The 72,089-nt window shown below is 43.4% G+C and overlaps 1 pseudogene; it reads right to left on the bottom strand.

Moving 5' to 3' along the window:
* Positions 1-45,818: 45,818 nt before the first annotated feature.
* On the bottom strand, positions 45,819-45,936 carry LOC126264073 (5S ribosomal RNA; annotated as a pseudogene).
* Between the last annotated feature and the right edge of the window lie 26,153 nt (positions 45,937-72,089).

The raw sequence follows: 72,089 nt of genomic DNA, 5'->3' as shown, positions 1-72,089 counted from the left end.
CTCTGTAGCACAGTATTATTAACAGTAAAATGCTAAATTGCTAAGTGAAACTCAATGACAGAAGAATTTTAAGGACATTACAACAAGTTTCTATGGTTTTCCCTTTCGTTTTCCACGCAAATATTGCCATATCAGTAGATATCTATTAACACGGTTGACCAAATAACTCAATGTCCTAATGCTTTACTCTTGAGAAACTTTGGAATGATTCGGTTTTTACGGAACCAAAAGATTCCAAACAAAAATTTTATTTTAATCCCTCCTCTATGACGAAGTGAAGGGGTAGTTACGTGAGGGTATGGTTTCCATGCAGTGGAAAATCCGCCTAGCAGTATTCGGTCCAAAGTATCATGATGAGCGCTACGGAAAAGTCAATGACCATATATCTTACTTTTTTCTACAACAGAAAACAGAATAAATGAGTTCTATGTCAATAATTTGGCAATAGGTCTTCTAAATTTGACGAAAATATATTGTGGGTATTTACATCAATGTATGTCGTCTCATAAAGTTGTATTTTTAGTCCTTTTTTTTGTAACATCCGTGATTAATCTTCCACTTCCGCGTTATGAGACGTCGATTTCGTCCCTTTTACAAATAATACAAGTATATGTATAGAAGTTGTAACAGCCTTCTTTTAAAAAGGGGAGGGTAATGAAATATTTAAAAATATTAAGAGAACGGTTAAGATAAACGGATTGTTACAAACATAACCCAAAAACTCAATGTATATAGTACTGTAGATTTTTTTCTTTGATGAAACTGGACTGAGAGAAATTATATTTATAGACTAAATACGTTACAATGATTGACTCTTGTATTGGGAATATATCATCATTTGGATCCTTCTAAAACGCTTCCTGATTTGATACCTATTTCCCAATAACTGAACTAGTCACTGTGCTTCATCAACAGTATTTCCCTTTTCTCAAAAATTGAGCAAAGGGTCGTTAAAATATCAGAATTAAAATTAATCTCCATAAGAGTTGAGTTACTTGAAGTCCAATACACAACGAAGTCAGCTGAAAAAAAGTAACACCTCCTCATTTTTATGTGAAAATACTTAAAGCTTCTTAAATAAAGCAAAAGTCATTAACATTTTATATCTTTATTCTTCACGTCTACATATTTCCAGCCCTCTGACGCTAGAGGCCTCCGAGTTGTATTGGGTAATATGGTGGTGTGTAACGTAACTATGTCGGTGCGTGTTGAATTCGTCCACACGTGGAGCACCTCTGCTTCGCAGTGACAATGCCAGGACACACGTGAGCGCTGCGACATCTTAAGTAATCCACCGCCTTGCGCTCACTGTCGTCGATCATCCTCCAGCCATTCCCCACTTCACCCCATCCGATTTCCAAAACTTAAAGAAAACCTCCAACGACTTCAGTTTCATAGTGATGAAGCGGTGCCAACAGATCGCAAGTTGTGGCTGCATCACAAGAGTCAAACATTCTACTGTGACAGTATCAACAAACTGATCTAACGTTGGTAGAAGTGGGATCGTCGCCAGGGCGACTATGTTGAGCAATAGATATGTAGATATGAAGAATGACGACGTAGAAAGTTAATAAAGCTTTTTTCTATTTAAATAGTCTTAAGAGTTTACACATAAAAAATGCGGAGGTATTACTTCGGAACTAGTAATGGCGCAATTTGGTTCTAGTAAAGAAGGTGTCCTAGCCGAGCGGTCTAAGGCGCTGCAGTCATGGACTGTGCGGCTGGTCCGGGCGGAGGCTCGAGTCCTCCCTCGGGCATGGGTGTGTGTGTTTGTCCTTAGGATAATTTAGGTTAAGTAGTGTGTAACCTTAGGGACTGATGACCTTAGCAGTTAAGTCCCATAAGATTTCACACATATTTTTTAAAGAAGGTGTTCCATTTATCTTGACCACCAGAAATAACTGTTAGTCCAGATGCAAATTACAAAATGTTTCAAGTGAATGTTCTTTAGTCGTCAGGGGGACATCAATCTGCATGATTGCCTTCGTGGCAGCTTTGTTTCTTACGAAGATATGAACAGCGGTACGACATTTTTAAATGGCACCCTGTATTTTTTATTCAGTAATTCATTCCCTCTCCTAAAGACCTATTCAAAAATGTATCACAGTGTACCATTCACTGAAACACAAAGTTATTAATTACATAACACAACACCGGCGTTGACGTTCCCAGCGCTTAGTGCAGGTACTCGGGGTAATGGAACACATCCACGTTCTGACATTGACAGAGGATAAATGTAAACATAAGTACAATGCTAAACCATCACTCCGTCAACCATCGTCAGTAGAAGAGTTGTGCGAGTAGAACGTACACCAACGAAGAGAAGGTAGAAATGCTACTCATCTATAGGGAATGTAAATTAGCAGCACAGTAATTTCAATACTGTTTTCTTATATATGGCTACACTTAGTACAATAGTTTAGTCCTTTTAAATACTGTTGTGTAGAGTAGGCATACACTAAAGGCTGTCCTTCCTACAAACTGCATAGACGTAACGTTTCTTTTATTGTTGTTGTTGAAGGTAGGCGAAATGTTACGCAAGCAGCAGAACTGTACAGAGAGCGATATCCTGACAAGAACCCACCTTCCCGACGGATGTTTTCTCGTCTTGTTGCGACACCTCAAGAAACGAGAACAACGCAATCGTCCTAGTACTCGCACAGACGAAGCTGCCGAAATTACTGTTCTCGCTTCTCGCTTCCGTTGCTATGAATCCACATGTGAGCACACGACAGCTTGAATACGAGATTGGCATTCCCAAAACCAGTGTACATCGTATTTTTAAACGTCACCGGTTCCATCCTTACTATGTACACCTACATCAAGAATTGCATTGGAATGATTCCCAGAATAATGTGCAGTTCCGTCACTGGGCACAGCGGCAAATCCTCGCCAACCCGAACTTCTTCTCCAATGTTCTATCTACCGATGAATGTTCCTTCTCAAAGGACAGGAAAATACAAGGAACATGCATTATTAGTCCAGCGTCAACCCACGATGGCTTAGACAGGTGGAACATCAGCATCAACGGAGGGTTAACGTCTGGTGTGGGATGCTTGGTACAACAATTATTGGCCCTTATTTCATGAATGGTAGTCTAAACGGCACAGCGTATGCCAACTTCTTCAGACGAATTCTTCCTCCTCTTCTGGATAAAGTGCTGCTAAGAACCAGAATGCTTGTGTGGTGTGAATACGATGGATGTCTAGCACATAATGCCTTGCGTGCACCTCGTGTTCTGCACCGAAGGTATACTGCCCGATTGATTGGTCTAGGAGGAACAGTTATTTGTCCTGCTAGGTCTCCTGATTAAAATCCTCTGGACATTTTTCTTTAGGGATGCATTATAGACGTTGTCTATTGCGATATTCCAACAACCCCAGAGGACATGCAGGAACGTATCGTGCTTGCTTGTAATTCTCTTCAGCAGGCAGCACTGGAAGCAGTAAATATTTTCATTCAACGAGTGCACCAGTGTATCGGTGTCCAGGGTCACCATTCTGAGCGCCTTTGAATGTTCTACTCCGGGACAATGGTACACGAGAGTCAAAGTCAATTTTGTGTTATGTTTTTACTTAGATTTCATTTGTTTTCTGACAACTCCTGCAAGTGGGCGAGTTTGTGATCCCGGGCTCAAAGTCAATGTTGCCAATTAATAACGTTGTGTTTTAGTGAATGATACACTGTGATACATTTTTGAATAGTTTTTTAAGAGAGGAAATGAATTACCGAATAAAAAATACACTCCTGGAAATGGAAAAAAGAACACATTGACACCGGTGTGTCAGACCCACCATACTTGCTCCGGACACTGCGAGAGGGCTGTACAAGCAATGATCACACGCACGGCACAGCGGACACACCAGAAACCGCGGTGTTGGCCGTCAAATGGCGCTAGCTGCGCAGCATTTGTGCACCGCCGCCGTCAGTGTCAGCCAGTTTGCCGTGGCATACGGAGCTCCATCGCAGTCTTTAACACTGGTAGCATGCCGCGACAGCGTGGACGTGAACCGTATGTGCAGTTGACGGACTTTGAGCGAGGGCGTATAGTGGGCATGCGGGAGGCCGGGTGGACGTACCGCCGAATTGCTCAACACGTTGGGCGTGAGGTCTCCACAGCACATCGATGTTGTCGCCAGTGGTCGGCGGAAGGTGCACGTGCCCGTCGACCTGGGACCGGACCGCAGCGACGCACGGATGCACGCCAAGACCGTAGGATCCTACGCAGTGCCGTAGGGGACCGCACCGCCACTTCCCAGCAAATTAGGGACACTGTTGCTCCTGGGGTATCGGCGAGGACCATTCGCAACCGTCTCCATGAAGCTGGGCTACGGTCCCGCACACCGTTAGGCCGTCTTCCGCTCACGCCCCAACATCGTGCAGCCCGCCTCCAGTGGTGTCGCGACAGGCGTGAATGGAGGGACGAATGGAGACGTGTCGTCTTCAGCGATGAGAGTCGCTTCTGCCTTGGTGCCAATGATGGTCGTATGCGTGTTTGGCGCCGTGCAGGTGAGCGCCACAATCAGGACTGCATACGACCGAGGCACACAGGGCCAACACCCGGCATCATGGTGTGGGGAGCGATCTCCTACACTGGCCGTACACCACTGGTGATCGTCGAGGGGACACTGAATAGTGCACGGTACATCCAAACCGTCATCGAACCCATCGTTCTACCATTCCTAGACTGGCAAGGGAACTTGCTGTTCCAACAGGACAATGCACGTCCGCATGTATCCCGTGCCACCCAACGTGCTCTAGAAGGTGTAAGTCAACTACCCTGGCCAGCAAGATCTTCGGATCTGTCCCCCATTGAGCATGTTTGGGACTGGATGAAGCGTCGTCTCACGCGGTCTGCACGTCCAGCACAAACGCTGGTCCAACTGAGGCGCCAGGTGGAAATGGCATGGCAAGCCGTTCCACAGGACTACATCCAGCATCTCTACGATCGTCTCCATGGGAGAATAGCAGCCTGCATTGCTGCGAAAGGTGGATATACACTGTACTAGTGCCGACATTGTGCATGCTCTGTTGCCTGTGTCTATGTGCCTGTGGTTCTGTCAGTGTGATCATGTGATGTATCTGACCCCAGGAATATGTCAATAAAGTTTCCCCTTCCTGGGACAATGAATTCACGGTGTTCTTATTTCAATTTCCAGGAGTGTACATTGTGCAATTTAAAAAAGTAATACGGCTGTTCATATTTTCGTAAAAAACAAAGCTACGACGAAGCCAATCATGCTGATTGATGTCCACCTGACGGTTAATGAACATTTGCTTGAAACATTTTGTAATTTTCATCTGGATAAACAATTATTTAGGGTGGTCAAGGTAAATGGGACATTCTGCGCATTCAGCATTCGGTAATGTTAATAGAAAGAAACTGTGAAGGATTATGAGGAAACGAGGATATCCACAAAACCTAATTAACGTTTTAAAAAGTCTGTACAATGACATGACGGTAATTTTAGACATAAATAGCACTCTAACTCAGCATATGGCCACAAAGAAATGAGTATGACAAGGGTGCAGCATTTCACCCACACTTTTTAACATTTATTTAGAAGACGAATTCGTAAATGGAAGGAGATTTTCATCAGGGGAATTAACAATAATTCCCACATGAATTGTCTTTCATGTGCAGACGACGCCACATTGTTGGCTGAGAATTAAGATGACCTACAAAAGGGAATACATTTATTGGGTAAGGTTTGTGAAGAGTACCATTTGAGAACTCCAGAAAAGGAGACAAAGTCAATGGCTTTTAAAGGGAAATATCCTGTACGGATGAAAATTGTGATCGACAGTAGCACAACTGAACAGGCCAAACATCTTAATTATTCAGGTTGTCAGGCCACACATGACTATGACAAAGACAGAGAGAGGAAAGAAGCAAAGTTTTGGAACAATAAAACTAGGAAAGAAACAAGACTGACATTTTGTAAGGTAATGCCAGTTCCAGTGCTCGTTTACGAAGGCGAATCGAGGACTGCAAGTAAACGTGAAGTAAGTCGCTTGCAGGCAACAGAGATGAGGTTTCATGAGCAGTAAAGAGAGGCGCAAGAGCCGACGGATTTCGAAATACACAAACTGGGAAGAACTGGATATATTTAATATCCTCAGTAAAATACAAAATGGAATTAGCAACTCAAAAGAATGAGTGGAGTAAGACTACATTTCCAGATCAGAAAATTTTAAGCGTGTTGTGAGAAGAAGTTAAGGAAGTCCGAGGAAGCGATTGATACTGCAACAGGCAAAACAAAAAACAGGTCTAATGCTTGAGGTGATGATGATGATGATGTTTTAACTCTGTTCTAATTCTTAAGATTTTTATTCTCAGAATTTTCATTCTAAATGGTTGTACATGGAAACGCGTCTTAGTTTAACGTCTTATATAAGATCTTAACGCCTAATGGAATGCCTTTGATCAGACCCAGATAACGATGTAACGCAGTTCCTGGGCTCCAGAGCTAATGAAATCAATGTGTCTTTCCCCTAAGGAACACGTCCGTCTCGAGACTGATTAACGTCAGAGGAGAACACGACTCCTATTAACTAAGAAGGGTTCAAGTACTCTGCAAGTTATTAGAAACGGGAATCGCTCTGATCTCGTATTCCGCATCCACCAAGAACTAATCTTCAGCTACGTCTGACGCTTTACGTCGCAAGAGCACACAATTCTATTACTTCTGCATTACCTGAGACTGACACTGTATTCAAATGTATTTTCTAGTTGAGTAAGCCTGGCAACGGGAACGTAGGACTCATCTAAGTGTTTAATTCCCAGAAATCTTGTTTACTTGAGCTAAAATCAGTAAATGGGTCTCAATTTCTTGCTTTTAGATTAAAACTTCTGTAGCTGGAGAAATTTATGAAAAGGAAACAACGAAATATTGGTCCTTTCGTATTGAAATAGCAGTATCTACGTGACTCCAGGTGTTACTTTTCACAAAGTGCACAGTCAACAATACTCAGTTTTTTGCTCTATACCTCTAGTGCACAGTAAAATTTTGATCACGCACTGCAGCCTTTACACGACATGAGAATTTTCCATTAAATAAGCAGTAAACAAATTCGCTCTCTATTATAGTGTCTCAAAAAGAATAAATGTTTTCCTTTTCTAAAACGACCCTTAGAGGAAATTAACAGCTGTGGTATTTATTAGACGTTATACTCCAGGAACAGAAGACGACTTTCGTGCCCTTGTCCTATTACTCTCAATTCTAGGCTACTTGTTGTTCGGTTTGGATGTTCACACATACCTTGTTCAGTAAAATTTCAGTTCAGTACTGACAGAGAAGAGAATCTATAATGGGGCTATAATACCCTGCAGCTCGTAAATAAAGACTGAAAAAACTTAACACAGAGCGAAAACATCCACGAACTACACTACCCAATTCTAAAACTAAAGTAGAATATCACATATCATGACGTAGAAAAAATAAAAAAGTGCTTCCGATAAAGATTTTCAACTAACTCCCTTCATAGAAACAGAGAAAGAATCAAAACTGTAATTTTTACTGGTGTTGATAACTAGTTAATAAAATATGAGTGTGTATGGTCTGGTGGCCTGAGTCAGATTCGACGATGTCTTTTGACGATCTGAAGCAGTATCACAGTACTTCACACCTCGAATGATCTAAATGCTGGATCCTTCACCTAAGAAATAGTAAACTCATCCGGCCATGCGAATAGTGAAAATTGGTAATATCCACCAGAATCATTACCAACAATATATCACAGACGACTTTGCAGGGGACATAAACATAACGATGGTTAGCCTCGAGCCCCGGAGTGACATGTGGAATATGGACGACAGCACGGTATTCCAAATATGGTCCAGGACAACAAAAGACAAAAACATTTACTCCGGCGATTGAGAAACTTTAAACACCGTAAAAGGTCTACATGATTCAAATAAACTTTATATTAATGACTAGGAACGTGACAGTATTCGAATGATTAGGACCGCAAAACTATGCAGAGACCCATAACTGGGACCAGATATGGAAAAGTAATCGGGTGATGGAATTTTGAAATAAGGTGAAAGGATGGAAATAACTGTTGGAAAAATTTTGTAGTAAAACAAAAAAAATTAAGGCGATTCAAAGTGAGGCAGCAGTACAATAAGATCAGAAGGGAGACTCAGTTCATATCTCTGAATTGCAGCAAGCTTTTCACTAACTTGGAAAAAATTTCGTGGAACAGTGAAATACAAGTGAGACATCAAGACAGGTTATGGAACAACTGTATAAGTTTTTGAATCGAGTTTATGAAAGTGAGGAAGTTCATCAAACTTTTGATGAAACGTCATTATTGGCGTTAAGAAGAAAGATTGATAGCGGATTACTGGTTTAGGAGACTGGACTATCGATGCAAGTAGTTTCTCTAAATCCTGAGATAGTGAAACTAAGCCTTGTTGTAAAAATATTCACAACCCAGTAAACAAATTCGTAACCAAGCTTTTGAGACCAAATAATAAATTAACGCAGTAGTTCACACTTACAAAAAATCGCACAGCCAAATGAAAAAGACGGCTTGTATAACTGAACATCAACCATTGTGAAAAATCAGTTGTAAAATTGTAAACAAAATTACAAGAATGTAATTGTGACCAGCTTACAGTTGAACAATGTGCAGTAACTATCTTGGCCCTTGTTTGCAAGTACTGCACTTATATTTGGAAGCGACGAAATGCTGTTGATACTTCCACAAGTTATTTAAATAATGAGGTCGTTCGAAAGAAGTACACTTACAAGAACTATGACTGAACGCTGAACACATCAGTCCGATGCGCTGTGAAAGTTATTTCGTAGAATATGAACACACACCATAGAAAATCAGCTACACAATTTCTACATTCAGCAATCAACGACTGACCTTACCTTCACACACGAAAATATTGGTCTAAAGAAGGGGTATTTATCACTATTAATGTGAAAAATCACCTCATCGCCTGTACTATTTGCGATCATTATTGGACAAAAGTTGGTGCCTTGCAACATGTATGCAGAAAATGGTGTCAGACAAAATCTGCACCAGAAATACACCTAAAAATTCAATAAATTAATTAGGAAACTACAAATGAGTAACAGCAAATGTAATTAAATGATCTATGTAGACTTCAGATTAAAGTAAAGGACATGAGGTAACTGGCTTCCAAGATATGTCTGGAACGGAAGTCGAGAATTTCAATAATCACACAGATTCAGATTTACATACACGAATTCCACGACCTAAATTGTGTGACAGAATGATGAAATTGAATGCACAACAATTCGGCTTGCATCACCGGAGTACAGTCCTGTAATCAATTTCAGGCTCATGAGAAACACAAAGACTCTGAACTTTTGTAACATAATGTGCCAACACTTCATCATCACGAATAATCATAAGTTTACTAAGTGAAATTAATGAAATATAAGTTGTACCATACGAGTACCATATGAAACGCTGACTGCATGTCACACAAAGATCAGTAGAAGACATCATTACAAAAACTGAACATGTAATAAAACAGGAGGACAGGAAAGGTATAAGAGACTTTAGTGACGGGCTAACCAGAGAATTGATAGCAGAAGGGACAAGAAATACCATTAATGATAACAAGAAAACCGCAGAGGAGAAAAAAAGCGAATGACCTACTCAACAAACTGAAGATACTTAATGCAACTGTCACAAAAGCAGACAAGAAGAGAACATTAGCCATCATTTATGAAAGGGACTGTACTGAGAAAACACTGAAGTTCATAACAGGAAACCAAATAACAAGGCTAAAAAGTGACCCAACCCAAAGATTCCAGGGAGGCTCACTACATCAAATTCAGCTTTTCGCAAAGCCAAATAAAAACAACAATCCAGAAGAACCCCAGAGCAGCCTCACTCAGTAATTTACCCACAATTCACAAGCCCAGTTTGCCAATGAGACATGTGATAAGTTACAGAACTCCACCAGCATATCAGACACATGCAAACTTTTGTTCAAAAACTCTACACACATACAAACAACAGAAGCTTACAAAACACTAATGACCTAAGTGGCAAAATCAAAGATAAGAATATACCCAACACAGCAACAGAACTCTCATTTATCATCATGTTAATGTATGAGGCATGTCCAGGAAGTAAATACCATTTCATTCCACCGCCACTGCAACACTAGTGGAGGTGTTATGCACATTCTCACTTGTCTCTCTGTTTCATTATCTGACGACATTAAAATCCAACTGTGTCTTTTTTTTTTTAAATTTGTTAGTGATAGTTGAAAGTGTTTAAGAGGCTCTATAAGTCCATCCACCGTAAAGTGCATTCTCTAAAATGGTGTTTGAAGGCAAAGAATGCTGACGTATCTGAAATTCGCTGTAAACTAGTAGTGATTTATGGTAAAAATATAGTGATTGATGGACTGATGAAAAAGTAGGCGTGACGAAACAATCAATGATGGATGAACCAACGCTCATGAAAAATGTAGAGTGGGTGCCTGTTGTCAGAGATGGTTTGGTTGACAAGATGAATGATAAAACTCATGAAAACAGGCTGTTCACAATAATAACGCTCTGTGATGAGTTTTGACAACTTTCAAAAACTGTTTTGTGTGAGATTGTCACGAGTCATTTAAATTTTCGCTAACTGTGTTCCTGCTGGATTTCAAATATGCTTAAGGATGTCTACAAATTGAAGTCATTTGGCAGTGATTTGATATTTCTTACCTGACACAGTGATGAGGGAGATAAATTCTTAAACTAAGTTGTGACTAGTGATGAAACTTTTGGATTGCCACGTCACTCCAAAATCAAAGCAACAGCCAGTGGAGTGGAGGCACTCACGACCCCCCCCCCCCCCCCAAAAAACTATTGTCTTCACACTTTTGGTCATTTAGAGTCAATTGAGACTTTTTGCACCAAACAGATATCTTCTCTAAATCATTTTGCGATTGGTTTTGATCATCTGGTGTGTTTACAGGACGGTAAATGATAGCAGCATCTGCAGACAATCTAAGAAGGTTGCTCAGATAGTCTCCTCAATCGTTCATGTAGATCAGGAACAACAGAGCACCTGTAACACTTCCTTGAGGAACGACATTTATTATTTACGTTTTAGTCGATGACTTGGCGTCATTTATTACGTAATATGACCTTTCTGACAGAAAATCACGAATCCAGACTCACAACTAAGACGGAACTCCGTAGGGTCACTATTTAATTAGAAGTCACTTGTGAGGAAAAGTGTGAAAAATCTGCTGAAAATCTAAAAATATGGAATCAGTTTGAAGTTCCCTGTCGATAGCAGTCATTACTTCGTGAGAATAAAGAGCTAATTGCGTTTCACAAGAGCGATATTATCTGAATCCGAGATGGCTATTTGTTAATAAATGGTTTTCTTCGAGGTGATCCATAATCTTCGAGCTCATTCTATGTTCCAAAATCTTACTGCAAATCGACCTTAATGATATGGGTCTGTAATTCAGTGGTTCACTCCCTCTCCTTTCTTCAGTATTGGTGTGACCTGTGCTACTTTTCAGTCTTTGGGTCCGGATCTTTCAAAGAGCAAGCGCTTGTACATTGTAGCTAAGTACGGAGCTATTGTATCAGTATACTCTGAAAGAAATCTAAGTGGGACAAATCTGGACGGAAAGTCTTGCCTTTCTTAAGTTTTTTAAGGTGCTTCGCTACCTCTGTGTTCCTCGTGTTGGCAGTTGTTCTTGATTAGAATTCTGGAAATATTTACTTCGTCTTCTTTTGTGAAGGAATTTCGGAAAACCGTGTTCAGTAACTCTGCTTCGGCGGCACTGTCATCAGTAAGACCACGGCTGTTATCGTGCAGTGAAGGCATTGACTGAGTCTTACCATTGGGGTACTTTACATACGACGAGAATCTCTTTGAGTTTTCTGCCCGATTTCGAGACGGAGTTTCGTTGCGGAAACTGTTAAAAGCATCTCGCATAGAAGTTCGTGCTACATTTCGAGGTTATGTAAAACTTCGCCTATCTTGGCGATTTTGCGTTCTTTTCAATTTAGCGTGCTTTCTTCGTTGCTTCTGCAATAGTGTTCTGATCTGGTGGTTTTCTATACTGTGGGATATCAGTACCCTCTCTTACTAATTTATTTGGTGCTTTTATTTGCTTTTGAAATAGATGTATTTTGCGTTTCTTTTTGGTGGGTTTGAATATTACCGTATTCAATCCTCTGCCCAATGACATTCTCCCTGCCTCTGCTGCTATCACTCCTCTGTTGAACTCGAACACAAGAATATGTCGGAAACGTTCCGATTTCTCCAGTTGGCACTCAGTTTTCTAGCGTCCACGGCTCGACCTACTATCTCCAAATGACGAAATGACGATATGTAAACTCAACTAGCAACAGTGAAATACAAATAAAAAGTGGCAGTCTATAAATGAACCCATAGCAACCGGAGTACCAAAATGTAAAACAAAAACGCTACGAACTTAATAGATTAAGCCTCTGCAGTTTCCTTTTCAGATTCTGTAATTTCCCTAATACGTTCAAACTTGACATTCTACGCCACAATTCGTAGAACGTTACCTTTTCGTTGGTTATTCAGTCTTTTTTTCATAGTGGCCTCGCTCTTGGTAGCCCCTCCCGAAGTTCCGAATATTTTCTCAATGGAGGAATTATCATGACAGTTTTACAATGACAGGCCACATGTCTTGAATCTCATATTACGTTTCTTTAATGCATTTGCCTTCTTCGTCCTCGTGCCATGGATCACTACTGATTATTCTCCCTTTCAGGAGCAGTTTTCCACCCCAAGGGCGAGAGAGTGCCCTGAACCTCTGTTCTCTATTCTGCCCTCTTTGACAGGCATGTTGGCAGAACACGGGTAACATCTTATGACGAAAGTCTTCAGCTGCCATTGCTGACGATTTTTCTTCACAATTTGAAGAACAGCTGAGTTCGAACCCGGGACAAAGACCGTTTTGATTAGTAGCGAAAGATATTACCCCTAGACAATAGGCATAACACAACCGATTTTGTAATACTCTGATGGCCCAAAACATCCTGACCATTGGGCATCACAAGATTGGATGCCGCCGGGTGCGTGGTCACGTGACATGGTGAAAAAATAAAACAGAGACGAACGTGGAATCATTAGAGTGACAACACTGGCTGGAAATGGGGAAACCGACTGACGTAAGTAGCTTTGACAAAGAGTAGATTGTTAGGGGTCGGCATCTCAGAACGAACACCTAGTAATAGGCGAAGCTAGTCGGCTGTTCGCCTGCTACTGTTGTGAGCATCTATGGAAAGTGGTTAAAAAACGATGAAACCATGAGCTGGTGAAATGGTGTTTGTTATCGAAGCCGCATCACAGAATCGAGAGGTGTGGGCTTCCTCGCTTTGCAAAGTAGGATTAGGGGCTACCTGTGGTAGATCTGACGCCAGAGTACAATTCTGGTAAAGGCACAAGTCGACTGGAGCACATCGTTCAGCGGACATTGGTTATTGTTGGCCCCCCATAGCAGTCCACCCCTAACTTCTACCATATTGGCCTAGTGAGACCGTCATTTATGATAGCTTTGGGCACGGGCTCATCAAGGTTTGACCATTGATCGATGGAAACATGTCGCCTAGTTGGATGAAACACGTTTCTTGCTACACTGGGTCGATGGTTGTGTCCAAATAGATCGTCATCCAGGTCAACAGCTGTTCGCAACAGGTATTGACCCACAGATGTAGGTCAGTGATGGCAAGATAATGCTATGGTGGGCGTCCATCTAGGATTCATGGAGCCTATGACAGCAATCGACGGCGCTGTGACAGCATTACTGTGGACCATTTGCATCACTTAATGTTTGACGTCTTTCCTGCCGACAATGGCAGCCTCCAGAAGCATAACTGTTAGTATCGCAAGGGAGGAGTCGTGCTACAGTGATTTTAATAGCATTGCAGTCTCTGCCACCAGTTTGGCCTGATCTCTACCCAATGGAACAAGACTAGGTCTCTATCGGGATGCCAGCTCCCAGCCCACGAATCACAGGAATTTGTAGACCTATGCATAGACATCCGGTGCCACACATCTGAGAACTAGCCAAGGACTTTTCTGATCCATACCTCGCAGAATCGCTGCTGTATCGCGTTCCAAAGGTGCATCAACTAGTTGCTGAGCAGATGCCGATAATGTAACTCTTGAGGCTTTTCTGGCGATGTAATGACATCTTGGACTGTCGGGTGTTCTGCTGGATATCAGCATCGTTCTTGCAAGATATTTCGTAGCCTTCATCAGGTGCGACCTGAGACTGCTCCTCGAGTAGACCTGGTACAGTATTTATGTCTGTGGCATTCCCCATCCACCAGCGATTGCAGACATTCCCTCTGCAGTCCGCTCCCACCAGACCTGCTCCTGGGTGTCCCATCTTCGGTCTGGTGCGGTTGGAGTTCTGTCTGGGTTCTCAGGCGTTCTCCCTGCGGTCCTCTCCCACTCACTATCATCTTCTGGAGCGTCGGCGTTCCGTTTTCGGTTTGCTGCTGTTCTGGGTGTTCCCTCTGCGGTCCGCGCCCGTCGGTCCCGCCCCCAGACTTTCCATCCTCGGTCCAGAGAGCCTGGAACTCTGTCTGGGGATCGTTTTCTATATCCACGCCTTCAGTTCTTCTACTCATTCAGTGCTGCAGCTATCCCCCGTTGCTCCTTTAACAATTCCAGAACAGGATCTAAGACTTTGCTTAGCTGGTACCCCATGTCGCGGTTTATGAGATTGTCAGTTACTTTTATCTCTATCGATTTCCTTATAACACTGTCCCAAAACCAGGATATCTGTGCTAGAATCTTGGTTTCATCATAATTCATGGTATGATCTAGTTCTTGACAGTCTGCAGCAATGGCTGATTTCGTCACCTGTCTTAATCGGGTGTGCCTGTGATGTTCCTTGCACCTGATATCCATTGTTGTTGTCGATTGGCCAATGTAGAACATGCCACATTGACAAGATATATTGAAAATGCCTGGTTCCCGAAACCTCAGGTCGTCTTTAACATTTCCCACTAGTCCCCCAATCTTGCTGGATGGACAGAAAACACACTTGATGTTGTGTTTACGGAGGATCCTACTGATTCTGGCAGAAACAGAACTAGCATAGGGCAGATACGCTACCTTCTTTGCTTCATCTTGCTCTGCTTCTGGAACCTGTGGTGTAGTGATTGGTTGGAGTGCCATCTCAATTTGTTTGGTAGTATATCGAGTTTTGCAGAACACTGTTTTAAGATGTCCTATTTCCATTGATAGACTCTCTTGGTCTGACAGGATATGTACTCTATGGTTCAAATGGCTCTAAGCACTATGGGACTTAACATCTGAGGTCATCAGTCCCCTATACTTAGAAGTACTTAAACCTAACTAACCTAAGGACATCACACACATCCATTCCCAAGGCAGGATTCGAGCCTGCAACCGCAGCAGCAGCGCGGTTCCAGACTGATTCACCTAGAACCGCTCGGCCACAACAGCTGGCCGTGCTCTATGAACCAATGTCTTAAAAACCCTGTCTTCTGCACACGGTGCTGACAGCTGCAGGCCTGCTGATATAAATCAGTGTGTGTGAGTTTTCGATAGACGCTGTGGCCAATTGATTCATCTGCTTCCCTTTTAACTAGTGAAACCAGAAATGGCAGCTGGGCATTCTTCTCCAGTTCTATGGTGGACTTGATATTTGGGTGGCAGGGGTTAAGATGTTCAAGGAACTCATTGAGCCTCTCCTTCACATGAGGCCAGATCATGAAGGTGTCATCCACATACCTGAAGAAGCATTTGGGTTTATATCTGAGTGTCTCTAATGCCCTTTCCTCAAATCTCTGCATAAACATGTTGTCAGCCACAGCAGACAGTGGGCTGCCCACAGCTACACCTTCAGTATGCTCTTAATATTGGTTCTCATACAGGAAATACGTGGATGTCAGTGTATGCCTTAACAGGTCCAACACAGCACCGTCAAATGTTTCCACAATCACTTCTAGTGAGCCTTTAGTGGGACCCTAGTGAGCTGTGATACCACATCAAAACTAACCATGATGTCCAAATCTATGTAGTTGCTTGAGGCATTGCAGGATGCCATCTGAGTTTTAGATGTGGTGAACACATTTCCCCCCATACAGAGACAGCAGATCTTTCAAGTACTTGGCTGCTGCATACAAAGGTGCCCCAATATTACTGACTATTATGCCTAGGGGCACGCACCCCTTGCGTATTTTAGGCAAACCATATAGTCTAGGTGGTACTGGTTCTTCTGCACACAGTTGTCTAATGATCTTATTGGGGATCCCCGTGTCCTTCAGAAGAGTCCTGGTCTTCTTGTCCGCCTTGTCAGTGGGGTCACACTCCAAGGTTCTATATGCAGGGCTCTCAGAAATTGGCGTACTTTCTCATCGTCATCCACCCACTGCAGAATGACTGTAGAATTTCCTTTGTCTGCTGGCAGTACTACAATACTGTTGTCTTCCCGGAGCTTCTTTAGTGCACGCCTCTCCTCAGTTGTGATGTTCGATTTTGGTTGCCTGGCGTTGGTGAGAGACCTGTTAAGTCTCTCAGCGGACTTACTGTGCTACATTAGGTGTAAGTGTGGCTGCAACTTGCTCTATTGCACTGATGAAACATGAAATGGACACGTTACTAGGGGTCACTGCAAAGTTGAGACTATTGCTTAGTACGTTTAAGGCTGCATCATCAAATTGTATGCCACTTAGGTTCGTCACGGCGCGAGTCTTCTCCATCGGCTGTGTTTTCTTCCACATGCATCCAAACTTTGTAGATTTTCAAGATGAGGCATTCCTTCTGGCACAGTCCAAGAGGCGCGATATACCCAGTTCCAGTCTTCCTCTGTTAAGGAGGCTGTCAAGTACAGACGAAGGTGTAACAGATCCCTTCCTACAACATATAATCTGTGACGCATATCTCGGATCTTCTCTCTCAGCAGTGCCATGATCTCTCTGCGTTTTATCTTGTTCGCCGCTCTGGAGATGATGTGATGTTTTATTCTGGTAAATACTGGTACCACTTCTCCATCTTGACATCTCAGCAAAAAACTAAGAACACTCAGCATCCTCCCTTTCCTCTGTCAAAGCTTGTCCAGCTTCTTGATATTCTGGTACATCTCCTCCCCATAGTCTTCAGGTTTTCCCAGCGATCTAATGACATGTTGGGTTGTCAGGTGTTCTGCCGGATATCAGCGTCGTTCTTGCACGATATTTCGGTAACGTAGCTTGTAACCTTCATCAGGTGCGACCTGAGACTGCTCCTCGAATGGATCTGGTCCAGTATTTATGTCTGTGGCATTCCCCCTTGACTGGCGGTTGCAGGCGTTTCCCCTGTGGTCCGCGCTCGCTCGCTGCTTCCTGCTGGAGCGCTGACGTTCCGTTTCCCATCCGCTGCGGTTCTGGGCGTTCCTTCTGTGGTCCGCGCCCACCATACCCGCTCCTGGGTGTTCCATCCTCGGCCTGGTGCATCTGGAGTTCTGTCTGAGTTGTCAGGTGTTCTCCCTGTGGTCCTCTCCAGCTCACTGCCTTCTCCTGGAGCGTAGCCGTTCCGTTTTCGGCCCGCTGCAGTTCTGGGTGTTCTCTCTGGGGTCCGCGGCTGTCGGCCCCGCTCCCAGAACTTCCATCCTCGGTCCAGAGAGCCTGGCACTCTGTGTAGGGATTGGTTTCTATTTCCAGGCCCTCAGTTCTTCTAATCATGGATTGCTGCAGCTGTCTCCGTTGCTTCTTTAATCTTTAGACTCACCAATGTAAGCAGGATCCCACGTTTCGTCTTCGTAAATCACTGGCTGTTGTAATTCATAAGCTTCATTCTTTTGTAAAAAGCTAAGACGATATGTGTCTCTTAAACTATTTCAAATCGTTCCCATATGTTTATTTTGTCATCTTTTAAAACAAAAACAATAAACACAGTAGTTTTTCTCAGAGTTTCCTTGCTCTTGTTGAAGTCCATGTCCAGGTAACGAAAGCTATGGAGCTTTCACAAAGTTAGTATTTCGTTGTGTTATTCGTAATATTGCACAAATTACCGATTATTTGTACAATTAAGCACATCGCCCATATTCTATTCGGTGTTTCTTCTCTTTTGGGGTTGGCACTACAATCCTAATCCGCTGAGTATCGTGTCCCTGCAACCGTAATTTGAACATACCCACTTACTCATTTTTAACGTACTACTTGCAAGTTCCGCCAGTTTTTCTTTCTACACTCTCATTCATTTCTCCATATCTTTATCAATAAACTTAAGGACGCTAACACTAACCACTGTTCACCTGCTCTGAAAGGCATTTACCGTGGTCACTTTCCGAGATTACACTGTGAGCAACATTTTCTTCTGAAGGCAGGTTTATTTTATTCGGGATACACCATATTATTCCCCAGTATTTCGGCTACAAACCCTATTTTGCCACATAATCTCTGTTAAATGCGACTGCCTTACGCCACCTTCCTGGGAGGGCCTGTATCCTCAGATGGCACCGCTCTACAGGCCTATGTCAGAGGCAGCGCCCGCCGCAGCAGTAACCTGCCCATCATCCACGCACTGCTTCATTGGGCCAAAGAAATGGAGGTCGGAAGGTGAGAGATCCGAGCTGTAAGGCAGATGTGGGAGAACAGCCAAACAATGTTTTGTGAGCTCCTCTCGGTTGTGCAGACTTGTGTGAAGCCATGCGTTATCATGGAGAAGGAAAATTTCGTTTGCATTTTTGTGGCCAAGAACACGCTGAAGTTGTTTCTTCAGTTTCCTGAGAGCAGCACAATACTGTTCTGAGTTCAGAATGAGAATTTCACTCTGCAGCGGAGTTTGCGCTGATATGAAACTTCCTGGCAGATTAAAACTGTGTGCACGACCGAGACTCGAACTCGGGACCTTTGCCTTTCGCGGGCAAGTGCTCTACCATCTGAGCTACCGAAGCACGACTCACGCCCGGTCCTCACAGCTTTACTTCTGCCAGTATCTCGTCTCCTACCTTCCAAACTTTACAGAAGCTCTTCTGCGAACCTTGCAGAACTAGCACTCCTGAAAGAAAGGATATTGCGGAGACATGGCTTAGCCACAGCCTGGGGATGTTTCCAGAATGAGACTTTCACTCTGCAGCGGAGTTTGCGCTGATATGAAACTTCCTGGCAGATTAAAACTGTGTGCACGACCGAGACTCGAACTCGGGACCTTTGCCTTTCGCGGGCAAGTGCTCTACCATCTGAGCTACCGAAGCACGACTCACGCCCGGTCCTCACAGCTTTACTTCTGCCAGTATCTCGTCTCCTACCTTCCAAACTTTACAGAAGCTCTTCTGCGAACCTTGCAGAACTAGCACTCCTGAAAGAAAGGATATTGCGGAGACATGGCTTAGCCACAGCCTGGGGATGTTTCCAGAATGAGACTTTCACTCTGCAGCGGAGTTTGCGCTGATATGAAACTTCCTGGCAGATTAAAACTGCGTGCACGACCGAGACTCGAACTCGGGACCTTTGCCTTTCGCGGGCAAGTGCTCTACCATCTGAGCTACCGAAGCACGACTCACGCCCGCTCCTCACAGCTTTACTTCTGCCAGTATCTCGTCTCCTACCTTCCAAACTTTACAGAAGCTCTTCTGCGAACCTTGCAGAACTAGCACTCCTGAAAGAAAGGATATTGCGGAGACATGGCTTAGCCACAGCCTGGGGATGTTTCCAGAATGAGACTTTCACTCTGCAGCGGAGTTTGCGCTGATGTGAAACTTCCTGGCAGATTAAAAGTGTGTGCCCGACCGAGACTCGAACTCGGGACCTTTGCCTTTCGCGGGCAAGTGCTCTACCATCTGAGCTACCGAAGCACGACTCACGCCCGCTCCTCACAGCTTTACTTCTGCCAGTATCTCGTCTCCTACCTTCCAAACTTTACAGAAGCTCTTCTGCGAACCTTGCAGAACTAGCACTCTTGAAAGAAAGGATATTGCGGAGACATGGCTTAGCCACAGCCTGGGGATGTTTCCAGAATGTCGGGCACACAGTTTTAATCTGCCAGGAAGTTTCATATCAGCGCACACTCCGCTGCAGAGTGAAAATCTCATTCTGGAAACATCCCCAGGCTGTGGCTAAGCCATGTCTCCGCAATATCCTTTCTTTCAGGAGTGCTAGTTCTGCAAGGTTCGCAGAAGAGCTTCTGTAAAGTTTGGAAGGTAGGAGATGAGATACTGGCAGAAGTAAAGCTGTGAGGACCGGGCGTGAGTCGTGCTTCGGTAGCTCAGATGGTAGAGCACTTGCCCGCGAAAGGCAAAGGTCCCGAGTTCGAGTCTCGGTCGTGCACACAGTTTTAATCTGCCAGGAAGTTTCTGTTCTGAGTTGATCTTTACATCATGTGGGACAACATGAAACAGAATAACCCATTCAGAGTGTCAGAAGACTGTCGCCATGTCTTTACTGACTAACTGTGCGGCTTTGAAGGGTTTCTCTGCAGGAGAGGTGGTGTTGCGCCACTCCACGAATTGACGTTTTGTTTCTGGCTCAAAGTGATGAATCCATGTTTCATCGCCTGCGATGATGTTCAACAAAAAATTGTCACGATCAGCGTCTTAACGCACAAGCAATACTGCACAGATGGTCCTTCGTTACTCTTTATGTCCCTCTGTTAGGCGGGCCGGGGTGACCGAGCGGTTCTAGGCGCTACAGTCAGGAACCGCGTGACCGCTACGGTCGCAGGTTCGAATCCTGCCACGGGCATGGATGTGTGTCATGTCCTTAGGTTAGTTAGGTTTAAGTAGTTCTAAGTTGTAGGGGACTGATGACCTCAGAAGTTAAGTCCCATAGTGCTCAGAGCCATCTGAACCACTTTGAACCCTCTGTAAGGCGGAGAGGAACCCAGCGGAGGCACACATTTAAGTGCCTCAACAGGTGGTCGAGTGTGTCAGAACTACCACCAGGAACGTCCAGTTGAGCAGCGTGGTGTTTGATTGTGATCCGTTGATCACCTCGAATGAGAGTCCGCACAGATGTGTGCGGCCGGTCGGCAAGCGGGACATCGTACAGGTTTGCGTCACCTTGTTCCAATGACGACAGTCGCCTAGCCCAACGACTCACCGTGCTTTCGTTCACTGCCATGCCTCCGTAGATATTTTGCAGGCGCCTACGAATATCTGCGATGCCCTCTTTGGAACGCACCTCCATTACAAAAGCTACGTACAGTGCCTCCACCTATCAGAACTTCATGAAACTACAGGGGCTGAAGCGGGGATATTCCACGATATCAAATTCCGCATTTTTTTTTCAACCGAAATTGGCCGAGAAAAAATGTATTGCATTACTTATTGAACCCCAATAGTAGAAACGTGCACTATTATAAACCGATCTGGTGCTGTAGCCCGTCAGGCGATCGAGGTATTTCCCACTAGGGCAAGGTCTACAATACGCTATGTCGAGTTAATAAGTCATTGGACGAGGGTCTTCTCGTCTTAAAAATCAATTTAAGACTTCTGATCTAAATGTTAAATTCAAAAATTTATTAAGAGGCAATGCAGAACATGGGTTTCTGTTGGTTCTGTGGTGCTACAATCAGTGCTGGAGCTGAAAGAGGATCTGCCAGCAATGTTTCACTCTGCACAGTGGATTTTGCGCGAGGAGGAGCAGCCAGTGTGGTACTGAGAAGAGGCAGGTCGGTCAGCCGCCTGGCGCTGACCACGGCGCGCGGGCGACCGCTTGTTAGTGCTGTCGCGCCAGTTTCCGCGCTCCATTTGGAGCGTGTTTATCCGCTTGTCTGCCGTTCCCCGCCCACACCGCCCCGCGGAGGTTTTTGCTGCAAGCAGCAGCACTGCCTTTTATCGCACCGGGCCGCGCAGCAGAACTGCCAATCAGCGGGGTGTTTCCTGGCGCCGTTCGATTGGACGGCGACACGGGAAGTGCGCAGCGATTGGTGCCGACCACGGCCGTCCGTTCAATCAGTCAGCTGAAAAGCCGCGGCTTTCTGTGTTTCCCGGACGTATGAGATTGCCCGCCCCATACTTCACCGCTCGCGCCCCTAAAACTGTATGCAAGCGCTCGTGCGTAGATTCCATCGGAAGCGAGTATTTTTAATTTCGATACGAATTACCGACGATCTCACTCAATAGTGCTTGGGCGGTGACCCTAATACACTTCCTCTCTTATTTCCCTCATCCCGTTCTTGTATCACATTACTGTGTTCTATTTTCTTTTGATGCATACTTTTCACAGCTAACTTGCAGTTGCTGGTAATTTTTCAGTGACCTGTCAATTTTCTTTTATTTTCATTCTTTTTCGATGCTCACCTCTTCTGCTATTACAATTAATTAGTCTACAGAGATTAGCTACAGTCACAGAACCAACCGTATGAAATAGTTCACAGCAGTCTAGCTACCAGGTAGACTACTGCTACCATAATGTTTTTATACTGATTCTATCTGAAATGATAATTTTTCGTACCATTGTATCGACCTGATCGACGAAATCTCCGCAATCATTCATTCTAAATTAACATTTTATAGCAGATCTCGATGTTGTTATGTTCACTTTTGGTCTATACTGCAAATGAAATTGTCAAATATAGTTTCAAAGTACCCGATTTTCGACTATTTAGAAACACCATCGTTCAGTTACTATCTAATGTTACCTGATTCCTTTCTCTACGTAATTAATATACTACTCAAACCACTGATAGTCTGTTCTAGATGTTCTAATCTTGGTCAGCCACTGAAATTACACCTGCTACTCGATCTGGCGTCATGTTTGCTATTCCAGACTACATAGTCACACACATCTACATCTACGTGCATCTACGTGATTACTCTGCTATTTACAATAAAGTGCCTGGCAGAGCGTTCAATGAACCACCTTCAAGCTGTCTCTGGCTCTGAGCACTATGGGACTTAACATCTGTGGTCATCAGTCCCCTAGAACTTAGAACTACTTAAACCTAACTAACCTAAGGACAGCACACAACAGCCAGCCATCACGAGGCAGAGAAAATCCCTGACCCCGCCGGGAATCGAACCCGGGAACCCGGGCGTGGGAAGCGAGAACGCTACCGCACGACCACGGGATGCGGGCAAGCTGTCTCTCTACCGTTCCACTCTCGAATGGCTCGTGGGAGAAACGAGCACTTAATTTTTTTTGCGCGAACCCTGATTTCTCTTATTTTATCGTGAGGATCATTTCTCCCTATGTAGGTGTGTGCCAACAAAATGTTTTCGCAATCGGCGGAGAAAACGTGATTCAAATATCATGAGAAGATCCCGTCGCAACGAAAAACGCCTTTGTTTTGATGATTGCCACTCCAATTCACTTATCATGTTTGTGGCACTATCTCCCCTATTTCGCGATAATACAAAACGAGCTGTCCTTCTTTGTACTTTTTCGATGTCATCCGTCAGTCCCACCTACTACGGATCCCACACCACATAGCAATACTCCAGATTAGGGCGGATCAGGGTGGTGTAAGCAGTCTCTTTAGTAGACCAGTTCCACTTTCTAAGCGTCCGCCCCGATAGCTGAGTGGTCAGCGTGACGGATAACCGTCCTACCGGCCCGGATTCGATTCTTGGCTGGGTCGGAGATTTTCTCCGCTCAGGGACTGGGTGTTGTGTTGTCTTCATCTTCATTTCATCCCCATCCGGCGCACAGGTCGCCCAATGTGCCGTAGAATGTAATAAGACCTGCACCAAGGCGGCCGGACCTGCCCCGCAAGGGGCCTCCCGGCAAATGACGCCAAACGCTCATTTGCATTTACCTTCTAAGTGTTCTGCCAATGAAACGCAGTGTTTGTTTTGCTCTACCCACAACATTATCTATGTTAGCGTTCCAATTTAGGTTATTTGTAATCCCAAAGTATTTAGTTGAATTTACAGCCTTCAGATTTGTGTGATTTATCGCGTAATGGAAATTTAGTGGATTTCTTTCAGTGCTCATGTGAATAACTCAAATTTTTCTTTATTCAGGGTCAATTGCCACTTTTCGCACCATACAGATATCTTATCTAAATCATTTTGCAATTCGTTTTGGCCATCTGATGACTTTACAAGAAGGTAAATGACAGCATCATCTGCAAACAATCTAAGACGGCTACTGAGATCGTCTCCTACGTCGTTAATATAGACCAGGAATAATAGAGGGCCTATTACACGTCCTTGTGGGACGCCAGATATTACTTCTGTTTTACTCGATGACTTTCCGTCTAATACTACGAACTGTGACCTTTCTGACAGGAAACTGAGAATCCTGTCGCACAACTGAGGTGATGTTCCATAGGCACGCAGTTTGTTTAGAAGACGCTTATGAGGAACGGTGTCGAAAGCCTTCTGGAAATCTAAAAACATGGAATCAATTTTCATCCCCTGTCGATAGCACTCATCACTTCATCATTATAAAGAGCTAGTTGTGTTTCGCAAGAACGATATTTTCTGAATCCGTGCTGAGTATGAGTCAATAAATCGTTTTCTTCGGGATACTTCATCATGTTCGAATACAGTATATGTACCAAAACCCTAATCGAAATCGACGTTAGTGACATGGGCCTGTAATTCAGCGGATTACTCCTACTTCCCTTTCTGGGTATTGGTGTGACTTGAGCAAGTTCCCAGTCTTTAGACACGGATCTTTCTATGAGTGAGCGGTTGTATATAATTGCTAAATATGGAGCTATTGTATCAGCGTACTGTGAAAGGAACCTGACTGGTATACAATCTGGACCGGAGACCTTGCCTTTATTAAGTGATTTAAGCTGCTTTGCGACACCAAGGATATCTACTTTTATTTTCTCGTCTTGGCAGTTGTTCTTGATTGTATTTCAGGAATATTTACTTCGTCTTCTTTCGTGAAGGAGTTTCGGAAAACCGTGCTTAATAACTCTGCCTTGGTGGCACTGTCGTCAGTGACTTCACCGTTGTTATCGCGCAGTGAAGGTACTGATTGCGTCTTGCCACTTTAGCGCTTTATGTATGACCAGAATCTCTTTAGGTTTTCTGCTAGATTTCGAGACAGAATATCGTTGTGGGAATTATTAAAAGCATCTGGCATTGAACTACGCGCCATATTTCGAACTTCTGAAAAACTTTGCCAATCTTGGGATTTTGCGTTCTCTTAAATTTGGCATGCTGTTTTCGCTGCTTCTGCAACAGCGATCTGACCCGTTTTGTGTACCACTGGGGATCGGTACCATCACTTATTAATTTATGTGGTACGCATCTCTCAATTGCTGTCGATACTATCTCTTTCAAATCATTCCACAACTTTTCTACACTTACATGATCAGACCGGAAGGAGTAAAGACTGTCTCTTACAACGGCGTTAAGAGTATTTTTATCAGATTTTTTATGCTGTGTTGGCAGGAGAGCCAACACCGTGTTGCTAGAGGAGGCCGAAATGCACGCGTTTAATTACACGCTGACTGACGTGAGGTCTGGAACAGGACAATGTCTTGAGAATTGCAAATAAAGTACGTAGATGATGTAATACTTAACTTTAATCCATAATTGGTGTACATCGCTCTCGACGATACAAAAGTATAATTTCAATATTAATTGAATACGGCGCCTTGCTAAGTCGTAGCAAATGACGTAGCTGAAGGCTATCCTAAATATCGTCTCGGCAAATGAGAGCGTGATTGTCAGTGAACCATTCCTAGCAACGTCGGCTGTACAACTGGGGCGAGTGCTAGTAAGTCTCTCTAGACCTGCCATGTGGTGGCGCTCGGTCTGCAATCACTGACAATGGTGACACGCGGGTCCGACGTATACTAGCGGACCGCGGCCGATTTAAAGGCTACCACCTAGCAAGTGTGGTGTCTGGCGGTGACACCACATTCCTCCCCCGCAAATCGGCGTACGGTTGTGTTATAAGGCTTCCGCCCGCCGTGAGGAGGACCCCATGTTGACGTATGCGACGAGGTGGGGAGCCTAACAACAGGCGAGGCTGTGCCACCCGCACCCGGCCATTCGGTCCGAGGGGAGCTAGGAAACGCCTGAAAACCTAGTCCAGGGTGCACGCCAACATGCAGTGTATGCGCCCGCAGAGAGACAGGAGGGGCCGAAGGGTCGACCTCCATCGCGTCGGGGTACCCGACGGCGAAGACGCCATCTGGTCCGGAGCGGGCAAGAGTTCCATGTCGGAGGACAGCTAGTCACGGGAAGCGACCGGCGGCGTGTGACCCAGGGAGGTGCCCGGCGGCTGCAGCGACGCGTCCACTGCGGGTGGCGCCGGCGGGAGGACCGGCGGCGGCGGCGGCGCGTCGCCATGGGACAAAATGGAAGGCATCGTCGGTAACACCGGGGGATGAGGCGAGCCAGTAGATGGGTGCCCAGGGCGCTGACATGACGGCACCGTCGCTGAAAGCAGACGGGGAGCGGCAGAACCCGCGCGACGACAGAGGCGCAGCTGATTGAGATGCCGACGCACCTCACCAGAGGCCCCCAAAACCAGATACATAGCGCGGCCGAGGCAGCGAAGAAGGCGCCCTGCGAGCCAACGCCGTGAACCTCGATAGTTGCGATAGTATACAACGTCGCCTGGGGCAAAAGCAGGTGGCTGCCGCTGCACAGGAACCTGATGAGGCGGATGCAGCAAAGACATCAAGGTTCGATGAGGACGACCGTGGAGCAACTCAGCCGGCGAGCGACCATCGCGGTGCTGAGAGCGATACGAGGACAAGAAGAGCAATAACGGGTCCTCCCGAAAATGCAACTCTTTGAACTTCAACATCTGTGACTTGAAAGTCCGGACCAATTGTTCAGCGGCACCATTTGAGTGAGGCGAAAACGGCGCGGATGTCAGATGTTGAATACCATTGGCCTTGCAGAATGACTGAAATTCTGCGGACATGAATTGTGGGCCATTGTCGGAAACAATAGTCTGTGGAAGACCTTCAATGCAAAAGATAGCAGACAACGCTTGGATGGTGGCAGATGACGTCGAGGAAGACATCCGGACAACAAAAGGAAAATTACTGAATGAATCTACCACAACCAACCATCGAGCATTCCAGAATGGACCAGCAAAATCGATGTGTAAACGTTGCCAAGGGGAAGTGGCTTTCGGCCATGCAAAGAATTTCCGCGGTGGTGCAGAATGTTGTTCGGCACACGCCATGCAAGAAGAGCACATATTCGTAATCGCAGCATCGATTCCGAACCAAGTACAGTGCTGACGAGCAAGTTGTTTCGTTCGCACGATACCCCAATGTCCTTGGTGGACAAGCCGTAAAACGGAGGACTGTAACGAACGTGGGACCACGACCCTGGACTGATCATTATCAGAACGCAACAGCAAAAGACCACGTCGTACAAAAAGTCTCTCCTTGTGAGCAAAAAATCGGTGAACCAACGGAACCTCGATCCGTTACTTTGACAAGGGCCATTGCGTAGCAACAAAACGCAAAACGGTAGCAAGGACAGGGTAAGCAGCTGTGGCTGCAGCTACACGGCGAAAATCAATCGGAAACGATTCGACCACGTCATCGGTTTCCGCATCAATGAACAGGCAAGCAAGTTCGGAGGAATCGAATGCTCTGTCCTCAGCAACAGGCAAACGGGACAACGCATCAGCGTTTCCGTGCGTAGCAGTGAACCGATACAAGATATCGTAGCGGTACTGCGAGAAGAAAATAGACCAGCGAATGAATTTCTGCGCTGTACGTGGAGGTACAGGCTTGTTCGGATGAAAAAGCGATGTCAAAGGGTTGTGGTCTGTGATGATGGTAAAGTGACGACCATACAAGAAATCATGAAACTTTGTAACACCAAATACGAGAGCCAAAGCTTCTGTCTCAATCTGTGAATAATTTCTTTGCGCCGACGAGAGCAATTTGGACGCAAAGGCAATAGGGCGATCATGCGATTCATCTTTGTGCGCAAGCACAGCACCGATCCCGAAATCCGATGCATCTACCATCAACAAAAGGGGTTTCTGGGGATCGAATGGCGTAAGGCAAGTATTTGAAAGCAACGCCGATTTCAACTGGCGATAGGCGCGTTCGCATTCCGTCGTCCAGACAAACGGAACACCTTTACGGCGTAAGCGATGAAGCGGAGCTGAAATGGAAGAGGCATGCGGTACATATCTGTGGTAATAATTAATTTTTCCCAGCACACTCTGTAGCTGCTTCAAATTCTGCGGTGAAGGCAGGTCTTGTATGGCACGGAGGTGCTCTGGACTGGGATGTATGCCTTGGGCATTGATTACATGTCCCAGATAGCAAAAAACACACATTTGTCCTTCCGCAAGCGAAGACCATTTTGTCGCAAGACCTGAAATAATGTTCTGAGATTTGCTAAATGTTCTTCTTCCGTCTTTCCGGAGATCACAATATCGTCCAGATAGTTTGCTGCAGAAGGGACAGATGCACAAACAGTTTGTAAATATTGCTGAAAAAATGCAGGGGCGGTTGCACACCCAAATGGCAGTCTTTTGAATCGGTACAAACCAAGACGCGCTGGGATTCGTCGTCCACTGGTATTTGCAAGTACGCATCTGCGAGGTCCAACTTCGAAAAATATTTACCCGGGCACAGTTTGTCAAAAAGATCTTCCGGGCGGGGTAAGGAAAAGTTGCAATCACTAGTTGTGGATTCACTGTTGCCTTGAAGTCCACACAAAGTCTCAATTTACCGGAAGGTTTTGGCAAAATTACTAAGGGTGAGGCCCAGAGAGAAGCCTGCACACGTTCAATCACACCTTGTGATTCCAAATCGTGTAAGGTTCTTGCGACCTCATCACGCAATGCGTGGGGAACATTGCGCGCTCGGAAAAATTTCGGTTGCGCGTTTACTTTCAGTTGCAAATGGGCTTCATAGTGCTTAGCGCAACCAAGGCCCGGTGCAAAAATGTCTGCAAATTCTTCACATAGACGAGAAACACTGGCTGAAGGCACAGTCTGGTTCACTGATAGGACCTGATTGACTATAGACAAGTTAAACAACTGAAATAAATCTAAACCAAACAAGTTCACTGCAGAAGAAGAACGAAGTACGTAAAATGACAAGTTTTGTTTGTCCCTTGTATGTTGCAAGAAGGCTGCACTGTCCGAACACAGGGATATTCTGACCGGAATAGCTAGTTAACTTAACATTTGCGCCACGCAACGGAGGTGTGCCCAGTTGCTTGTACGTGTCTTGATTCATCAGAGAAACTGCAGCTCTGGTATCGAGCTGGAATGGTACCACTTTGCCATTAATTTCCAAATCTACAAAAAGTTTATTGTCCTGCTGACGACAAGAGAGACTGTCTCGTGCAACGTGAACTGACACTGGTACAGAATCACTTCCGACTTGACGGCATTTCCGTCGATGTCAACGCACACTTTTTGTGGGACGAACACAGTCACCGTTAGAGAGAGTGGCACTGGGCGGAGTGGAATGAACTACATGAATGTCCATGGGCGAAGGCTCACGAGCCCGAGTATTCTTGCTTCGATTCCGGCGCGAAGCAAAGGGCCTGGAATGGTTGTTAGTGTCCGATCGAAGCTTTTTCTGGCAAACACTCTGAACATGTCCTTTTTTATTACGGAAAAAGCAAATAGCTTGGCATGATGGGGAATTCTCACGCGAATGTCTAGTAGCACACCGCGGGCATGAGTTTAGCACTGCATTTGCGTGCTTGCGCGGCAAACGTAGCGGAGGGTTTGGCGGCAGCTGCGCGGACGGGCGCGAGGGCTGTTTACTGTTCTGTGCAGCTCGCCCGGCGGGCCGGTTTATGTGAAACACAGCTGGCGAAGTTTGAAATGATTCCTGAGCAAAGTCAAGTGTGTCTTGCCGATCCAATATGTCTATCACTTGTTGAAGGGAGGGATTGACTAGTTTCAAAATCTGTTCCCTTATACGAACATCAGAAACGTTCTGTGCAATTGCATCACGCACCATAGTGTCTCAATAAGGGAGTCCACATTCACACTCAAAAGCACAATCCCTAGTAAGGCCTTGCGAGGTTGCAACCCACTCCCGATTAGTCTGACCGGCCGTACGTTTGGTACGAAAGAAAGTATACCTTTTTGCAACTACATTGACTGATTCTTTGAAATATGCATCTAATGCAGACAAAATTTCGTCGTAGGACAGAGTTGCTACGTCGCGTCGGGGAAACAATTTCACTATCACTCGGTATGTGTGGACGCCTACGGAGGAAAGAAGAAATGGCTGCCACTCATTACCTTGAATTCTGTAGGCGGCGAGATGGAATCCAAATTGGCGTAACCACTCCGTCCAGCTTTCCAGTGACGCATCAAAAGGACGAAAAGCCGGCCGCGGTGGTCTCACGGTTCTACGCGCTCAGTCCGGAGCCGTGTGACTGCTACAGTCGCAGGTTCGAATCCTGCCTCGGGCATGGATGTGTGTGATGTCCTTAGGTTTAAGTAGTTCTAAGTTCTAGGGGACTGATAACCACAGCAGTTGAGTCCCATAGTGCTCAGAGCCATTTTTTGAAAAGGACGAAAAGGTGGTGCAACTGCGTGTTGTGACTGTGGTAGCGGTGGAGCGCCGGCTGCCGCATCGTTTTGCAGTGCACGGTGACCCTGGACGAGCTGTCCAAGGGCATCCAATAAGGCCTGCGTCTGCTGATTCTGTGAGCGATAAAATTCGGACAGTACATCTGGAGATTGTGGCGAAGCCATAACAAGTAAATTAGGGCAATACGGACGCTAAATCCTCGTTGCCATGTGCTGTGTTGGCAGAAGAGCCAACACCGTGTTGCTAGAGGAGGCCGAAATGCCCGCGTTTAATTACACGCTTGCTGGCGTGAGGTCTGGAACAGGACAATGTCTTGAGAATTGCAAATAAAGTACGTAGATGATGTAATACTTAACTTTAATCCATAATTGGTGTACATCGCTCTTGACGATACAAAAGTATAATTTCAATATTAATTGAATACGGCGCCTTGCTAGGTCGTAGCAAATGACGTAGCTGAAGGCTATGCTAACTATCGTCTCGGCAAATGAGAGCGTGATTGTCAGTGAACCATTCCTAGCAACATCGGCTGTACAACTGGGGCGAGTGCTAGTAAGTCTCTCTAGTACCTGCCGTGTGGTGGCGCTCGGTCTGCAATCACTGACAGTGGCGACACGCGGGTCCGACGTATACTAGCGGACCGCGGCCGATTTAAAGGCTACCACCTAGCAAGTGTGGTGTCTGGCGGTGACACCACATTTTAAATAGACGTACTTCGCGTTTCTTTTTGGTGGTTGTAAATGTTACAGTGTTAAGCCTAGCAGCAACTGCCTTGTGGTCGCCAATCCCTGCATTCGTCACAATACTTACTATTTGTCCAGGATTATTTGTTACTTGGATGTCAAGTATAATTTCGCAACCATTTACACTTCGAGTGGGCTCATGAACTAACTGTTCAAAATAATTTTCTGGGTAGCATTCAGTACAATTTCGGATGACGTTTTATGCCTGCCGCCGGCTTTAAACGTGTAGCCGGCCGGAGTGGCCGAGAGGTTCTAGGCGCTTCAGTCTGGAACCGTGGGACTGCTACGGTAGCAGGTTCGAATCCTGCCTCGGGCATGGATGTGTGTGATGTCCTTAGTTTAGTTACGGTTAAGTAGTTCTAAGTTCTAGGGGACTGATGACCTCCGATGATAAGTCCCATAGTGCTCAGAGCTTTTTGAACCATTTTTTTAAACGTATAATTTTTCCAGCATATCGAGGATAGATTGAAGTCACCACTAACTATGCCGGCCGGTGTGGCCGTGCGGTTCTAAGCGCTTCAGTCTGGAACCGCGTGACCGCTACGGTCGGTAAAACGATCCAGTTAATAGCTTAATCCGATTGTCCTCTACCCATTTCGCAGGAACTATCTACTTCAATTTCGCTACAAGGCAAATTACTTCTGACAGCAATAAATACTCCACCACCAACTGTATTTTATCTATCCTTTCTGAACACTGTTAGATCGTATGAAAAAATTTCCATCTGAACTTATTTCCAGCTTTACCCAGATTTCTGTAGGTAACTGTTTGAGCTTTATTGCTTTCTATTAGGGCTTAGAGCCCTAGTTCTTTCCCAACACAGCTACGACAAGTTACAGCTACAATACCGATCGTTTCTATACCTAACTTACTGTGTTTTACCTGCCCCCTTTTAGACTTACGCCCTTTCTGTGGTTCTCCGAGACTCTCTAACCTAAGAAACCGCCCAGTACCTTCAACACAGTCCCGCTCTCAATACGCCTATACGCCTATTTTCTGATGTGAGGTTAAAGTAGGATTTGTTCACTTGGTTTTCCCCATGCTCTGAAAGGTTTGTCAAATAGTATACAGTCAGCCTACAAATCAGGTTTGGTACTCAATCATACCTCTCATTTTTGTTGTGTCACTTGTCGGTATGTAGGCGACTGCATGCGTACCTAATATGTTCCAAAAGGTGTTCACACCATAGGAGTTGATGATAAAAAGATAGGTTCAAGTGTTTAAGACGTCCTTGGGCTAGGAACTATTTGTATGCTCATCCTTTGGCTAGGAACCATTACTATACTCAATAGAAGGATCGTCTTAGTGCCACTGTCCTACAGTAAGGGTCAAAATATGAATCCTACACACTTCAACCTGTTTAGGCAAATGGAGCAAATTGGTTGGTCCTGTTTGCATTTGATGTGGTCTACGAGGACCATTAGTTCATAGGCGGTTCCTCGAAAAACCCCAGAAAAAGTGTTTTCTCCTTAATTTTTGCCACCAACAGCGGACGAAAACCCAGGTGAGTATTCCAAAACGAATATTCACAGCAAAAGGCTGTAATTTATACGATGTATATGATTCCGAACAGCCTTGAAACTTTTCTTCACACATTCATAAGTTTTGCGATATTTCAGTTTCAGATAAGTAAACTAAGTAAATTTTAGTGACCAATACATTTCTTTTCATTCGAGTTCCACGTCTTTCTGCAGCTGGGAAAAGAAGAGAACCAGTGGAAAAATGCTCCTACCAGAGAACAAAAATGCGACCATGTTCCTGTTTCTTTGAAAGACTCTGACAGAAACGTGGGGTACTAGCTGCCTCATTCTACCTCCCTCAGCACCTTGAAAATTTCCTCTAAAAATTTTGGCGTGTAAACATAGTCGCGCTTTTTTATTCTGAGAGAGAAGAGCACAGTGGGAGTGGCAAAGAGACGGAAAAAACATTGGAAGATCGTAAACAGTGATTGTATGGTAGAAAGAGCAATGGCAGTGTTGGAGAAAAAGAGGGACACAGTGGCAGTGGAACGTCGTTGACAGTGACAGAACAGTGGTAGGGAAAGAGTGAAGGAGTCAGTGAGAGAGAGAGGAGACTGCAGTAGTAGGACAGAACGAAGGGGACTGCGACACAGGAGATAATGACCGAGAGACACAAAGAGATAATGACAATCAGTTGGGAAGAATGAGTGAGAAAGGAAGTGAAACTAAGAGCGGATGAGTTTGAGTGACTTGCAGAGAGGGACAAGTGGGTGTTAGCGAGCTACAATTAGGAACGTTTGTGGGAGTCTGAGGTGAGTTGCATACAAATCCCTCTAGTGCCATGGGTGTTATTCCGTGATGAGTTAACAAGACGTCCTATCCTGTCCCTTCTTCTTGTCAGTTCTTTCCATATATTCTTTTCCTCGCCATTCTTCAGAGAATGTCCTCATTCGTTACCTTATGAGTCCACCTAACCTTCAACATCCTTCTGTAGCACAACATCTCAAATGCTTCAATTCTCTTCTGTTCCGGTTTTCCTACAGTCATTGTTTCTCTAGCATACAATGCTGTGCTCCAGACGTACATAGCAATTTATTCCTCAGATTTAGACCTGTGTTTGGTACTGGTTGACTTTTCTTCGCTAGGAATAGCCCTTTCGCCATTGCTTGTCTGCTTTTGATTTCTTCTTTGCTCCGTCTGTCATGGGTTATTTATCCACTTAGGTAGCAGAATTCGTTAACTTCATCTTCTTCGTGATCAAAAGTCCCGATGTTAAGTTTCTTGCTGTTCTCATTTGTGCTACTTCTAATTATTTTCGTCTTTCTTCGATGTACCCTCAATCCATAATCTGTACTCATTGGACCATTCCATTCAGCAGATCCTGTAATTCTTTTTCACTTTCACTGAGGACAGCAACGTCTTCAGCGAATCTTATCATTGATATCGTTTCACCTTGAATTTTAATCTCACTTTGAACTGTTCCTTTATTTCCGTCATTGCTTGCTCGATGTACAGACTGAACAGTAGGGGCGAAAGACTACAACCCTGTCTTACACCCTTTTTAATCCATGTATTCCATTCTTCGTCTTTTAATCTTATTGTTCTCTCTTGGTTCTTGTACACATTCTATATTATCGGTCTTTCACTAAAACTTAAAACATATTTTTCTCAGAATTTCGAACAGCTTGCACCATTTGACATTGTCGAACGTTTCTTCCAGGTGAATGAATTCTGTGAACGTTTCTGATTTTTCTTCTGTCTTGCTTCCGGTATCAATCGCAACATGAGAACTGACTGTTTGGTGCCTTTACCTTTCCTAAGGTCAAAGTGATAGTAACATAACACATCCTTAGTTTTCTTTTCCATTTTCCTGCATATTACTCTTGTGAGTAACTTGGATACATGATCTGTTAAGCTGATTCTGCGGTAATTCTCGCACTTGCCTGCTCTTGCAATCCTCGGAACTGATGAATTGTGTTTTTCTGAACGTCTTGTGGTATATCGGCAGACTCATATATTCCACAAGCCAACGAGGATAGTCGTTTTGTTGCCACTTCCACTTCCGCAAGTGAGGTAAGAAATGGCTCTGAGCACTATGGGACTCAACTGCTGAGGTCATTAGTCCCCTAGAACTTAGAACTAGTTAAACCTAACTAACCTAAGGACATCACAAACATCCATGCCCGAGGCAGGATTCGAACCTGCGACCGTAGCGGTCTTGCGGTTCCAGACTGCAGCGCCTTTAACCACACGGCCACTTCGGCCGGCTGAGGTAAGAAATTCTGATGTAATCTAGTCAATCCCTTCTGACTTGTTCTATCTAAAGTCTTCCAAAGATCTTTTAAATTCTGATTATAACACTGGATCTCCGAAGAACTCTTCTGTATCGACTCCAGTGTCTTCTTCTACCACGTCATCAGGCAAGTCTTCCCCGTCACAGAGGCCTTCAAGGCACTCTATGCACCTGTCCCCTCTCTTCTCTGCACTTCGTAGTGAAATTCCCATTACGCTCTTAATGTTATAACTCCTGCTTTTAACTTCACCGAGGGTTGTTTTGACTTTTTTATGTCTTGGGTTATTCCTTCAGAAGATCATTTCTTTTTCTACTTCTTCACATTTTTCATGTAGCCATTTCGCCTTAGCTTCCGTGCACTTCTTATTTATTTTAGTTCCAAGTGACTTGCATTTTTGTATCCATAAATTTCCCTGAACATTTTTGTACTTCCTTTCTTCGTCGATGAGCTGACGTATTTATTCTGTTACCCATGGTTTTTCAAAACCTACCTTCCCTGTACCTACGTTTTTCTCTCCAACTTCCGTGATTGCTCTCTTCAGAGATGTCTATTCCTCTTCAAATGAACTACTTATTGAGCTGTTCATTATTCAATATCGATAGGCTCAGATAACTTCAAGAGTATCTATTTATTCCTTAGTACTTCCGTATCCCACTTCCTTGCGCATTAGTTCCTTCTGATTAGTCTCTTAAACTTCAGCCTACTCATCATTACTAAATTTGCCCATATTCCAGAACGTTCTGTATAATTTGTAGAGATTGCGAATGCCATCCAGTAGCATGTCGCTGTCACCAAAGTTTGCGAACGCCGACCAATCAACTACGTTGCCACCTTTCCTTACAAAATTTTCTGCAAGCATTGTTTTGATCGTGTCTGTGGGGCGTCGGTATCTCACGAAGCCAGGCCTAACAGAGGAGTTCAGTTCGTGCCACGATATGGCTGTCCTAAGCCCTCGGAACAGTAAACACTCTTGTCCCGGTCACCGGACGCCTCCTCTCGCCACGCTTGTGGACAAGGGCTCTTAAGAGTAACTCTACATTCAGACTCGCGACAACGGTAAGGTAGGAGGGCGGCAAAACGAACTGACGGCCTCACAGTTGCCGTTTGCCCACAGGGCTACTAATCTGGTCAAAGACGACGTAACATTCGGCCGCCAGTGAATTGGCATAAGACCCAGGACCCACTGTTCCTCGCTGCTCATCAAGACAGGTTGGCGTCCACGGGTTCCTATGACTTCACCTCATCTGTCCCGATGGCAAATGGGAGTCTCTGGACCACTACAACGCTGCACTCCTACCTAGCTACTCAAGAATTAAAATTGTCATTAACATTATAATTAACGAGAAGAATGGATAGCCTCAGCAGTCATCACTCACTTCTATGGATAAGCTAATATTCTCAATTTTGCATATCCCACGAATTAAGTTACTGTGCACGATAAAAATGGAACCCGAGGCTCGCTACAGCGTGATGCGTTTCATTGATCCTCATCTTCACTAGGATGTACTGGAAGTCCATACCACCTCCTATTAGCAGTGACGTAAGAGATTTTGTGGGAGATAGCTTCCATGAAATAATCCTTGGAAAACCTGATATGAAAACTCTGTTCAACTTAGTTTTGACACCTTTTTTTAGAAAATGCTCTTGAAGCAACGAGGTCTACTATTAATTAATTAAAACTATGTATATAGTTATGTAGATAACTCGTAGTGCTTAGCCTACATAAATTTGAATTCCAGTTTCGTAATCCTCTGATCAAATAGAATCTTTTGATGTACATCACATTAACATTCTGTTCGATTTGTATTCTGGCATTTTTCTGCTGATTTTTTATATGTTTTAGCTCTCTTAGCCTCCTTTCAGCGCGATTCAATTTATATAATGTAAACACGATTTTCATGCGAACAGAATCGACCATTTGTGAGGGACTTCGAATGTCATTCAGATGCTCTGAATTATCCATATAATTAGCCATCTGTAAAATCAGAAAGTTAATTTAATTCATAAGACGCGTCGTAAGTCTAGCTCGTGGTCTAGTAGTTAAAGTCTTTGCGTATGTGTGTGTGTGTGTGTGTCTGTGTTCTCTCCTAATCACTTCGTCTTCATCGACGCCCAAGTCGCCAAAGTGGCGTCACCTTGAAGTATTTGCACCAGGCTGCTGAGCAATGCAAGATGGGGTCCCGCGGCCAGTAATTCCATACCGTCACTCTGACGAAGGGCTAGTTTGACACCATGGGAATGACGTAACAAACCACCAGAATATGAGAAGCAGCCCTAGCTGAAGGTGGGAGGGAGAGAGGGGGTGGGGCTGAAATTCTTAGCGTGGTATCGACAGCAATAAAAAGCAGGCGCTTTGATGCCTAGAGATGCACCAATTTTGAAAGTGGCGCTGTACTGCTTACGCCTAGTGTATGGGGAGCACCTGTAGCGGTTCGTTTTTCTAAGGCAAGGGTACAATTATACTCTAGAGAGTACATCCTTAGTGTATATGATAAAACTGGTGTAAGATACTTGCATCACCTGTTTTCAAGAAAATGGTGTACTACTTAATCTGAATTCATCACTTGTCTTTTGCTTCTTGTTCTCTCTCTCAAATGGGCGTGCAAAGAGGTCCTGCACTTCATTTTTTGTAATATGCTTAATAGTTACAAATGTATTTGTTTCATTCGTTTCATAAACATTATGATCGTGTCCCACTAACTGTGAACCATTTATATGTTTCCAGTCAATTAAGCCGGCGGGGAAGCGGTCGCTATGGTGACGCGACGGTCGCGAGCCACCAGCACACTGTCGAATGTACATTTACATTTTCGCAAGTCAGGCCTGCAGTCCAGTCTTCCTTTTCCAAAGCCCGTATATCTATTCCATTGTCATGCAAAACGTTTACTTCGTTGCAGTTCAGTATTTTCACGGCCCTGCGTCACTAAACTTTTCCGCCCTCCAACGACGACTCCTGCGTCTGACTTTTACAGGAACCGTTACACTCCTACTCCTATCGATGTGATGTGTCCCATCTCCCGAATCATAAAACTTCACTCTTTACGTTTATTTCATATTTTCATGGGATACATTACGCATTACTGATGCAGTGAGATTTTTCAGTGTATCTGGCTTGTTTTTATGTTGATCTGAAAACAAAGTAAGCGAACATTTCAGAAAATGTTTGTTACTTTAGAAACACTCCGAACAAAATATGTATACTCGGTGTATATCTTTTCAGATATAGATGAGGGACTCGGCTGTTCAGTACAGAATGTCAAATCGAACACCTTTCAGCCGTGTAATTTCCAAACTGTTACTTTATTGGGCTACCAGTTTCGACGATTTATTACTCCATCTTCAAGCACATGTTCACAGATAACAATGGTAACAGTATGAAATAGACAACAAAAATGTGGGGTGGTGCAAGTCTTACATACAGTGGTAATATGTAATAACACAACAATAGCAAATTGTACAGGAAGTTTACATCAAAGTTACAGATAAACTAGGGAATTGAATAAGGGAATAGTTTCACACCGTATTAACTTAAACTAGGGAGCAAGGTATATATGTCGTATAATCGTAAAAAATAACTACTACACGGAGGTCAATATTGCATGTTATGCATAGATAATCACAGTGAAATGCTAATGCAATGCCCATGAAACAACTGGAGTAAAACAGTATAGTCACAGACTGAACGTAAAACATTTGATTACGTGTTGTCATATACTAGTAATAGATATTCCACTTATTGGAGGTAAACCTCAAATTATCTGTATAGTCATGTTCCATATACTAATAATAACTAATAAAACGAGAATACAAAGATAAATCAAAGAAACTTATCAGTCACAGACTCATAACATATAACTTATTTTATAAAACATTTCTAACGGCCCAGACTATGAATCTCATGTAATATACCCCAGTGATTCCCACTAAACAGTAAGTATTGAAACATATGGGAAAGGGCATAACCAACTTTACCGTGAAAGCAATAAGCGTGTCGATAAGCAGGCGCGTGGGTGGGTGATAAACCAAACCGAAAGCTATGAAGTAAGTCGAAAGAAAAGTGCTGCAGTACATACGCAGTATAATAGAAAGACACTCATTACAATCAGAACAAAAAAAGGCACGTACCTTGAAACGGTACAGTAGTTTCCGCTCTATAAGCAGCAGGTTTCGCTGCTCGCTCGCACCGAGAAATAGAAACAGAGGCGGCTCCGCAGTCAATTTTATTACACGATGCGGCCGGCCGCGGGTGCAACAGAACCCATGTGGACGGGTGGAAAGAAATGTGTCAGGCTTCATAATACGTATTTATATGTGTCGTGTATTGTGCATTTCTTGTACGTGGACGTGAATCTACACATGAACTTTCCTAATCCTCCTCACACCTTTCCGTAAAGCGTGGCCAAATCTTTGTTGGGAAGTAGTCCTGTAGTATAGTAGTGCCAACCTTACTCCTGGCTAGATCAAGAGACAGCACAGGCAGGTAAATGTCAAAGACTTTCCAGTGTCACAAGATTTGGGGTGGAGAGGTTGGTCACGGCCAAGTGGTTCGACCACCCCCTCCACCGGGGCCCAGGAAGACCTCCGGGTGCCCTCCATATTCTAGGGGTGTTACAGAAGACAGGTAAGTGAGCAGACGTGCCCTCGGTGCGTCTGTCTCAGTGTTCGAGCATGGAAGAGAGGTATTTGAATATTTGTACTAATTCTTTTATTTCCAGCTTCGGATTGTGTAAGGAAATGAATGATCTCGTTAATTTAGGAAATTTGACCCCTTGTGTTAATGTATCTGGTCCCCAGTTTGCCTGTTATCCTCCTCACGTAGTGGATATCCTATGTAGAATATTGGGAGGCTTTGGTGGTATACATTTGGCCAACGCAATTCTGTCTTGCCCGTAGAAAAGTGCGTGTTAGTTGTAAAATTGTAAGCCGGCCGGTGTGGCCGTGCGGTTCTAAGCGCTTCAGTTTGGAACCGCATGACAGCTACAGTCGCAGGTTCGAATCCTGCCTCGGGCATGGATGTGTGTGATGTCCTTAGGTTAGTTAGGTTTAAGTAGTTCTAAGTTCTAGGGGACTGATAACCTCAGAAGTTAAGTCCCATAGTGCTCAGAGCCATTTTTTTGTAAAATTGTAATATCTGTAAACTGGAACAATTGTGGCAATCGCTGTAAAATCGAGTGATAATATTTAAAATAAATACGTAATCAATTGTCATCAATCTTTAACATATCTTAAAAATCACAAAGAAGTCAAGTTAAAGGAATTCATTTAAAATAAATGATATAGAATGCAGGGACCCACACATCAGCGTGTGAGCCCTCCAGCCCCTTGCCTAGTTTCGTACAGAAAGGGCACGCTCTCTAGGTAGCGCTCTCAAGCTCCCCTCCCCAGTTATCCGTTGCGCAATTTTGATTCGGGGCTTGACGACATCGACCTTCATCTGGCTTCCCTAGGCAAGGAGGTATGACGGTAAACTTTCAACCTCTTTAATGTCATATAGCCCTTAATCAAGGGAAGACAAAGGATAGTATGACCTACGACGGAAAAACCACCAGAAAACATGTGTCAGGCTATACTAAATAGCGTGTAATATGTCAGTTGGTACCTTTGCGATTAGATAGTTAACTGAGAACTGTGGGACAGAGATTCTAAATTATTAGTGAGGGCTCATATTAATGACATTTCAGAGATACACAGGTAGCTCTGTGCTGTCTGCTTAGTGTGTGATAAGCTTCATCTAAATCGTTAGTTTAGTGCGTTCGTTTTTACGATTATATGACATATATACTTTGCTCCCTAGTTGATATTAATACAGTGTGCAACTGTTCTCTTATATTATTCCTTAATTTATCTGTAAATTTGATGTTATAGTGTCACCATTTTACCTGTACACGGGAACCTAAAAATAGCGTAATAAATAGCCGAAACTGGTAGCGCAATGAAATGAAAGTTTGGAAATTAGAATGCCGAAAGGTGTTTGATCTGTAAAATATGTATATGTGGGCCTGCAATCATGCCCATCCAAAGCCCACAAAGCAAGTACATCCACGGGGGTTGTGGACTAGAGATTCTGCATTATTAATGGAGGCTCGTATTAATGACTGAAATCTGGTTTCGCAGGACAGAGCGGATCAGGTTATGGTTGTGGAAAGGGGCCAAGAGGAGTTACTGTCAGTTGGACAAAATACACAAACTTTATTTTCCTAAAAACACTCAATCACATATGCCCTTAACAGGATTCAAAACAATACGGCTGAAAGCCCGAACACAAGTTATTACAACTTCTTTAAGAAATACACGCGCCTGAAGGCTTTACTTAAAATATTTCATGAACGTAGAACAACTCAAGGCACACGGCCTGAATAATAAGGACTTCCAATAGAGCAAAATCTCCCTTTTTTAAAATAAGTTTTAAACAAATGAATCTTGAAACCTAAATTGAAGTCGACTGAAGGCCTTATTTTAAAATTGAAACAAACTAAATTAATAGACGGCTGAAGGCCTCGCACAGAATTTGGATAAAGGAATATCAAAATCTAAAAACAACAGACAATGGTGCCCAGAAGTGTTCCGAGGGTCGGCCTGGGGAGGTAGCTCAAACGTAAGGTGAGGCGAGACAGTCAGCCAAGAACTGAAGTTAAATAATCGAATGGCAACCCGAACTAGGGACGGCCCAAGGACCGACCAACAATTTAACCACTTCCCTTCCGTCCGACCAACGGCACAACGAAGGAAAATATCGGCTGAGGACGAGCATATGAACAGCACTACGTCTTCATAAATTGGCGTCTAAAAACAGCCCAGGGAGCAACAACCCGCAAATGAATGAAGAGATGTCACAATAGTTGAGGTTTCATAAAAGGTTAACTGATCACTCAACTTTATCGTCCAGGTTTGGTGGGCAACGAACTTTGTCGCTCTCGCAGCTAGCGCCTCACGATCCGACAGTGCGTGTACGCCGCCAGTGGTCCGGGCCTGGGCTCGCGCCACGGAGACTTCTTCACTGCTCCGTCCCAGATGACTGACCGGCCGCAGCACGCAGACAGCATTAAATTAGCTGCTCAGTGAAACCACACAAGATACACACGGTTCCACAAAACTCTTCCACAAACAACTCGAACAATATTAAAACGGTCACTGTGGAACAACAACAAGGACGAATCACAAGTCGACATACACAGAGAACCCAGAAACGGTCGGCGACCAAATACACGTAGTCCGATGAGACGACCGACCGAACGATCAACCAAGGTCGTCCCACTCAAGTCGCGTGTCGGCAACAGTTGGCGAAGTCATGGCTCTCCGGAGCTCACTGCTGCTCCGTCCCCGCTCCCTTGATGTCCGTTCCAAGCTCGGACGCACGACGACCCGGAGACACTGGCTCGGACCCAACCATGCAAAGGGAACACCGGCCCATTAGCCGCCCGACATCTCTGCACAAGGAAGGAACCGACCCAAGTCCCGCAAGATGACCAATTGAAGGGACCCAGAAGCGGTCATAAGACCAAATACACGTCGCCCGATGAGGCGGCCGACCGAACGACCAACCAACGGTCGTCCCCGCCCTAGTCTCCTTTCGCCGCACAGTACATGTGTGTCGCCAGCGGTCGGCGAGTACTGGCTGTGCAGAACTTACTGGAGCTCCATCCCGACTCAGCTCCCGACACACGAAGACCCAGAAATACTAGCGGTCGCTCCAAAGATAGTACGACAGCGCTCTTATCGATAAGCGCTGCTGCTGCCACTCACGGGCAGGCAAGCCAGCAACTTAGTGACGACAGTGAATCGAATAAGAAAGGGGACGGCAGTACCGCAAAGACAAGATGTCGAGTAATAAACGGCACGAACACGAGCCGCACACGGCTCAATGACATTTCAAAGAAACACAGGTAGGTATCTAGTGTCTGCTTAGTGTGTGAGAAGCTTCATCAAAATTGATCAGTTCGGTTGCGGCAGACGAGCTGGATACCAATTTTTGTGCTCTGCCAGACTAAGGCTTTTACGAGATTTGACACCAAAAACTGATATTGGTGGCGTAAATCGATTCTAGGCGCTCCAGTCTGGAACAGCGCTGCTGCTACGGTCACAGGTTCGAATCCTGCCTCGGGCATGGATGTGAGTGATGTCCTTATGTTAGTTAGGTTTAAGTAGTTCTAAGTCTATGGGACTGATAAGCTCAGATGTTAATTCTCATAGGGCTTAGAGCCATTTGAACCATTTTGTCTATTTACTAAAGAAGTTCCGTTAGCAGCGGTCACCTAGGAAGTGCAAATCAAGTGAATCCACATCATTGTGCACTCGTCCCTTCCGCTGCTCAGAGCAGTTCTACATGTAGTTCCCTGCATTGTTGTACTGTGGATATCCCTTTTTGGAATACCACTGAAATCCAAGAGCAGTTCTGCCATAAATTTAACTGCCACTGAATAGATCAATTTTGATGAAACCTCTAACAGAGCGTGGATACAGTTCAGAAACTCAAAAACCATCACGTTCTAAAAGGGCACAAATAGCTATTGGTAATATTTGTAATGTTGTCATTCTAGTCCTAGCCGCCGGAGACGGCAGACATGTGTGCGTGATGTGTACTTGCTTGTGTGAATGAATGTGTGTGCGTTCCTTTTTCTGAAAAAAACTGTGACCGAAAGCCAATGTGAAAGTGTCTTTCAGTTCTGCCTGTCTGCAAATTAACGTATCATCTTCACGGCAATTAGCAACCTATCTTCTACTTCACATTGTTGATATTCCTATCTGGATTTCCATTATTGGTAATATTAGTTGTTTTCTTTCCTCGTGTTGCGGCGGTGCTGGTCGTGCTCTCACTAGATAATCTTCAGGTTGTCTGGCCTTTCACTGTACAATTGTAGATACTGGCTTAGCCGAAAGGCAGCGTTCATGAAAATTCGGCTAAATACCTACCACGCGAAGGCCACATTATTCTAGTATTGAGTGGTTGCTGATAGTAAATTAAACTATCGAACGTTCGGAATGCTTGCATGAGTCATCAGAAAAAAAGTGAAAACTTCCTTTAATTTGGATTATCCTCTTTATAACGCAGGAAATGGCTATCAAGTCCGCATTTAATATCCCGACATCAATTTTACAGTGTTACTGCACCTGTTACAAGTTCACACCCGAAAGCAGGAAGAAAGTACTTAGTCCGATCCGATACTTTAAACGTCCTAAACAGTCATTGACCCATGAATATTTGCGATTTCACACATTCAGACGTTCAGTAGATTTCTTGCAAAGAAGTGTTCGCCATAATGTCTCGCTATCTGCACGAAACACACCACGCGAAATTTATGTATGACTTTCAATGTTCACACGCGAATATCTCATAAACTAAACCACTCAGAAAGCTCTAACTTTCAGAAGATACTGAATACTGCATTTGTTTTTCGTTGACGAGACGAGAACCATCAAACGTGAGGATTTCTTCATTCTGATACAAATTTGATCAGCGCAGTTTAACATAGGTGTTCACCAGAAGACGGCTTCCGAGCGACTACATCGACTCATAGATCTGAGGGACTAAGCCTTACTCAAATACGCGGGTGATGCTGAATTACTATTGGCTAGTATGTTAAACAGCCAACCAGATCGCCTCGAGCACTTCTATACTTGTGGTATTTCTTATGTCAGCCAATCAATGTACCAAAAGTAATTTAACTAGAAATGTCGTAATTCCGAAACTAAATAAAATTTGATGAAAACAAAGTACGATTCCTTTCCACAGAATAAATTACTAATGAATTTAATTTTCAACTCCCCTTCTGGCTGCCCTTTACAAAATCAAGCTCACTCGGACATAAGTCACAAATAACTCTATTGCACAAAAACTTTCTCACGCATTCATTTACGTAGTTTTAGTAAAATACCATATTCTTACTTTACGTATGTCCTCCATTCACTCTCTGTCCCTCCAAAGCCCAATAAAATAACAATGTCTCAATGTACTGTTAATTATGTCAGAAATCTGTGGCAATGAAACTAAAGAAAATTCCCGAAAATTAGATTATATGAACATGTCCCCTTCGTTGTAGTTTCAGTTGATGCTATAGATAAATACATTATAGTCCTTAATGGGTTTCACAATGCCAGCACGGTTATTATGTGTTTTAGGTAAAAATTTTCATCCCCAAAAGTATAGAAGTTATTGATTTGAAATTTTAGAAGTATGCTTCTGTTATCCATAGAATTTGGTACACTAAGTATGAATAAGATCGATTAATATTTAATAGTACTTCTTCAGATTCATAGAGAGTATGTGTAACGTCCGTCTCGCCCGGCCCTGTAGCCAGATTCAGCAGTACCGGTGTGAGAACCAAAATCTGCTCTCCTCCGGGCTCCAAGGCAAGCTATGCTCTCAAATGTACAAACTGCTGAGGTCATTGGTCGCTAGATTTACACACTGCTTAAACTCACTTATGCTAAGGACAACACACACACCAAAATGGTTCAAATGGCTCTAAGCACTATGGGACTTAACATCTGAGACCATCAGTCCCCTAGACTTAAAACTAACCTAAGGACATCACACACATCCATGCCCGAGGCAGCGCGATTCCGGACTGAAGCGCCTAGAACCTCCCGGCCACAATGGCCTGCAACACACACAACCATGCCCAAGGGAGGACTCGAACCTCCGACGGGAGAGACTGCGCAATCCGTGACATTGCGCCCCTAACCACGCGGCCACTCCGCGCGGCAGCTACGCTTTGAATAAGCACTCCGTCTCCAAGCCACAAGTGTACCATCGGGACCATCCGACCGCCGTGTCATCCTCAGCTGAGGATGCGGATAGGAAGGGCGTGTGGTCAGCACACCGCTCTCCCAGTCGTTACGATGGTTTTCTTTGACCGGAGCCGCAACTATTCGGTCGAGTGGTTCCTCAATTGGCATCACGAGGCTGAGAGCACCCCGAAAAATGGCAACAGCACATGGTAGCCCAGATGGTCACCCATCCAAGTGCTGGCCACGCCCGACAGCGCTTAACTTCGGTGATCTGACGGGAACCGGTGTATCCACTGCGGCAAGGCCGTTGCCCTACGCTTTGAATGCAAGGTGACAACTCGTAATAATTTGCTACGTTACAGTGTTTGAAGCAAGTATACAAATAACGTATGAAAGTAGATGTAATGTTAATAACTTACATAAAGCATGCTTTAAACAAAACATAAAAGAGTCTATAGTTTCAGACTAGCATCACAGGAATATAATAATTTGGAAGATATCGTAACAGCTAACTCCGTTTACAAAAAAAAAAAAAAATGGCTCTGAGCACTATGGGACTCAGCTTCTGAGGTCATTAGTCCCCTAGAACTTAGAACTAGTTAAACCTAACTAACCTAAGGACATCACACACATCCATGCCCAAGGCAGGATTCGAACCTGCGACCGTAGCGGTCTCGCGGTTCCAGACTGCAGCGCCTAGAACCGCGCGGCCACTTCGTCCGGCTAACTCCGTTTACAGTTTCGTGGTTTATTTTTCGCTACTGTTGAGATAATTGTAATAAAACAATAATCAAAAAATGGACATCAAGCTATGATGATTCGATGGCGTTAGCTGTTTGTCTCATATTGTCATTAGATACTGAAATCACAACCTCCGGGATAATTTAGTACATGATTCTAGGCTTCCGTCCGTTCACGGGATGATAAGAAACTACAGCATATAAAATAATACTGCTTCCAAAGTAATCAGTAGTGCAGCTCTATTGTCGTGACATGAACTTCCCTCACTTCGTTCATTCATTGTGCGAGCACAGAATTTTGCCCTGAATGCACGGACTCCAGCAGAATCTAGTGAGACGCTGCGGCAACCTCTTAGGGTGTGGGGGGCAGGATGGTAACCTCCAAACGTCTTGTGGCAATTTGCATCACAAATCACTGCGGTGGTTGCCAGGCGACGCGGCAGTCGGGCGATGCTGACAGACGCCGCCAGAGTGCCACGACCAAAGCTGAAGGATTTCACGTGATTTGTAAAGTAGAAGACTAAAGGATCCACATCTACATGCATACTCTGCAAATCACACTTAACTGGCTTGCAGAGGGTTCAACCTCACAATAATTCTCTATTACTCCAGTCTCGAACATTGTGCAGAAAAAACGGACACCTATATCTTTCCGTGCGAGTTCTGATTGCCCTTATTTTGTTACGATGATCGTTTCTCCACATTTCCGCATTCGGAGGAGAAAGTTGGTGATTGAAGTTTCGTGAGAAGATTTCGCCGCAACGAAAAACTCGTTTCTCTTAATGATGTCCACCGCAAATCCCGTATCATGTCAGTGACACTCTTTCCCCTATTTCCCGATAATACATAACATTTTGGCCTTCTTTGAACTTTCTCGATGTACTCGCTGCCCGTTGTGGCCGAGCGGTTTTAGGCGCTTCAGTCCGGAACTGGCGCTGCTGCTACGGTCGCAGATTCGAATCCTGCCTCGGGCATGGATGTGTGTGATGTCCTTAGGTTAGTGAGGTTTAAGTAGTTCTAAGTCTAGGGGACTGATGACCTCAGATGTTGTCCCATAGTGCTCAGAGCCATTTGAACCACTTTTCAATGTACTCCGTTAATGCTGTCTGGTAAGGATCTCACACTGCCGAACAGTACTCCAAAATAGGACGGACAAACGTAGTAGAGGCAGTCTCTTTAATAGATCTGTTACATTTTCTAAGTGTTCTGCCAATGAAACACTGTCTTCTGTTTGCCTTCCCCACAGCTTATTCTATGTGTTCTTTCCAGCTTAAGTTGTTTATAATTGTAATCCCTAGGTATTTAGTTGAATCTACGGCCTTTAGATTTATCAAAACTATACATGATAGTCTGATTTGTCGAGTAACAGAAGTTTAACGGGTCCCTTTCCGCAATTATGTGGAGTACATCATACTTTCCATTATTTAAGATAAAATGCTTTCACGCCATACATATGTCTTTTCTAAATTATTTGCAATTTGTTATGTTTTGACCTTCTCATGACTTTACTACAAGATAAACGTCAGTCTTTGATTAGTAATCAAAACATCCTCAGTCCCGGGTTCGAATCCCGCCACTGCTTAAGTTTTGATTAACATCAGCATTGGCGACCGAAGAATTCCGGCATAAGAAGTCACCCTCGTTTTGCCAAGGGCCTTGTCAAGAGGGTGGAGGAGCGGACAGACGTTCAGGGCACTCCCTTGTCTTTGGGGTGGGAAACTGACCCTAAAGGAGGAAGAATCATCAGTGATCAACGGCATGAGGATGCAGAAGGCAATGGAAAACACTGCATTATAGACACATAACGTGTATCCACAGGACATGTGGCCTGTAATTTAAAAAGTGTCATGATGATCACTCCCCCACTCCATTGGCAAAAGGTTCTGGAATAGTTCCCCATTCGGTTCTCTGGAAGGGGACTCCCAAGGAGCAGGATACTATTAAAAAACATTGAATAACTAACGAAAGGATAACGTTCTACGGCTCGGAGCGTGGAATGTCAGACGCTCGAACTTGGTAGGGAAGCTAGAAAATCTGGAAAGCGAAATACAAAGACTCAATCTAGATTTAGTAGAGGTCAGTGAAGTGAGATGGAAATAAGACAAGGATTTCTGGTCAGATAAGTATAGGGTAATATCAACAGCAGCAGAATATCGTATAACGGGAGTAGAATTCGTTATGAATAGGAAGGTAGGGAAGAGTGTGTGTTACAGTGAACAGTTCAGTGATAGGGTTGTTCTTACCACAATCGACAACAAGCCATCACCGACAATGATTTTTCAGGTATACATGACGACGTCACAAGCTAAAGGTGAAGAGATAAAGAAAGTGTATGAGGATATTGGAAGAGTAATACAGTACGTAAATGGAGATGAAAATATAATACTCATGGGGGACTGGAACGCAGTTGTAGGGGAAGAAGGAGAAGAAAAAGTTAAAGAATAATATGGGCTTTGGACAAGGAATAACAGAGGTGAATGGCTAATTGAGTTCTGTAATAAATGTCAGCCGGTAATAGCGAATACCCTGTTCAAGAATCGTAAGAGGAGGAGGTATACTTGGAAAAGGCCGGTAATACGGGAAGATTTCAGTTAGATTGCATCATGGTCAGGCAGAGATTCCGAAATCAGATATTGGATTGTAAGGCTTACCCAAGAGCAGATATAGGCTCAGATCACAATGTAGTAATGATGAAGAATAGGCTGAAGTTTAAGAGATTAGTCAGAAAGAGTCAGTATGCAAAGAACTGGGATACGAAAGTACTAAGGAGTGACGAGACACGCTTGAAGTTCTCTAAGGCTACAGATACAGCGACAATGAATAGCTAAGTAGGCAGTACAGCTGAAGAGGAATGGATGTCTCTAAAAAGGGCAATCACAGAAGTTGGAAAGAAAAACATAGGTACAAAGAAGATAACTCCGAAGAAACCATGGGTAACAAAAGAATTGCTTCACCTGATAGGTGAAAGAAGGAAGTACAAAAATGTTCAGGAAAATTCAGGAATACAGATATACAAGTCGCTGAGGAATGAAATAACTAGGAAGTGCAGGGAAGCTAGGACGAAATGGCTGCATGAAAAATGTGAAGAAATCGATAACGAAATAGCAGTCGGAAGAACTGACTCAGCATATGGGAAAGTCAAAACAACCTTCGCTAAAATTAAAAACATGGATAGTAACATTAAGAGCGCAACTTGAATTCTACTGTTAAATGCAGAGGAGAGAGCGGATAGGTGGGAAGAGCACACTGAAGGCCTCTACGAGGGGGAAGATTTGTTTGAAGTGATAGAAGAAGAGACAGGAGTAGATTTAGAAGAGATAAGGGATCCAGTATTAGAGTGAGAATTTAAGAGAGATTTGCAGGACTGCAGTGCAATATATACATAAATGCGAATGCTATCAGTAAATTGCTTGTTATATTCCTTGCATATATCCAAGTACTGAATGAACAACCTAGGAAGTGGTGCATTTGTTTCCTATGTCTACACCACAAGGACTCGTAGATTACTTTGATGAATATCTGCCAAACAGCCTAGCGTCTGATTCTCGTATCCTACAAACCGCTTGTCAACATTTCAGCTTGCCTGGACTGAAAGATGAAGTCATACTCGCTACTTCGAAAAGAGTAAAAACAGAATTGTGACAAATTAAAAGTCCACGGTTTACAATAACATTATTTTGTAATATGAATCCATGTTGACAATTAATCGACCGTGATTGTTTCAAAAGTATGAAAGCTTTCCAGGTACCGCTACTAAACACAAAATTGGTTTACTGCTACATTATTCATTTAGTGACATTTTTCGAGGTGCTACCTCATCATCAGGGGGTATTGGCAATACAAAAACGTTTAACATTAGTGTGTAAAGGTAATAAGTTTCTGTACACGACTGTTGTGATCATTCTGTGGAGAGAGAGAGAGAGAGAGAGGGACGGATAATCTAGTATTACGCGATGTCACTTTTTATATTAGGTCAAACACTCCCTTCGCCCCTGTAGCTTGGTATTCTTCTTGTGATGTGCTGAGGTATCGCTGTTTCCACCGCTCTCTTGAATTTCACCATTGCTCACAAACTTCACAAGGGTGACTTTATAACACGATAACACAAAACAAACCATCTGTCGAGAAAACGAGATGGCGGTCAAAACAAGGCTAGTTTCGATATCTATATGTCGATACTGGTGTTGTCAGGAGAAATGTCTTCTGCATATCTTGCAGTCGTATTACTGATGTTGATTGGCATAATATATTACAAAATGAATGACTGTGCCAGTTTTATAATACAAACGACGGTATAATTTTTTTTTTTATTTTAAGAATTGCAAAGGTACTTCTGGGATTTGTACTCATATACAACCTTAATGTCATATACTTACTATTTTAAGAGTACTGAATTGAAATTCGTAAAGAAGTGTGAATTTTTTAACTCTCTCATATCATTTATGATGCCATTTCTTGACTTATAGCCATGGATGGATATTTCCATTTCCTGCAAGATGTCCATTCTCCAGGTTATTTCCTGAGTATGCAGTACTTTAGGTCGTTGTCTGCTGCAACACCGTGTCCTGTTTCATTTACATGTTTTGGTATAGGTGACTTATTAGCTTTATCGAGTCTGAAACAATCAATGTCTTCTTTACACTGGTTTTAAAATTTCTTCCTGTTTGGCCAATGTAGTATTTGTTGCAATGACAACATGTAATTTTATAAATTCCTTAATTGCTCAGTTTTTCTGCATGTTACTTGATGGCATGGGCCAGTTTCTTAAGTTGTTGTGAGTGGAAAAACTGATCCTGATATCGGCTACAAAGTTAGGAGAAAGTTACATTCAATTTTTGAAAACCAATACGAATTTCAAACCTCTTTTTCAGGGGAAAATAGCCACCAAGCAATTCAAGGTAGCAAAGGTCTCCATATTCCACCCAATGCAAAGCTCATTTCCCTTGATGTAGTAAACTTATACGAGATGTTACCTACTTGCCACGCAGATCGCTAACATGACAGGCAATGCAAGAAACAACATTAAACTGAAACGAACAATGATTTTCAAATATTGTAGTTCATGCGAACGTTCGGTTCTACCAGTTCCATAAACACAAGATGTTAAGGTCTCTCGGTGACCACACGCACTATTTGTAAAACGCTACACGAACTAACTACGTGGCAGCTTCGAGGTTCCTTATACACACTGTCACAGGAGGAATGTTCAGTATTCAGTGGTACGACAGGAAAGACCATACGAAGCAATAATGTCTAGTAAACGTGGGTTATAAAATGCGCACCTTAAGAGCTACGAGCACTTCTTTTTTTTCAGTAGAAGAGATGTGTTTCACAGTAGCGAAGAAGAACAAGTGCTCATACGTCATAAGGTATGCGCGTTAGAGCACTCGTTTACTTGACATTTTTCTTGTTTTGATCTATATTACAACCTCTCAAAATACGAAAAGCAAATAACTTGGAATAGAAAAGATTTGTTTCACAGTATCCAAGATCAAGAAGTATTCATAGCTCTTTAGGTATGCATTATAGAGTCCTTGTTTGCTAGACTTCGTATGATCGTTCCTGTCATATCTCTGAATATCGACCACTCCTGCAACGATACCCTGTATACCCACCGTGTCATCCGGAGCGGATCGCGTCTAAAACGCTAGCGCTCCCACGTCCAGTGCTCAAAATGCGTCTTCTCTACATACTGAATTATTAATAACTTCTTCTATTGTGAACTTATCACAGCTTTTTGATGCATGTATGTATTGAACTGGGGACCTAGAAACGACGGAGAGGCTTCGTCCCTGCCGTAGCCCTCAGTGGTACACAACTCCACAACAGGCTACAGCAATCCACTCACCCCACCGCCACCCCACACCGAACCCAGAGTTATTGTGCGATTGGGCCCCCAGTAGAACCCCCTGGAACGTCTCATACTAGACGACCTTAACTCCAAATCTTTGCGTGGTAGAATAAGTAGTACTACCACATTTGATCCCTCCATGAACCATGGACCTTGCCGTTGGTGGGGAGGCTTGCGTGCCTCAGCGATACAGATGGCCGTACCGTAGGTGCAACCACAACGGAGGGGTATCTGTTGAGAGGTCAGACAAACATGTGGTTCCTGAAGAGGGGCAGCAGCCTTTTCAGTAGTTGCAGGGGCAACAGTCTGGATGATTGACTGATCTGGCCTTGTAACATTAACCAAAACGGCCTTGCTGTGCTGATACTACGAACGGCTGAAAGCAAGGGGAAACTACAGCCGTAATTTTTCCCGAGGACATGCAGCTTTACTGTATGATTAAATGATGATGGCGTCCTCTTGCGTAAAATATTCCGGAGGTAAAATAGTTCCCCATTCGGATCTCTGGACGGGGACTACGCAAGAGGACGTCGTTATCAGGAGAAAGAAAACTGGCGTTCTACGGATCGGAGCGTGGAATGTCAGATCCCTTAATCGGGCAGGTAGGTTAGAAAATTTAAAAAGGGAAATGGATAGGTTAAAGTTAGATATAGTGGGAATTAGTGAAGTTCGGTGGCAGGAGGAACAAGACTTTTGGTCAGGTGAATACAGGGTTATAAATACAAAATCAAATAGGGGTAATGCAGGAGTAGGTTTAATAATGAATAAAAAAAATAGGAGTGCGGGTTAGCTACCACAAACAGCATAGTGAACGCATTATTGTGGCCAAGATAGACACAAAGCCCATGCCTACTACAGTAGTACAAGTTTATATGCCAACTAGCTCTGCAGATGATGAAGAAATAGATGAAATGTATGACGAGATAAAAGAAATTATTCAGGTAGTGAAGGGAGACGAAAATTTAATAGTCATGGGTGACTGGAATTCGTCAGTAGGAAAAGGGAGAGAAGGAAACATAGTAGCTGAATATGGATTGGGGGGAAGAAATGAAAGAGGAAGCCGCCTTGTAGAATTTTGCACAGAGCATGACTTAATCATAGCTAACACTTGGTTCAAGAATCATAAAAGAAGGTTGTATACCTGGAAGAATCCTGGAGATACTAAAAGGTATCAGATAGATTATATAATGGTAAGACAGAGATTTAGGAACCAGGTTTTAAATTGTAAGACATTTCCAGGGGCAGATGTGGACTCTGACCACAATCTATTGGTTATGAACTGCAGATTGAAACTGAAGAAACTGCAAAAAGGTGGGAATTTAAGGAGATGGGACCTGGAAAAACTGAAAGAACCAGAGGTTGTAGAGAGTTTCAGGGAGAGCATAAGGGAACAATTGACAGGAATGGGGGAAAGAAATACAGTAGAAGAAGAATGGGTAGCTCTGAGGGATGAAGTAGTGAAGGCAGCAGACGATCAAGTAGTTAAAAAGACGAGGGCTAATAGAAATCCTTGGGTAACAGAAGAAATATTGAATTTAATTGATGAAAGGAGAAAATATAAAAATGCAGTAAATGAAGCAGGCAAAAAGGAATACAAACGTCTCAAAAATGAGATTGACAGGAAGTGCAAAATGGCTAAGCAGGGATGGCTAGAGGACAAATGTAAGGATGTAGAGGCTTGTCTCACTAGGGGTAAGATAGATACTGCCTACAGGAAAATTAAAGAGACCTTTGGAGAGAAGAGAACCACTTGTATGAATATCAAGAGCTCAGATGGCAACCCAGTTCTAAACAAAGAAGGGAAGGCAGAAATGTGGAAGGAGTATATAGAGGGTTTCTACAAGGGCGATGTATTTGAGGACAGTATTATGGAAATGGAAGAGGATGTAGATGAAGACGAAATGGGAGATAAGATACTGCGTGAAGAGTTTGACAGAGCACTGAAAGACCTGAGTCGAAACAAGGCCCCGGGAGCACACAACATTCCATTAGAACTACTGATGACCTTGGGAGAGCCAGTCATGACAAAACTCTTACCATCTGGTGAGCAAGATGTATGAGACAGGCGAAATACCCTCAGACTTCAAGAAGAATATAATAATTCCAATCCCAAAGAAAGCAGGTGTTGACAGATGTGAAAATTACCGAACTATCAGTTTAATAAGTCAACGGCTGCAAAATACTAACGCGAATTCTTTACAGACGAATGGAAAAACTGGTAGAAGCGGACCTCGGGGAAGATCAGTTTGGATTCCGTAGAAATGTTGGAACACGTGAGGCAATACTAACCTTACGACTTATCTTAGAAGAAAGATTAAGAAAAGGCAAACCTACGTTTGTAGCATTTGTAGACTTAGAGAAAGCTTTTGACAATGTTAACTGGAATACTCTCTTTCAAATTCTGAAGGTGGCAGTGGTAAAATGCAGGGAGCGAAAGGCTATTTACAATTTGTACAGAAACCAGGTGGCAGTTATAAGAGTCGAGGGGCATGAAAGGGAAGCAGTGGTTGGGAAAGGAGTGAGACAGGGTTGTAGCCTCTCCCCGATGTTATTCAATCTGTATATTGAGCAAGCAGTAAAGGAAACAAAAGAAAAACTGCGGAGTAGGTATTAAAATTCATGGAGATGAAGTAAAAACTTTGAGGTTCGCCGATGACATTGTAATACTGTCAGAGACAGCAAAGGACTTGGAAGAGCAGTTGAACGGAATGGACAGTGTCTTGAAAGGAGGATATAAGATGAACATCAACAAAAGCAAAACGAGGATAATGGAATGTAGTCAAATTAAATCGGTTGATGCTGAGGGGATTAGATTAGGAAATGAGACACTTAAAGTAGTAAAGGAGTTTTGCTATTTGGGGAGTAAAATAACTGATGATGGTCGAAGTAGAGAGGATATAAAATGTAGACTGGCAATGGCAAGGAAATCGTTTCTGAAGAAGAGAAATTTGTTAACGTCGAGTATAGATTTAAGTGTCAGGAAGTCGTTTCTGAAAGTATTTGTATGGAGTGTAGCCATGTATGGAAGTGAAACATGGACGATAACTAGTTTGGACAAGAAGGGAATAGAAGCTTTCAAAATGTGGTGCTACAGAAGAATGCTGAAGATAAGGTGGCTAGATCACGTAACTAATGAGGAGGTATTGAATAGGATTGGGGAGAAGACAAGTTTGTGGCACAACTTGACTAGAAGAAGGGATCGGTTGGTAGGACATGTTTTGAGGCATCAAGGGATCACAAATTTAGCATTGGAGGGCAGCGTGGAGGGTAAAAATCGTAGAGGGAGACCAAGAGATGAATACACTAAGCAGATTCAGAAGGATGTAGGCTGCAGTAGGTACTGGGAGATGAAGAAGCTTGCACAGGATAGAGTAGCATGGAGAGCTGCATCAAACCAGTCTCAGGACTGAAGACCACAACAACAACAACAACCACCTTTGATGTTACGACGTATAATAATCTACTCCTTATCACTGGTTCCTAGAACTTTCGAAACTGAGCGCGCTTTTCATCTGGCGGTAGCACTGTCTTGGTATCGTCAGCTATGCCCTAGTGTTACTGGTCACACACAGAATTAGTATGCAGAGAGGTGCTGTTGGAATTCCACAAGAAACGAACGTGCGCAGTCACGTCATACATTAATTGTCGGAAGAATTTGGTAGAAAGTATGAAAGTAGTATGAAACTTGGAAGTATTACGTTGGGGCGTAGAGTAAAAGTGATTTCTGCGCCTCGGTTTATCTTGTGGCTAGCGTACAACGTACAGTTGAAATAGCATTTTTAGCAGTAACTTTCGCGGCGGAAAATATAACTGCAAAACGCTTCCGTGGTCAACGATTACCTAGTAAATTAGCATGAAAATGCAACAGAGCAATGACTACTTCAGGACGAATGTGAAATGAGCTAACTGTTAATACAAGAGTGGATGAGTTTAGACATTGTTATAGAGTGCGTTCTGTGACAAAAAGGATGTTAAAACGAAGTGATATTTGTCTGCACTGTTCTTATTTCAAGGTGACGTTTCCCATCTCAATTTGGAGACTTCAACATTTGAAAAGTATAAGAGACATGTGTTCGTACAAGGGCATGATCAAGTTTGTTTAGCAACAAAATGTGTTCTCTCTGTGAAGCTACAATACCCGATTCCGACAGCCACACATGAAGTAAAGTAGATATACTCGTAAAAGGGCTTGTACAACACTGACAGTTTCTGCAAGTTATCTCTCCAATAGAGAGGTATTGGATGGCCTACACATACTACTTCCCCGCTAACAAAACTCTGTCTCGAAATCTGGCAGAAAACACAAAGAGATTCTGGTTGTATGTAACGAATACCAGCGACAAGATGCAGTCAATACCTTCACTGCACCGAGCGAGGTGGCGCAGTGGTTAGCACACTGGACTCGCATTCGGGAGGACGACGGTTCAATCCCGTCTCCGGCCATCCTGATTTAGGTTTTCCGTGATTTCCCTAAATCCTTTCAGGCAAATGCCGGGATGGTTCGTTTCAAAGGGCATGGCCGATTTCCTTCCCCATCCTTCTCTAACCCGAGCTTGCGCTCCGTCTCTAATGACCTCGTTGTCGACGGGACGTTAAACACTAATCTCCTCCTCCTCCTTCACTGCATACCTTCACTACACGACAAAAATGGTGACGTTAATTATGACAGTGCCATTCAAGCGGAGTTACTGAATCCGGCTTTCCGAAACTCCTTCACAGAAGAGGACGAAGTACATATTCCAAAATTCAATCAAGAACAGCTGCTAACATGAGTAACTTAGAAGTAGATGTCATCGGTGCAACGAAGCCGCTTGAAGCATTTAATAGAGTGAAGATCTCCAGTCCGGTTTGTACACCGTCAGGTTGCTTTCACAGCATGCTGATACGATAGCTCCATACTTAGCCATTATACATAACCGCTCGTAGAAACATCCATACCCAAAGACTGGACAGCTGCACAAATCACACCAATTCCCATGAAATTAGATCGGGTGAATTTGCTGAATCACACTCCCATATCAACAACATCGATTTTGCAGTAGGACTGTGTTCGAATATTATGAACTACCTTGACGATAGCCAATAAAGATTCAGAAAATATCGTTTCAGTGAAACACAACTAGCTCTTTATTCTCACGAAGTAATGACTGCTGTTGACAGAGGATGTCAAATTTACTTCACATTTTTAGATTTCCAGAAGGGTTTTGATACCGTTAATCACAAACGACTTCTAATCAAAATGCGTGCCTGTGGAGTATCGTCTCACCCGTGTGTCTGGATTCGTGATTTCCTGTTAGAAGGTCACAGTTCGTAATAACTGGCGGAAAACCATCGAGTAAAAAGTAATATCTGGCGTTTTTCAAGGATTGGATGAAGGCCCTCGTTGTTCTTGATACACATAAACGATTTAGTAGACAATCTGAGCAGCCCTCTTAGATTGTTTGCAGAGGATGCTGTCATATAAAGTCATCCGATGATCAAAACCAATTGCAAAATGATTTAGACAAGGTATCTGTACGATGAAAAAATTCGCAATTGATTCGAACTTATGAAACGTATGAAGTAATCCACACGAGCACTAAAAATAATCCTTTAAATTTCAGTTACACGATAAATCACACAAACCTTAAGGCTGAAAACTCAGCTAAACGCTTAGGTTATAATTACGAATAACTTAAACTGAAACGATGAAATAGATAATGTTGTATGAAAAGGAAAGCAAAGACTGCGATTAATTAGTAGAACACATAGAAGATGCAGCAGGTCTACGAAAGAGACCGCTTGTACTACACTTCCCCACCTCTTCTGGAGTACTGCTCCGCGGTGTGGGATCCACATCGGATAGGACTGACGGAGAACATTGAAAAAGTTCAAAGAATGGCACCTCGTTATCACGAAATTAGGAAGAGAGTACGACGGGTGTGATACACGAATTTCGTCGCAGTGAGTGAAACAAAGGTGTTTTTCGCCGAGGCAAGAACTTCTCATGAAATTTCAGTCACCAACTTTCTCCTCAGAGTGTAGAAATATTTTTTTGGTACTCAGCTACATAAGCAGAAATGATCATCATAATACAATAAGAGAAATGAGAGCTCGCACGGAAAGATTGAAGTGTTCGCTTTTCCCGCGCTCTGTTCGAGAGTGTAACAGTGGATAAGTAGCTTGAAGGTGAATCGGTGAACCCTTCGCTAGGCACTTAATTGTGAATTGCAGGGTAATCAAAAAAATGGTTCAAATGGCTCTGAGCACTATGCGACCCAACTTCTGAGGTCATCAATAGCCTAGAACTTAGAACTAATTAAACCTAACTAACCTAAAGACATCACACACATCCATGCCCGAGGCAGGATTCGAACCTGCGACCGTAGCGGTCGCTCGGTTCCAGACTGTAGCGCCCAGAACCGCACGGCCACTCCTGCAGGGTAATCATGTAGCTTTAGATGCAGATGAGGGTCGCTGGGATTCTAATGGAAAAACGCAATGGATGGTTTATTCTTACATCAGCATTAATATTCTAACAGCCGAGTGACAGCAAATCAAAAGTTTCTTCAGTATTCCTACCTATAGTGAGATGTATTGGGTTTTATATTATTAGATTCCACAGCAGCGTTTACTTACCTATATCATTTATACACAGGAGTAAGTTGTTATTGTGTTGCATATAACACACGGGAATTGGCAGAATTTTTCCACAATTGTCAAGAGGACGGTCTCTGTTCAAAAAGTGCACATTGCCGCGTTAGAGAAAGTAAATCGTACATTGCTGACCCCTAACACTGAAACATAGTTTGCTTGTTGTCTGCGTACAGTTCAGCAGAAACAATACATGAGTAAATTTGTAGGTGATTTTGAGATGCCGGCCGTAGTGGCCGAGCGGTTCTAGGCGCTTCAGGCTGGAACCGCGCTACCGCTACGTTCGCAGGTTCGAATCCTGGCTCGGGCATGGATGTGTGTGATGTCCTTAGGTTAGTTAGGTTTAAGTAGTTCTAAGTTGTAGGGGACTGATGACCTCAGATGTTAAGTCCCATAGTTCTCAGAGCCATTTGAACCATTTGTAGGTAAACAGAAAGCGAAATGTAGTACACAAAGATGCCACCTCTGCCTGTAGGAATATCTGTGATCCAGCTGATTGTGGAACTGAGCGTGAATGACATCATTCGATGGTGTTTCAGATCTATGTAAGAGTTCATCAGTTGTAGCGGCTGGAAATTGGAAGACAATCACAACCAGATGATTTCAGTGGGTGAGATGTCTCGAGAACGTGCCGGCCAGCAACAGTCGAATTATCTTTGTATTGAGATAGTGGCAGACAGCACTAAAAACATGCGATTCTCTGTTATCTTTTTGAAAGATGACATCATGGACGTGCCGGCCGAAGTGGCCGTGCGGTTAAAGGCGCTGCAGTCTGGAACCGCAAGACCGTTACGGTCGCAGGTTCGAATGCTGCCTCGGGCATGGATGTTTGTGATATCCTTAGGTTAGTTAGGTTTAACTAGTTCTAAGTTCTAGGGGACTAATGACCTCAGCAGTTGAGTCCCATAGTGCTCAGAGCCATTTGAACATCATGGACGCAACGAAGATCGAGCATAGCCGGAGGCATTGAAATGCACAAAATTAATGCCTCCCGTTCAGATTACTTTCTGTGCGAATCAGAGGTAGTCGTGTTGTGAATCCACGGCATCCCACATCATCACGGTACATGCAGCGTCCGCACAACGATGACTGTAACAGGACCAGACACATCTGTGTAGGCCTATTGGAATGCAATTTGGTCGGCGTTTGGCGTTTGAATTACACGCTCGTGCGGCATGCGACGGAAGGGAGCACAGCCGCTGCCTCTGCCCGCTGGCCGGTGGCGTTTTCTGCTCTGCCGAAAGCTGTTATGGCCTCGGGGCCATATGATCGCCGCTAAGTCCATCTGCATGGTTCAGACAAAGCGCAAACCACGTGAAGGATTTTTGCAAGGCCGTAGCGTCAGCAATCACTGTCAGTTGAACAGCGCCAATTGCTTTGTTATCGTTTGTGCACATGCACCGCAAGCCATACTAACAAAGGAACCTCCCCATCGCACCCCCCTCAGATTTAGTTATAAGTTGGCACAGTGGATAGGCCTTGAAAAACTGAACACAGATCAATCGAGAAAACAGGAAGAAGTTGTGTGCAACTATGAAAAAAATAAGCAAAATATACAAAACTGAGTAGTCCATTCGCAAGATAGGCAACATCAAAGGTTGTTAGGGCTCAGGAGCGCCGAGGTCCTGTGGTTAGCGTGAGTAGCTGCGGAACTAGAGGTCCTTGGTTCAAAACTTCCCACGAGTGAAAAGTTTAATTTTTTATGTAATCAACTTCGCTCTCCAAAATTCCAGGACATGTTCAGATTTACTTGGACATATGCAGAATTTGACGGCCTACACACGGAAATTTTGAAAACGTTAAAAACATATGTTTTGCAGAGCACAAGGAAAACTGTGCGACTGTGAAACTGTTGCATTCATTTGTTGCAGTTTATGTGACAAACTCTTATGTTTTCATCACTTTTTTGGGAGCGATTATCACATCCACAAGAAAACCTAAATCGGGCAAGGTAGAAGAATCTTTTTACCCAATCGCCAAGTGTACAAGTTAGGTGGGTCGACAACAGATTCCTGTCATGTGACGCACATGCCGTCACCAGTGTCGTATAGAATATATCAGACGTGTTTTCCTGTGGAGTATTCGGTTGACCTATGACTTTGCGATCAAATGTTTTCGGTTCCCATTGGAGAGGCACGTCCTTTCGTCTACTAATCGCACGGTTTTGCGGTGCGGTCGCAAAACAAACACTAAACTTATTACAGTGAACAGGGACGTCAATGAACGAACGGACAGATCATAACTTTGCGAAAATAAAGAAAATAAACTTTTCACTGGTGGGAAGTCTTGAACCAAGGACCTCTCGTTACGCAGCTGCTCACGCTAACCACGGGACCACGGCGTTCCTGAGCTCACCTTATCCTTGATGTTGCCTATCTTGCACATGGACTACTCAGTTTGTATATTTTCTTATTTTTTCATAGTTCCACACAACTTCTTCCTGTTTGCTCGATTGATCTGTGTTCAGTTTTTCAAGGCCTTTCCACATGCCAACTTATAACTAAATCTGAGGGGGGTGCGATGGGGAGGTTCCCTTGTAAGTAGAGAGCCTGCGGCGTCGCGGGTTTTGCTGTGCAGTACTGCAAATTAGGAATTCACCAACCTCAGAACGGCGTCTGCTCGATGTCCCTTCACTCGGCAACGTAGATACTTACAAGATGATGTAAAAGCAGCGTTGATAAAAAACACCATCTAATATCTACAATTACTGAAGCCGCGCAACTCCAGTAGTGAAATAAAGTTCTGTAGAAAAACTATCAAAAAAAATTCATCGGACTGTAAGATAATGGATTGGCTTCTGGAAAATAATGTCCGAAATTCCACACAAAAATGTTTATTTTTTTCTTATAAGCAAAGAAACGGTACTGTTCAGTCCACATTTAAACTATTGGTTAATTTCATCAAGTTCACAATTCATAGATTAATTTCGCACGCACAGCAGCCAGAAATCTGTCCAAATCCGTCCAGAATTAAACCACGTTTTCCACCACTGACATGAGTTATAACATTCGGTCCTTCTGATGGATTTCAAAAAAGAAATTGCTCGCCAAAAATGCTCAGTGGTTGAATACTGAAACATGCCACGTGGATACTGCGAAGGCCAAATTTTCACACGCGAATATCATTCCAACAAAACAGTTCTAAAACTTCCAAACTTCACAAAAGTGTCCGTAACTACATCAGCGTTAGTCACAACACATATCAATCGCGAAGAACTCAATATTCCTTTATTTTACACATTATTTTGACTGGCACTAGTAACATGACCGTCCCCGTTCAAAGCTAGCGAGAGACTCCCTTTCTTGTGGCCTCACTACCAGTATAACCATGAGGTAATGAGCGGGAACCGTCTCAATTCTGATTGGCTTACCATACTCGCAGCCAGTCAGAGTGGTCTCTCATGATCATACTCGCGCCAAAACTGGCCTGCACCAATCCTTACATACAGATGCATCTAAGTCATTCTGATATACAAATATTAAAGTAATGTTTAATAAACGAAAAGGAAACGGCAATAAATCTGGAAATATCCTTTAGGTACATATAATACTCCAGCTGACTTTCTGGCTGCTCTGTTACAATAGCAATCACACCTAGTCATAGGTCATCAGCAAAGTGGGTAAGCCGGCCGAAGTGGCCGTGCGGCTAAAGGCGCTGCAGTCTGGAACCGCAAGACCGCTACGGTCGCAGGTTCGAATCCTGCCTCGGGCATGGATGTTTGTGATGTCCTTAGGTTAGTTAGGTTTAACTAGTTCTAAGTTCTAGGGGACTAATGACCTCAGAAGTTGAGTCCCATAGTGCTCAGAGCCATTTGAACCATTTTTTGAACCAAAGTGGGTAAATTACCTATGAACATTTTCCCACAACAGGCTTTCATAACTCTTGCAGGTTACTGAAGACGGTATATAATGCAACATTAAAATCTGACGAATGTCCCACGTACACACTCTCATTCATTCACAAATACTCCCACTACAATCTTAGACACCAATAATAATTTTGTCTGATTTTTATATTACAAAAACGAAAAATAATTAAAGTTTTTGTATGAAAATCTCAGTTACTTAATTTCGCCCGCTGAGAGATCTGTTTATGTTTTTAGACAATACCAAAGGATAAACGATTATATTTCCTAACTGAATTTAGTTTCCAAAGTGTCGGTTTTTGACTTTTTGAGCAATTTTCTCCATCTCTGAAACAATGATGGTTATAAAGCTGAAATTTGGATACAATCTTCTCCTGAATGTCAAAAGGTAGTGTACCGATTTAGAAAATGATTAAATAATATTTAATATAATTTATTTAGGTTCTTATAGGTGGTGAATGTAAGGTCGCTAAGAAGTGACACAGGAGCCGTTCTCACGCTGCCGTAGTAGCAGGTGTACATGACTAATTGTCTAAGACACAAGTGGAGGTTGCTTTCACAGCCTCCGGCTCCAATACTGCGGGCTGTATAGCAACGAATGCTATCGGGCAGTAATTTGCGACGTTACAAGCCACGTGTCGTTTCATTTAGAAGAGGGTTTCATTACTCATCTAATGATACAATCATATCAGCAGAGTGTCTAGTATAAAATAAGTCATAGAGACAAAACGATTTACTTATAATGTATGCACCTCAGAAATCTGTAACTCTTGACATAATCACGTCACCATTTGGGCTGAACAGTAAAATTGGTGCTTTTAATAAGAAACATCGAGTGAGATAATCAAACGTTTCATAACTCTGTTAATTAAGATGAGAGAATGAATTTAACTGGAAATTAAAAAAATTCAGCGTAACTTATGAACGAAGAAAGATACGCTTACAGCATGGCACTGTGTATTGGAAGAGAGTACTAGTAACCATACACATTATACTTAATTGTTAAATTATTAGTTTTTATTGTTTAATGTTAAGTTCACAAATGTTTGCCTAGAGCTGAAATTCCATCAAATGTACAGAAATTCTGAATATAGTAACGAAAAGAGGAGAGAAAACCTCATGAAAATAGTATAAGATTCCAAGAGCATAAACAATATTCGCCGTTCAAAGTTCTGACTGTGAGTAATTAAACTCGGCTTTATGGGCGGACTGTGGTACTTAGAAGTCACCATAATACACGTTTTTGAGGCGGAATTTCAGTTACATGTACGTATAAAAGCTGTAAATTTATGATGGTGATCGTATAAGGGACCTCCGGGGCGTCTTTGGGTACACTTTTTGCTCGTTGTAGACTCTGAGAGTTACAGGAAGGGCCAGTTTTAGGAATAGGGTGGCCAAGGCGTTAAAAATGCTGTGGCCTCGTTGCTCGTGATGTCTGTCGTCCATCGCAGCGTCGTGGCTGTCTGGCTGTCACAGCCTGGTGGTCGGTTTGGTTTTTGAGGTCGGTCGGTCGGTCGTGTGAACAGTAGTCCAGCCGGGACTTGAGTGTTTGAAAATGTTCCACGTTCCGTGTAGACTCTGACGAATTTTGTTGTTTTCGACTTAGTTTCTGGCGTAGTCACAGGACTTGGAATTATTCGTGCTCAGTTTGGACTCTGATAATTTTGTATTTGCCAGCGCAGTTAGTAGAATCGTTGTTTGCATTTCATATCTAACCGATCTGCAGAACAATACATGGGCGTGTTGGTTATCTAGCCTTGAGTAAGAATATTTTATCGTAATTTGTAGCCGTGAATAGTCTGGTATTTTCCAGCTAGTTCATTAGTTAATTAAATTGATGGTGCGGTGTTGTCCTTCATTTGTGGGTCCGCGTTATACCATTTATCGCTCCACAATAGCTTGTGTTGATTAACAGATAACTATAACATGTGTTGAGTGCAATAAACCTCACCCGTAGATGCGTTAGTGGTTCGAAAAACCTGCATCCATGTTTCAGCCTAGCAGTTAGTGGAATTCTAACCAGCTGTCAGTAACCATTCTGGGCTTTTATCTTAAATTAAAGGAAATTAAATTAAAGGAAATAAAACCTGCCCACCTAGCGAGGTGGCGCAGTGGTTAGCACACCAGACTTGCATTCTGCAGGACGAAGGTTGAGTCCTGCGTCCTGCTCAAATGGTTCAAATGGCTCTGAGCACGATGGGACTTAACATCTGAGGTCATCAGTCCCCTAGACATAGAACTACTTAAACCTAACTAACCTAAGGACATCACACACATCCATGCCCGAGGCAGGATTCGAACCTGCGACCGTAGCGGTCGCGCGGTTCCAGACTGAAGCGCCTAGAACCGCTCGGCCACACCAGCCGGCGAAGGTATTTTGACGTAGACCATACAATAGTAATTCAAGCACGTAAGTAGGTACTTAACATTTTATTTGCGCTTGTCACCTTTTCAGTTAAAAAAAGTTAATCACTCAAACGGGTTTAGCTGGAAAGGAGTGGCAAGTAACACTGTACAATAAGCTATGAGATGCTTGCGTCACTTCATCTCTCCTCTGAAAGGTTGCACATACTGTTGGTTCACCTGTAGAAGCAGAACACCTACTGAAAAAGTTTGTAGAGACAGATGTCGAAAGTTCGAGAATTTTCTTCTAAACGACGAGGTCTAATTACGGATTTGAAGATACGTAATTACCTCTCTTCTTGGAACCACACTCGTGCGCCCTTTCTATTGCTTCTCGTTCACCTGTTCATTAAGTACTGTACGTTATCATCTGTTCTCTGCGGATTACTGTAAGAACATCTTCTTACATCTGACCGAGGTTAGGTGTCGCAGCGGCTTGGTAAGACTCGTACATTTGGCTTCATCGGATGAGCAGAGAGCAGAGTAGACTGTAAGTTTGAATACGAGCGCAATACGAGGACAAATAGCCACAACTCGAATAGCAAACTCAACGTCCCGTGATGTGTGTGCATTTCACAACGCGAACATACTTCTTTTATCGAATTCATTCCGTTGCCGAGTTCACCAACCTGGATTAATTCCTCTCGGTGAGACTTTGCCTGCCTGTGTTCTGGGAGGACAGTGACACTGAGTTTTTCCAACTGCCTGCAGAGAATGTCATACGCCACTGTGCTTCACACGAATATTTTCGGAAGCGTAACGTTTCTTTGTGCAAACAGACGCCACAGCTGACTGACGCGAGTGAGCGCCGCGACCAGTATTCGCGGTACAGGAATACTTGGCGATATCACACCGTCAAAGGTCCGCAGTTTTTGCTTTTGTAACGCCTTTCGACCCCATTGTGAATAATTGTGTATTATGCAATGAATGCTGGTGTACGTGTCCAATTTTGCTATTTCTTTTTATTTTTCAGGTTATTAAGTAAAAATTGAATTTTATTCTACAATTTGTGTAACTACGATAGATTAATTAGCCCTTAGAAATAAGATAAAGTGATAAAATTACAGCACTGTGTTCAATAGAAACAATGATGGAGCAGTATAAAACTACAATATGAAATTTTCACTCTGCATCGGAGTGTGAGCTGATATGAAACTTCCTGGGCAGATTAAAACTGTGTGCCGGAATGAGACTCGAACTCTTTTCTTCCAGGAGTGCCAGTTTTGCAAGGTATGCAGGAGAGCTTCTGTGAAGTTTGGAAGGTAGGAGACGAGGTACTAGCGGAATTAAAACCGTGAGGACGGGTCGTGAGTCGTGTTTGGGTAGCTCAGATGGTAGAGCACTTGCCCACGAAAGGCGAAGGTTCCGAGTTCGAGTCTCGGTCCGGCACACAGTTTTGATCTGCCAGGAAGTTTCAAACTGCAAGATGATTATCTAACTTCATAGAGGTACAGACGATAGGATAGAGTTTGGTCAGAGGTCACAAGCTACCCTCGGTTCCGTTAGAGCAATGTAGAAGTCGGAATTTAAGAGTTGTCTAACTCATATTTTTATGTAACGTACATAGAGTACAGTACTGGTCGTACAAAAATTGAGAAAGTTACAATATTATGAAAAGGAAAGTTGCTACTCACCATATGGCGGAGGTGCTGAGTTTCAGATAAGCAGAACAAAAAGACTGTCACAAATAAAGCTTTCGTCAAAAATAGACGATAGATACATAAACACTCACTCACGCAAACGCAACTCACACACACATGACTAGGAAAGTTGTAGGTCTTCGGCAACATCGATAGTTAGTTAGTTAGTTACGTGTTCCATTGATCAACAGCACGGAAAATCGTTATGATACGGAACGTGTCAAATGCACAAGAAATGCGCACAGAAAACAAGTTTTTTTATATTTTTCTTTTTTGTTTACATTATAGTGTTATACCTAAATGTTTCTATTATCTATCCCATTCCCTTAAATGGCACAAAATGCATATATCATATCTCCAGATTTATTTACACATATTCAAGAATTCATCTATAGTATAGAAGGAGTTGTCAAGGAGGTATGATTTCAATTTGTTTTTGAAACTATTACTGCTGTCTGTCAGACATTTTATTTCATCTGGTAATTTATCAAAAAGTTTTATAGCAGCATATTTTACCCCTTTCTGTGCCGAAGATAGGTTAAGTAAAGGATAGTGTAGGTCTTTCTTTTTTCTGGTATTGTAATCATGAATGTCGCTGTTGATTTTAAACTGGTCAACGTTGTTAGGAAAAAAATTCATTATTGAGTAAGTGTACTGTGAAGCAGTTGTAAGAAATCTTAACCTTTCAAACAGATGCCTACAAGATGTGCGACTATGAACCCCACACATTATTCTAACTACATTCTTTTGAGCAGTGAATACCTTTCGCCTAAGTGTTGAATTGCCCCAGAATATTATTCCATATGACATCAGAGAGTGGAAGTATGCAAAGTATGTTAGCTTACTAATTTCTACATCCTCAAAATTGGCAATTATTCTGATTGTAAAAGTTGCTGAACCTTGTCGCTTTAGGAGATCCAAAATATGAATTTTCCAATTAAGATTCTCATCTCATATGTAAGATCTTGTAGTCCGAGAAGGTGCCAATTTAGCACTGGTGTATGTGCTTAAGGCATTGTAACAACAGATATTCTTACTTCGTGGAGAAGTGTTCCATCTACTTGAAGACAATTTGTTTACTGCCATACGCGTTTTGCTTCTTTTATTTGTGAAGCATGTTCAGTGGCCTGTAATACATGTTTCTTTTTACACATACAATAAACGTATTACGAGTATATTGTAGTTACTACATATTACTATGTTAGATTTTGTTGTGTTTTTCTCTTGTTTTATTAGGTTAGAATTAAAAAAGAACTATAAAAAAGTAAGTAAAACAACCAAGAGAAAAACACGAAAAATGTAATATAGTAACATATTGTAACTAATAAATAATACGTTTATTGTATGTACAAAAAGAAACATTTATTACAAGCCACTCAAGATGCTTCACAAACAGAAAAAGCGAACCGTATATGGCAATAAACAAACGGCCATCAATTAGTTGCCTAGACGGTTCACACCTCCACGAATGTTGAAGCAACTAAATAACGACGGAAAAACAGAAAATGACAAATATGTTCGGCATCCGGTGCGAAACGGCGCCGACAGTACAGTAAGACCGCCGTAGAGGTATGCAGGAGTCACTCGAGCGCCGTTACTCGCCAGTGACATGTCTCCAGAATGTGCTGTACTTCTTCCCTCGCCCGCTTATGCTAAGCCTCGGGAAACATTCAAAAATGGTTCAAATGGCTCTAAGCACTATGGGACTTAACATCTGAGGTCATCAGTCCCCTAGACGTAGAACTACTTAAACCTAACTAACCTAAAGACATCACACACATCCATGCCCGAGGCAGGATTCGAACCTGCAACCGTAGCAGGCCCCTAGAATCGCTCGACCACAGTGGCGGGCTGGGAGACTTACTAATCGAATTAGTTATCGCTCGTTTTGTGCAGACGTTTAGAGGTGAAATTTCGTGAATTAATAATTTATTGGAAAACCGGTGTTTTAGGTTCGATATTTTTATAATTTGTGTGCCACCGCAGTGTTGTACAAAATCGAGTGGCAAGTGGCGTAGCTGCTTCATCACTTTTTGGATCGGCAATTAACTGCTCCTAATTACCGGATGGAGCAACAATTAGCGGTGCTTGGAACTTCGAGAAGAGGTCGTCTCTGAATTGTGTCGAGTGCCGATTACGATAGGAAAACGTCAACAAATTTCAAAAATGTGAAGTTGTACGTGTGAACTTTTCTTGCAAATACCGATTTTTTTTAAATCGTAAACTTTTCTTTACCGACGTAGTTCCCGAATCCTTTTGATTTTAAATAGAAAGTAAGAACATTTTATTCCAGTTCGGCGAGGTGGACTGTGGACTTGTGGGTTGGAGATTATGGGCAGAAGGTTTCTTGTTTATTTTCTGGCTGCCTGCGCAAATAATTCTCAGTCTCTTGTAAACGGTAGTGGTATTTAAAATCCCAAAAACGCATCGTAAATTTACCAAACACAAACAATATCTCATGAAGAAATAACCAAATCTTTCAACCTGATGGTGTACAGGTTGTCCACAAAAATGTTATCTACAATTATCAGAGTACAAACAGAGGAGAGTTTCGTCCATAAACAACATCAGACGCCAATCGTAGGGCGCCAGTTCTGCGTGGTCCATGGTGCTGTGGTGTACGAGGTGCTGGTCGCCACGGTCGTCGGGTGTGGAGATTCACATCGTGCAGTCGTCTCCTAACTGTCTGATGCAGTTGATGGCATCCTGCAGCCTTTACGCTCGGCGAATTCAGTTCTGGAGCTCAGCGTAGATATCGATCATCGTGTCCACCGCCGAACATCGAGGGCCAGTGCAGTGCAATACCTCAGCACAACATGTCAATTGGAAACGATTCCATGCGCGCACCACATACTTTGATTTCGGTGCACAGCTCGAGGAGCTTCCTTGATTGGCAAGCCTTCTACACGTACCGTGACGCTGCGGAACACCGTCAATGGTCGTGACTGTCCTTCGGCGCATGATGGGTGTTCACTTTACAGTTCCTCATAACCGTCTAAAACGTCCCTGACGGTGCTTTACCTTCAACTGAAGTGTTGCAGTCTACTCGAGTGAGACATGCTGCCCGTAATTAGCACTCATGGTAACTCAGTGTACGTTCGTTAACAACGTCAGCATAACCTCTCGATCGGTACGGTATAAGTCACAACAGCAGTACACCTGCACGACATATCGGTGTAATGAAAACCTTTGCTGATGCTTTTATAGATGCACACACACACACACACACACACACACACACACACACACACACACACACACACATATATATATATATATATATATATATATATATATATATATATATGTGTGTGTGTGTGTGTGTGTGTGTGTGTGTGTGTGTGTGTGTGTGTGTTTTTCTGTGTGTCTGTCTGTGTGTGTGATATGTGTGTGTTAGCCAATAAACAGATTGTAATAATACTTAAAGAGCGTATTTTTTATGCAACCATGCACTGTTTTAAATAGAACAATGCTTACTGATATTAACAGACTAAAAGTAGGGTAAATCAGAATGTCAGTGGTGTTTATTGCAAGATTCTAGCGCGAGTCATTTACGAGATATTGTATTGTCCAAAGTTTCCACACAGATATTTGTTTGTGCCAATCAACCTGCGTGGTTGCTAGGTTTGCTTACAGTGTGCTTGTGTGTTCCTTGAATTCACTGCGACTTGCTTTTCAATCATTGTGTACGAGTCCAAGCAGTAGGTCGTGAGTGAACGATGGAATTTACAATGCAGAAAAAGCAAATGGCGTGTGGAGAGTGGAGGAACAACGCAGTTCGTTCTTGCACGGTGTATACGGCAAGATTTCCCTTCAGACGTCAACCATTACGGCAAACATTTAAGTAAAATTGGTAGTGTAACACCTAGACAACGTAACAGAAGGAAACAAATGATGACAGAAGAGGAGGAAATTAATGTCCTTCCTGCTGTTGCAGTTGATCCGCACGTTAGCTCCCTCGCAGTCGCACGAGAAAGTGGCATGAATCAGGAACTGCCCTACGCATTCTCCATCGACATAGGTTCCATCCCTGTTACATCTGTCTCCATCAAGAGCTACGTGGAAACGATTATGAGAAACGTATTAACTTCTGTACATGGGCATTAAGGCAGCATATTCTAAATGTATCATGTATCTTTTTCAGTGATGAAGCCACTTTACCAGTCATAGCCAGATAAACCACCGAAACATGCACTGTTGGTCTGTTGACAGTCCCCGTTGGCTTCGTCAGGTGGAACGTCAGCATCCAGTGGGTGTAAACGAGTGGTGTGGGATAATGAAACATCGACTCATAGTCCCTCTTTTCTTAGGCGGAACACTGACCACGCACAGGTATCATACTCTCTTAACAGATCACCTTCCACGAGTGCTAGAAGACGTTTCTCTACAGACTAGGAGGAACCTGTAGTACCAACATGTTGACTGTCAAGCCCATAGTGCACGAAGTACTACAGCACGTCTTCACGAATTGTTTCCAAATCGTTGGCTTGGACGCAGATAATCTGTATCTTCGCCGACCGATTCCCTGGATCGACGCCTGTAGACCGTTTCCTGTGGGGACAGCTGAAAGACACTATCTGCGAGGATTTACCAACCACAACTGATGACATGCAACGCCGTATTACTGCAACATGGTCGGACATCCGCTGAAATGCTAGCACGTGTGCAGCAGTCGTTCCATACCGGTCTCCAACAGTGTAATACCGCTGCCGGTGGTATTTTTAATCACAATCTATGATAGTCAGTTGCCTCCTTACTGGTCAGATTCCACGTAACTAGTGTATACACATGAGTTGTTCTTCAGTGTGTGCTACCACACCGTCCAGTACAAGTGTCGGTGTGGAAACTTTTCAAAGTACCATATCTCGTAATCAACTCGCAATAAACTCCTCTCCACTGACATTCCAATTTATCCTGCTGTTAGTTTGTTATTGTCAATAGGCATTCTGCAATTTAAAAAAGTGTATGGTTTCACAAAAAGAACACTTTCTAAGAATTACTACAGTCTGTTTACTGGTCAAAGATACGAGCCTGTGACTTCCAATCCATTCCGTGAAAACCGCATATCAGTAGCACTTTCCATTGCGGCAATACCTGCGGTGTAAAAACTTACACGTCCATCTAATATCTAACGTTTTCTGGATTACACGTGCTGTTAGAAATTCACACGCTCGTGGGGGCAACGCGTATAATTGAGTGTGTAACGCCGGAAATGCATATCCTCCTATTTCCATCTATTGTACTGTAAGTTTTTTCCTTAATTTGTTACCTGAATATATGACATTTCTGTGCCTTTATATATTGTAATATATAAATGCATATATATATATATG

This window comes from Schistocerca nitens, chromosome 6, assembly GCF_023898315.1.
Source record: "Schistocerca nitens isolate TAMUIC-IGC-003100 chromosome 6, iqSchNite1.1, whole genome shotgun sequence".
Lineage (NCBI taxonomy): Eukaryota > Metazoa > Arthropoda > Insecta > Orthoptera > Acrididae > Schistocerca > Schistocerca nitens.
This window is presented reverse-complemented; position numbering and strand designations above follow the sequence as displayed.